Source organism: Corylus avellana, chromosome ca2, assembly GCF_901000735.1.
Source record: "Corylus avellana chromosome ca2, CavTom2PMs-1.0".
NCBI lineage: Eukaryota > Viridiplantae > Streptophyta > Magnoliopsida > Fagales > Betulaceae > Corylus > Corylus avellana.
This window is the reverse complement of record NC_081542.1, coordinates 39,830,877-39,892,267: the sequence shown is the minus strand read 5'-3', so window position 1 is coordinate 39,892,267 and position 61,391 is coordinate 39,830,877. Positions and strand designations below refer to the sequence as shown.

The 61,391-nt window shown below is 36.8% G+C and overlaps 7 protein-coding genes across 10 annotated transcripts; 3 read left to right on the top strand and 4 right to left on the bottom strand.

Annotated features, from left to right (window-relative positions):
- Positions 1–7,532: 7,532 nt before the first annotated feature.
- Positions 7,533–11,609, top strand: LOC132170614 (nudix hydrolase 15, mitochondrial-like). Of its 4 annotated transcripts, none has more exons than XM_059581647.1 (6): positions 7,533–7,982; positions 8,243–8,385; positions 10,544–10,663; positions 10,754–10,939; positions 11,159–11,244; positions 11,337–11,609. In XM_059581647.1, exons 1-5 carry the CDS (start codon positions 7,625–7,627, stop codon positions 11,207–11,209), a joined length of 858 nt encoding a protein of 285 aa, XP_059437630.1. In that variant the 5' UTR covers positions 7,533–7,624; the 3' UTR covers positions 11,210–11,244; positions 11,337–11,609. The 4 variants fall into 4 exon arrangements, with proteins under 4 accessions (XP_059437630.1, XP_059437629.1, XP_059437632.1 ...); XM_059581646.1 differs by having other exon boundaries at positions 11,331–11,609; XM_059581649.1 differs by having other exon boundaries at positions 11,152–11,244.
- Positions 11,610–12,693: 1,084 nt separating this feature from the next.
- LOC132168820 (nudix hydrolase 15, mitochondrial-like) lies at positions 12,694–14,135 on the top strand. Its single transcript, XM_059579877.1, has 4 exons — positions 12,694–12,956; positions 13,050–13,192; positions 13,565–13,684; positions 13,771–14,135. Exons 1-4 carry the CDS (start codon positions 12,728–12,730, stop codon positions 13,990–13,992), a joined length of 714 nt encoding a protein of 237 aa, XP_059435860.1. The 5' UTR covers positions 12,694–12,727; the 3' UTR covers positions 13,993–14,135.
- Positions 14,136–14,198: 63 nt separating this feature from the next.
- LOC132168819 (magnesium-chelatase subunit ChlI, chloroplastic) lies at positions 14,199–16,314 on the bottom strand. Its single transcript, XM_059579876.1, has 3 exons — positions 16,105–16,314; positions 15,773–15,888; positions 14,199–15,427 (listed from the first exon to the last, which is right to left on the bottom strand). Exons 1-3 carry the CDS (start codon positions 16,205–16,207, stop codon positions 14,375–14,377), a joined length of 1,272 nt encoding a protein of 423 aa, XP_059435859.1. The 5' UTR covers positions 16,208–16,314; the 3' UTR covers positions 14,199–14,374.
- A 1,539-nt stretch (positions 16,315–17,853) lies between these two features.
- LOC132168818 (spermidine sinapoyl-CoA acyltransferase) lies at positions 17,854–20,386 on the bottom strand. The gene is made up of 2 exons (XM_059579875.1): positions 19,385–20,386; positions 17,854–18,743 (listed from the first exon to the last, which is right to left on the bottom strand). The coding sequence occupies exons 1-2, from the start codon at positions 20,197–20,199 to the stop codon at positions 18,197–18,199; spliced, it is 1,362 nt and encodes a 453-aa protein (XP_059435858.1). The 5' UTR covers positions 20,200–20,386; the 3' UTR covers positions 17,854–18,196.
- A 1,439-nt stretch (positions 20,387–21,825) lies between these two features.
- Positions 21,826–34,056, top strand: LOC132171572 (uncharacterized protein At4g18490). The gene is made up of 17 exons (XM_059582932.1): positions 21,826–21,868; positions 23,331–23,417; positions 23,832–23,958; positions 24,490–24,678; positions 24,781–25,611; positions 25,983–26,159; positions 26,234–26,371; positions 26,560–26,697; positions 27,120–27,257; positions 28,604–28,777; positions 28,902–29,079; positions 29,230–29,297; positions 29,413–29,452; positions 29,568–29,744; positions 30,398–30,510; positions 30,614–30,697; positions 33,570–34,056. Exons 2-16 carry the CDS (start codon positions 23,357–23,359, stop codon positions 30,666–30,668), a joined length of 2,604 nt encoding a protein of 867 aa, XP_059438915.1. The 5' UTR covers positions 21,826–21,868; positions 23,331–23,356; the 3' UTR covers positions 30,669–30,697; positions 33,570–34,056.
- A 22,509-nt stretch (positions 34,057–56,565) lies between these two features.
- Positions 56,566–57,637, bottom strand: LOC132169768 (uncharacterized). The gene is made up of 3 exons (XM_059580745.1): positions 57,281–57,637; positions 57,091–57,200; positions 56,566–57,037 (listed from the first exon to the last, which is right to left on the bottom strand). The coding sequence occupies exons 1-3, from the start codon at positions 57,635–57,637 to the stop codon at positions 56,566–56,568; spliced, it is 939 nt and encodes a 312-aa protein (XP_059436728.1).
- A 1,839-nt stretch (positions 57,638–59,476) lies between these two features.
- On the bottom strand, positions 59,477–60,316 carry LOC132169767 (uncharacterized). The gene has a single exon (XM_059580744.1). The coding sequence runs from the start codon at positions 60,314–60,316 to the stop codon at positions 59,477–59,479; it is 840 nt and encodes a 279-aa protein (XP_059436727.1).
- Between the last annotated feature and the right edge of the window lie 1,075 nt (positions 60,317–61,391).

The window sequence follows — 61,391 nt, the reverse complement described above, 5'->3', positions numbered from 1 at the left end:
TTTCTTCAAGCATAGTCAGTATAGACTTAATCCTAGCTTCCTTAATCCACGCGTTAAAGCTCTCAGCCAAGTTGTTTAATAACATATCACTTTTGGTTTGGCAGTTGAAAGCATGTCTGGACCATGATGCCTTAGGTACACCACTACGGTAATCGTGTGCACCTTTCTCCATTGACAATATATTCTGCATGTGATGGTCAAACGCATAAACATTGGCTGCACGTGCAGCTCCCCACAACTCATCCTTCATAGCTTTCCTTGTGTAGCCTTTCGCTTTGAGGTTCGCATGTAAGTGCCGAACACAAAAGCGATGCTCAGCATGTGGCAACACAGCCTCAACTGCAATTCCAAGCCCCTACACACATAAATTTATGTTAAATTATATGTAATAACATAAAGGAATAAAATAACACAATAAGAACATAAATAGTATTTTACACCAAATACCTTCTATCTGTTAGACATTATAGTCCAACCAAGTCCGCCTTCTGGCCCGCATAAGTCCTCCAATAAAATGGCAATAAACCACTGTCATGAATCTCTTGTCTCTGCCTCGGCCACAGCAATTGCAATGGGGAACATGTCGTCGTTGCCATCCTTGCCTATAGCACACAACAATTGCCCCCCATATTCTCCGTTCAGATGACAAGCATCTAAACAAATTATGGGCCGACAACCATGTCTGAACCCCTTTTTGCATGCATCAAGACAAATATACATCCTCTGAAAGAATGCTCCATCTCTGTGTACAAAAGCACTACTACCAGGGTTGGTGCTGAGTATTGCCATTGCATATCGCCGTGTGAGGCGATATTGCTTAGAGTGCCTACCAAAAATTTGATGCAATGCCTCCTTCTTCGCTCTATAGCAACGATCAATAGGAACATCGACGTTAAGGTCTCTCTTCACCCTCTGTTTCAATGCATATGGTGTCCACGTGGGGTCATCCTTGAAGTCCCTCTTATAAGTACGAACAAGATACTCAACATCACATCTAGAGTTTTCGTACTGATTACCACAAATATGAACCGGGTAGTACGTCTTAATTTGAAAACAAGTCCTGGTAGCATCAGTAGAGGCATGAATCCTCCATGATCAATGTTCTAATTTACAGACTGCACTCACCCTACTCGTGTCATTGTGCTTATAGTTGTAATCAAACCCTTTCTGCACAGCATGCGTCTTCAGTGCCATCTTGAATGAACCTGAATCTGCAAATTGATCCCCAAGCTCAAACGTCACTGGAATCTTCAAGTCATGTTTCAGATTGAACTGTCTATACCGCTTCCTTTTTTTTCCAACCTCGCTAGCATCACTTTCTTGCAAACTTGCAAGACCATCACTTTCATCATCAGATTCCTCATCCCCCAAATCGGCTCCTTTCTCACCTATGTTAATGTCAACTTTTTACCACCATTTGGACGTCCCATCCTTCTCTTTATTGACCTCATCAGCATCATAGAAAAGGTCCTCATCCTCGCCATCAGTTGCTTCGAAGTCAGTCAACAGCTCCTTGATAACTTCATCAATATCCTCTTCCACTTTCTTCTTTCGTGGCCTACCACTACGTCCATTTTTTTCGTGCCAGTTTTGGGTACGGTGTCTGCACCAACATTCTGATTGTCTTCCTCGTCCTGCAAAACCGGTTGAGCAACCCGTCTTCTTCTTCTTCTGCGTACTGAAAAAATATATACAAAAATTAAAATAAAAAACCAAAAACAAAAGAATCAACTAATAAAAAACCATAAATAATTGTGACAACATAAAGTTAGTTGCTGGTGAATATTATTTTTTAAAAAATAAATAAAATAAAATAAAATAAGAATCCAACTCAATTTCAATTTGTATGTACCTCCTCGGCTGGTGGTCGGTTCCCCGCTTGGTTTATTGGATGGCGTAACAGAACGGGCAACCTTAGTTTTAACTCGTGGGCTTTTGAAATGTCTTGATTGAGAATTTCCACCTTCTTCACCTTGTCCTTGTACATCTCCATCTTCACGTGCAGCATTAGGTATGTCCTCCATCCCTAAAAGAAACAATCAAATTTGTTGTTAGTCATTCGGGAAGGGAAGGCTAAGTGCTCTCATGATATATTATTTGAAAAAACAATTAAGTTAACAAATAAGAAATAAGTATATTACCTTCAGCCCTAGGTATTTCATCCACCCCGTCACCTTCTCCATCTCCATCATGAAGGGGAGGCCTAGGTATCTCACCCACCCCGCTACCACCTTTTGCATCTCCATCATGACGGGGAGCCGTAGGTATCTCACCCACCCCGCCACCACCTTCTCCATCTCCATCATGCCGGGCAGTACTAGGTATCTCACCCACCCCGCCACCACCTTCTCCATGTTGTCCTTCAACAGCTTCAAGAAATAAATGCTCCTCTACCATTATAGCACTGTCCACCATATGTTCAACATATAAATGAACATCTTGTGATCTGTACTCAACCATAATATTTACAAAATCTACAACGTCTGCATCACTATTTAAAGATATCACTTGATTATGTGGACTATCACCGACATTATACCAACATCTAAAGTCGCTCATGTATCCTAAGTCACGAACCAACTCTTTGACTTCCCACATACTAAAATAGTCAACATCATAGCCTTTCACTTCATGGACGTCGCCACCAACGTATTTAAATGGGGTATGAGTCATTATCCCACCGTGATGCATGATTATATTGACAGCCATATCTGTAAACATATAAAAGAGTGTAAGAAAAAATATAAAAGAGTGTAAAAAAAAATGTTTGTCCATACAAGAAAACACAAAAACAATAATATCTATCTATTGCATGAAATAGATTACGTGCATGTTTTGGACTCAAGATGCCCAACTTAAGCTGATTTTGGATGTTAGGTTGACATAGTTGACAACCATTCATTTGGGAGAAAAGGACAAAACATAATAGTAATAAGGGAAATCATATCTAAAATCCTTAGGTAAACGTGCTTCTATTAAAAACTCCCTGAGTATTTTTTTTCTGAAATTTAGTCCTTGGGTGACTCGGAACTACTAGAAACTCCATACCGTTAATTTTTGCTAACTGCCGTTATAGTAATAATAAACATATACTTTTGGACATGCATGTTATAGGTGCAAAGTGCACTTTTCGCCCATTGTTATATGTGGAAAGATCAACAAATGCATACAATACACTCATAAATGGCAACTTCTTCCTTCTTTCTTTCTTTCTTTATTTTTTTATTTTATTTATTGTGATCCCAATGGGGGCCACCCATACCTTTCACGGCCCCATTGGGATCGCAATAAAGGTAGTGGGATTGCCCCCATTGCTTCATTACTCTTAATCTACTCAATGTAATTGAATTATGCAAAAATACATCAATACATGTAAAAAATTTCTCTTTCTATAAGAACTATTAACCTATTTGATGCCTTAAATTATGCAAAAATTCATCAATATAGGTAAAAGAAGCAGGTTTAAGTTACATTTCTTACTTAATAACTTTCCATAGGATCAATATTTTGCCAAAGTCACCATTACATTATATTAATATACATGTCCATCATGCTTGCTAAATATTAAGAGAATGGGAGATTAGAAACTGTCTAATCTGAAAATGTTAAAGATAAAGTTTTTTTTAAAAAGAATTTTAAACAAGCTTATAAATAAATAAGTATTAGATTATAGTAAATCCCACCAGATTGACATGAAATTTAGCATGCACAATAGCATGGAGGGCATGTAATCCAACAAAGTTGTTGAATATAGGTACAATTATATACACTTGTGAGCGTGAGAGATTAAATCCCATATTGGAAAGCTATCACAAGAGGATATAGACAATTCATCCTACAAGACAGCTCATGAGATAATAAAAGCTTCTGTTTAATGCAAAATGTGGTTGAGGTAACGACGAAAGGAAAAAAATTTTAAATATAAAGAATAGTATATATATATACCATCTTCAAATTACTATTTCATTGTCAATGTCTCATCCAAATTAAATCCCATATTAAAATAACAGATCAATTAAACACCAAATTTGACTTCTCCAAATTCAGAACATCCATACCCTTCTAGAATGAGCACGGTGAGTTGTATATTGAGCAAGTTTTTTTTCTTTTTTTAACAGTATATTGAGCAAGTTGAGTTGTACATTAAATGGAAGGAAATTAAGCTCCACAGAAAAAAAATTGATAGAATCTCTTCTGCCTAACACGACAAAATCCCCCTTGACCAACTTGCCAGTGCACACGAAAAAACAACTGTCTCATTCCAGGACCACAACCAAGGTGGACCACACCCACTGCCAATCAACAATAATATTGGCTCAAAAGTGCAATATTCGACAGATGTTGGACAAAAAAATGGTTGGGGATGGGGTTTCGACCAAAAGCTTCCAACACAACAAAAAAAATTCAAAACACAACTATTAAAGGCTTCCATTTCAGTCAATCAACAAAACCCACAAAGAAATTTCGGAAAATACCTTCGTCGAAACCAGATTTTTCCGATTCAAAATATTGTGAATCGACGGAAACCTAGCCGGAAAAGTGACGCCGGAATTGATGGTCCAAAACGGTGGGTACTGTCGCCGGTGGCCTCTGTCGCCGGTGGGTTCTGTCTCCGGTGGTTCTGTCGCCGGCGGGGTTTGGGTCGGTGGCGTCTGCGTCGGTGGGTTGCCGCTTGGTGTATCGGGTGGTTTGTATTTTGACCATATGGAACTTGAGGGTTTCAAAAAAGAAGCCCTCAAGTTTAAGCCAAAGTCACCGTTTTGGATGGTCCAAAACGGTGAGTTTTATATCCTACGTGTCCAATGTGAACACGTAGGATACAAAAATTCCACTTAGGTGGACTTAAGTGAAACGGTTCATTTCATTCAAATAACGGCAGTTACCAAAAATTAACGGTATAGAGTTTCTAGTAGTTTTGAGTGACCCAAGGACTAAATTTCCGAAAAAAAATACCCAGGGAGTTTTTAATAAAGGCGCGTTTACCTAAGGATTTTAGATATGATTTCCCTTTAAATAATGTGACAATATATATATACTATATGTTAAAATGTATTCTATTAAATCTGTAAAATTTAATTAGTATTGACTATAAAATAATTAAGTGGAATAGAGAGGATTATGGGACAAGGATTCTCTCCATTTCAAATGAAATGAAAAGTATCAATTTCATGGTTAAGATTTAAAGTTTGTGCATCTAATGATGTACATATTATTACATTATTTAAGTATTTTTAAAGAAGAGATATAACGGATAGTGTTCAATGGGCATTTAAAAACTATTCTGCATTTGCTATCTGCCCTTCCGCATTGGTTTTTTTTTTTTTTTTAATTAAAAGGGTGAGAAGGGACGACCAGTGTAATTTCTTCTCTTGGGCGTTACCATTGAGGTCCTCACCTGCTGTGGAATGTCCGATTTGAACCATAGCTACTGCCGGAAAAGGCGAGTACTAATGTAGCCTTTAACCCCATACGCAGTGGCGGAGATATGTAGGAGCGCCCACCCAAACAAAAATTTTGAGAAGGAAAAAATTATAAGACAGTTTTTAAATTTTTGAAGCCCACTCGCCCCTACTCCTTTTCTTACTTACTTCTTGTACCTGTCTTCCTCCTCTTGGGTTGCCCCTGTCTTCCTCTTCTTCTTGGCTTTCCTCCTGTGATCCTCCCCTCTTTGGCTGGCCCCTGTCTTCCCTCGCGTCTCTTTGAAGTTTCTAAAGAGTTGTTGGTTTGTGGCATAAAAATCATCGATTTCTAGGGAATTGGTAAAGAGTAGATGAAAATATTAATTACTTGGTAAGTTGTTGAATTGAGGAGAGACAGGGGGGAGCGGGGGTAGGGGTGGGGGTGACGTGAGGTGGCTGCATATGGAGAAAATAGTGCGTTTTGTAGACTTGTAGTCTAGGCAGCCAACAAACTTCAATCACTTTCTATTTTTGTTTTTAGAAATGATATTATGCTTAATATGTGGGAAAAATGCCACTATTATAGTTAATCTGCAAAAAGTATGTTGTGTGTCTCCATGTAGCCTAATAAGTGCTAAATTCTCACTACCATTATTTATTTATTTATTTATTTAAAATAATATTAACCATTTTAGGTTACTATAAATCAAATTAAAAAAAAGTTAATAATTTTTTAGTAATTCGGTTTTAACGTTTTTATTTTTGTTTTCCTAGATTTTAAAATCAAACAAATCTGGTACCTCACTTATGGAAAAAGACAAAATCAATACATTCGTTAGTCTAAATTAACGGAATTCCACATATCACTCCCATAATACGCCACGTGCCTTACAAATAAAAATAATGAAATAGTAATAATAATAAACTAAACATTAAAAAAAAAAAAATAAAAATTTTATGATTGGCCCGTACCCATTTTAACCTGGGGTGGTTTGAAATGGGGGGTGGCCTAGCCATGCATAAAACCCCCCATTTTATTTTATTTTTTTTTTGGTTTAGTTTTTTTTTTTTAATATTAGTATTATTATTATTTTTTAATTTTTAGGACACATGTCACAATATTAATGAAGATGACGTGAAATTCCGTTAATTGGGATTGACGAAAACTAATGGAGGTATTAATTTTATCTTTTCCCATAAGTGAGGTACCCAATTTATCTGATTTTAAAATCTAAGGAAAAAAAAATAAAAACATTAATATCGAGGTACCAAAAAAGTTTTAACCCTAAAAAAAAAATTATTAGGTGTCTATTTTGCTTCTAAATGCATTTTTGTTTTCATTTTGTTACTAAATATCAGTAACAGTAAAAAAAAAAAAAAAAAAAAAAAAAACTTAGTTACAAAATAGCTAAACAACTTTTTAGGTGGAACTTTTTAATAAAATTTTACGGACAAAAGTTATCAATCTTTCTTTAACAGGCTCATAGTTTAGTAGGTCCCTAGAATTTTCATTGTCTAGTAAAACAGTAGCTTTATCTATATATACACATATATCAACGCTGACCAACAAATGAGTCAGCTACTTCTACAGTTCTACTGCTATTTCCTACAATTTCTCTTGTGGGGTTGAGTGTTTAAAGGACAATAAATTTAGGTGGACGAAAAAAATAAAACACAAGATTTAATGAATAAGCATCCAATAAATGATAGGACTCAAAGGATAAATATTTTAAATTACCATAACATATATTATGTTATAAAGTATTTTTATTTTAAATTGTATACATTATATTTTTTTATATGTATATTATAAAAAATATTTTAATGTTACTCCTACTAAAGTCAATTCCTAAATCCGTCATGTCCATACTGCGAATACCATGTATCTATTAAACTAAAACAATGTCGTTATAAGAAAGGAGTACAATAAAGATGAGTTTTATATTTAATTTATATTTTTACATTATACTTTTTTTTTACATGTCAACATAAGAGAGAAGGAAGATTCGAATTAGTGACCTCTATTTCATTAGAGGTGATCCCAACCGATTGAACTACTTTTTTGACTTTATTATACTTTTTAAGTGTATTTGGTTGAACAATTATATTAAATTATGCAATTTAGTCCCTTGTCCTCAACCTCTTGCAGTGTGTTCGGCCAATCCCAGTAACCATCCTCAGCTTTTGGCTCTTGACACTGCGCCAAAAATGCCAAACTCTACCTAATGATCCCAATTCTCCAAAGGCTATCAAAATCAGTAACGTCCACAGCCCGGCTCTTTAAGCTCATGGACCCGTCCAGCTCCTTCGGAGGCTCACAGCGACTTGTCGCCTTGGCCCAACAGCTCCGCCTCTACAAGCCGCCGCCTACCTTCGAGGACATTGAGGAGCAGAGCCTCGAAGAAAGCGCTGGGAAAGTGGTTTCCCAATTGGGTTTTGCGGAATCGACTACCCCAATTGCGCAAGACCCACAAAGGTTTAGACCCAAGAGAGCCGCTGTTTTGGTCTGTCTCTTTGAAGGAGATGCTGGGGATCTGCGCGTGATTCTCACCAAGCGGTCTTCGAGGCTGTCCACTCACTCGGGTCAGTTCAGTTGGAGATACCTTTCTGTTTGGTTCCTGAGAAACAGTGTGGAAAGGAAAGGAAGATAAAATAAAATTCCGAGTCTTTTGTGATGTGTTTTTGGTCTGAAGTATGGGATTTTCACCCCAATTGCGTTAAGTTGTTGTATAAGGCTACATAAATGGGGAACTTGCTTTCCCTCTTTTTCGAGGGAACCAAATGGAAATAAACTAATGATTGTGATGTGGGAGGGAGACTGAGTGGATGTGTTTTTGTTGCAGGTGAAGTTGCATTGCCAGGTGGGAAAGCAGATGAGGGGGATAAGGATGATGGGGAGACTGCAACAAGGGAGGCTAAGGAGGAGATTGGGTTGGATCCTTCACTCGTCGATGTTGTTACTGTACTTGAACCATTCTTGTCTAAGGTATCAGCATCTTTTCTTTTCTTTTCTTTCTTTTCCTTTTTCATCCTTTTAAAGCATTTGTTCTATGTCTTTGATTGAGATCAAGTGCTCAACTATGTACCAAATTACCAATTGAGTGAATACAAAACTTAATGTGCACCAATTATGTAAACTTATCAACAAAAAAAAAATAAAAATTACAGTACGTAAAATTTCAGTCTTGGAAATTGGAGTTTTGGATAATCAGTTAGGAAAGGGTATTTTTTTTTTTGTTGTTGTTGGGTAATTGTGATATCAAATTGAATGTTTCTGGAGAGTGAATTAATATATGGATCTTCTTAATTACTGTGACATATAGGTTAAAATGGATTCGGTTTACAGAAAGATAGGGGAATAAATAGTTTATATGAGAAGTGGCAGACTAAGTTGAGACGTACCTAAAAGGACTGTTTGCTTGGCAAGACTGGCAACAGTGGCAAGCACACCTCAACTTATTTACTAATGTATCTTCACAACTATTTTAATTGCCAGACCTGAATTATTTGGGCTATACATATTGCACAGTGCTTTATACTTTTAAGTTCGGCTACGAAACCTTTATACTGAACACTGGTTTCATTTGATTACGCTTTTTAGAGAGTGTTTTTTGGTTGAAAAAGTGTTTTGATTTGATATAAAAGTGAAAATAATTTTAAATTTTTTGTGAGTGTTTTATATTTGAAGTTTTTTGTTGATACTTTTGCTTTTTTGGTAGAAAGCAAAAGGCAAAGGCAAAAACACATTACCAAATGAAGGAATTTTACATTGTATGCTTTTTGAAGATCATTATGGAAATCTGTAAATCCTAAATTGAAACTCAAAACTTAAACTGTGGACAGCATGAAGTACAAACTTAAAATAAATGCACCTCATATATCACGATAACCTTCTTTATTAATTTCTGGAACAATGATATGTTGTGGACTATCTTTTTGATTTGGATTATAGTGTTGGTTTTAATTTTTTATATAGGATTTTTTTTTTTTTTTTTTTTTGATAAGTAGTAAATTATATCTGATATCTTTCGTACTTTAGGCTAATTTGCTTTTAAGGTCAGTGTTTTCAATTTTTTAGCTTTAAAATCCAAGTTTTATTTTTTGGATGAAGGAGAATTTTTATAAAAGAACATTTGCAACACACTCCAGCTGAAACACTGGAACTGCAGCTACACACAGAAGCTTACAACCAACCAAACTCAACTGACAGAGCTAAACAACTCAACTACCAACAAAACACCAGAAATCACTTCAAACAATTCAACAATTAACAACCATACTCTATACAACTCGAAACATCTTTTCCTACTATTCATCTATTCTGCAACAACCTCTCCTCTGCAGCAAAGAATATTCACTGGCAGCCCCCAACTGCGGCAAAGATCTAAATTTCTACTTGTCTTTTTAAATCTGCCTTTAGCCATAACCTAAATCCGAGTTTTGACTTATTTCCAAGAATCAAATACCTTTGTTAGCATTTAAGTCAATGTTTAAAATAAAATTTTTCTCTTTCCAGTTATACCTTCCAAATTTCTCTCCTCTCTCCTCTCTCTCATCTCTGAACTGACCACAACCATGGAGATCGGTCTATGGCTATGGCTCAAGCTCTTTGGGCCCCAGCCACAGTCAGTCTCCATGGGCATGGAGGTTGGCCATAGCTCACATATGCAGTCTGGCCAGTTTTACTATACTTCATAAATCTTTCGTGTTTCTCACAGACCTTTATCAAGAAGGCAACAATGTTGCATATGATCTTGTGAACTATGGTTATGTCGAACTGTCAGATTTTTATTTTACCAAAGGATCTGGTTCTGCATGACTCCGTTAGGCTGGTTTGTGAGATTTATCAGGTTTGCAGAATTCTGAGGATTAACTAGTAAACAGAATTAGAAGCCAAGCAAGAAAACCAGAATATATTTCCTTTCAACTCCTGGTCACATGAGTAATTATCATTTGAAAATGACTGATTTTCATCATTTTCCCTTCTGGTTAAAATTTATGCTTTTTTTTCCTTGATAAGTTACAATTCAGGCGTAAGATTGGGGCATAGAATAAGTATGAACTTTGAGTCACATGTGACAAGTTATATGCAGATGTGTTAGTTTCTCATTGGGTGGTTCAGCTAACATTCTTTTTCTGTGCAGCACCTCCTCAGAGTAGTACCTGTTATTGGTATACTTAATGAAAAGAATGCATTCGAGCCTGCTCCAAATCCTGGTGAAGTGGAATCAATATTTGATGCTCCATTGGAAATGTTTATCAAGGTTTTCACTGTAGTTCCATTTCTTGACTTAAGATTATGCAATTTCATTTTTTCAATCTTGGAAACTCTCTTTATAATATCTTTGATTCAGGATGAAAATCGGAGAGCAGAGGAGAGGGAGTGGATGGGACACAAGTATCTGATTCATTTCTTCGACTATGAAACAGAGAATAAGAAGTACCTGATATGGGGTTTAACTGCAGGGATCTTGATAAGGGCAGCATCAGTCGTCCTCCAACGGCCTCCAGCTTTTTTGGAACAGAATCCCATTTTCAAGGTTCCAAGAGTTATTGAGAAAGATACTGTAATTCCTTAAATTTAGGGAAGATGTCGCGGGTTTTAATTAGGAATAGTCATCCTTCCTGCAATAATGTCCTAAACAACCCGCAGTTATCAGATTAGTACAATGTGTTCAACATTAATGTTTTAAGTATACTGAAAACATCATATTCGTATATGTTGTAAACTAAAGAGGCTGAAATATTTCAGACCACAGGGGCAACTGGCATCAAATATCAAACGGATGTTGGCTGAGAGTAAATTGTGAGAACAAACAATTTGGCCCCCTTCACCTTTCTTCAGGTCAGTTTTTCTTTAACTTGAAAATTTTCTGGTTATAGAAATTTGTTTAATATTTGTTTGTGCTTCTCAACTATGAGTTGTTGCAGGACCAGATCTCAAGCACAAAGAGCTTATCCGGTCACTCATCAACACAAATGACAAGCATATCTGCACCAAGAACTTTTCCTTGTTGATTGACAGGGAAGAGTAATCAAGCTTCTATTGTTAATGCCAGTGTGTTGCTTCCCAGTGTTTTCTCGCTTTTGTTATGACAACGAAAACTCATACAAGATGTTTTTTTCTTATAAAGAAGAAAAATTCGCTTCAATCAAGGATTTAATTCTAAGGGTTACAGAAACCTGAAGTTGCTTGCCCTTTGAAACCCTTATCTTTGCAGGTTTTATTGAATGAGCTTTATGAAACCTCCTGTTTGTCTATGAGACAAAATTATAAATATCCAATTGCAAATTCATAAAAAGCAACCATCGGGGAAGGAATGATCAAACATTCTCTGTCAAAAGTTATTTTTGATAGCTGTGGTGTTTCTGATTATTCTCTATTGGTGATTGAGAAGATGGGATGCTGCTGGGCAAGCTGATGGGATTCAGATTTCCTGTTATTAAAAATTTGGACAGTTTAAGAGCATTCTCAATGGAGGAGTCATATTTTTATGTAAAATGGTTTCTCAAAACTCATTTTTATTTAGTTTAGCTAAGCTATTTTTAAATGTCTCTACATCCGATTAGCTATATTTCTATTTATTCTATTAAAATATTATTAAAAGTAAGAAAAGTTTTGGAAAAAATAAAACATGTGAGAAGAAAAAAAGAAAAAGTTTTGGGAAAAAGAGAACATGCAGAGAAAAAGTAGGAAAAAATTTGGGAGAATGAGAAAATAGGTGAGAGAAACAATGAAAAATAAAATAGTTCCCTCGAAAAGTGTTGCTACATTTAGCTTTTTTTTTTATCTCTTTCAATTAAATATCTATTTTACATTTTCTTTTGGCTAATTCAATGTAGGAGGTTTTTTAAACATTTAAAGAGTTATTTTAGATAAAAGTAATATTTGGATCTTCCATTAAGAATGCTCTAAGGAGCAATAATTTACATAACACTGGCGTGCATGATAATATATTTTTTTTTATTGTTTAAATAATTATTTAATTATATTTTATAATTAAATAACACTGGCGTGCATGACTGATATATATAACCTATAACTAATGTTATATATATCAGTCATGCACGCCAGTGTTATATATATCACTAGCCCAGTTTAAGATAGATTAGGTGAGTTGCTGAGCAAATAGAAGTTTTTTTTTTCTCATAATGGAAAGTTGGATGTGGAGTAAAAAACATACATTTTACCATTTTGACTCATCCAAGTCCACGTGCCAATCTAAAAAGAGAACAAATGATAAAAACATCTTTCTTTGTCGCACGTCTCTAAAATAGTTGTATAAAATTGAAAAGCAAAAACATACGACAAAGGGGACGCTAAAAACATGGGTTCCAATAACCTCGTAGGAGTGCTAGAGAGGCTCGAAGCGTTAGCTCAACAATTCGGACTTGGCAGACCTCGTCCCTCAGCCGATGGTGCGACTTCGATGCAACAAACGTTGGGATCCAACAAGACCAAGCGAGCCGCAGTTCTGATCTGCCTCTTCCAAGGTCCCAATGGCGATCTGCGAGTCATCCTCACCAAGCGAGCTTCGACTCTCTCTTCTCACTCCGGTCTCGGGCCTTAAATTAAGCCTCTGCTTTTGAATTTGTTTTTTGGGTTCTATGATGTGGAACAGGAAATGGGTGTGTGTGGTTTGGTTGCAGGTGAAGTTTCGTTGCCGGGTGGGAAGAGAGAGGAAGGCGATGCTGATGATGTAGAGACGGCGTTGAGGGAGGCTAAGGAGGAGATCGGTTTGGACCCTTCGCTTGTTAGTCTTGTTACCGTTCTTGAACCTTTTGTTAATAAGGTACATGTTATGCTTTGCAATTAAATGGGTCAAATCTTTCATCTTTAATCTGTTGCGGGTCGTGTTAAAAGTTGTTGGTCATAATATGTGTGTTGGGTTCGGATTATGTCGAAAGATAAGTATTAGTCATAATTCTCTCAACTCTAATCCGTTAACTTCGAATTGAAAATTGAAATTGTGGGTCGCATAAAAAATTGACAGATCAAATAAAAACATCTTTGATCAAATTGTATGTGGTTTTATAGTTAGTTGAAGATCATTTGCTTCTTATGTAAATTCTGCCCATCGTTGTCTAGATTCCAAACTTGCTAAGCAGAACTGCAATCTAATACTCTACACTTGTATTTGACTAAAACTGGTTTCCTTGCGCAGATTGGTGTGACAGTAGTTCCTGTGATTGGTATCCTTTCTGATAAGAAAGCATTCAGTCCAAATCCTAATCCTGCTGAAGTGGAAGCAATTTTCGATGCTCCCTTAGAAATGTTTCTCAAGGTCTTATTATTCTCTTCAGTCTTTAAATTTCTATGACAAATTAATCTCTAGGAAATTCCTAAGTGACATTTCTTTCATGGCCATAGGACGAGAATAGGAGGGCAGAGGAGAGAGAATGGATGGGAGATAAGTATCTACTGCATTACTTCGATTATGAAGCAGAGAATGAGAAGTATGTGATATGGGCTTTAACTGCCGGAATCTTGATTAGGGCTGCATCACTTGTCTTCCAGCGGCCGCCGGCGTTTCTTGAGCGGAGACCCAAATTCTGGAATAGAGCTATTAACAGCAATACTACTTCACCATAGCTCCAAAGCAATTTTTATGGATCTTATTTCACTTCTTTCTTTCATGCCCACTAATTATAAGTTACCATATTATTCTGTATGAAGGCCTTGAACTGGTAATAGTTGGCAAGCTCCATAATAACAGAACAGAAATCTCAATATAACTTGGTTGGTGTGCATATGAATCACAAGCTAGTTTACAGAAAAAAAACGAATTGGCAAAACTATTGACAGAACCAGTATACATATCGATTCCTCAACCTCATGTTCCCCAATACTATGAAAATAAAACGTAATATCATGGAAATAATTCTGAATTTGCTTGTAGGAAAGGAGAAAAGAAATGCCACGAAAAAAGCAAATAGAAAGACAATTTGGTCAACAAAAATTACAGATACCTTCTTCAGCTAAACACCTCATAGAATTTCTCAATGACAAGTAAACCCGAGTCGATCGACTCCAAGGGATCCTTCCGAAGGCGGTGTCTTAAGCAGTTGGGAATTACAGTAGCAATATCCTCTGGGGTTACAGTATCTCTTCCCTTCAGGGCAGCTAGAGCTTTTGAGGCCCTGTTCGTCACAATGTCTCCTCTCAATCCATCAACATTCAATTCTGAACAAACCTTGGATATTTTCACCTTGAGATCACGATCAATCTCAACAGAAGAAAGAGAACTTCTAGCTGAGGAAATTTGTTGTTGGAGCTTTTCTTGCTCCGCCATGTAAGAACCCCTGAATTCCTTGGGATTCCTATCGAAACGAGCTCTCTCCTCCACAATCTGGACCCTCAGCTCTGCATCCCTGACAGTCCCCACTTGTGCATGCATTCCAAACCGATCAAGCAGTTGTGGCCTGAGCTCGCCTTCTTCCGGATTGCCGGAGCCAATGAGAATAAACCGAGCTGGATGTGAGATTGAAATACCCTCTCTCTCCACTGTGTTCCAACCTGAGGCAGCAGAATCCAACAAAACATCCACTAAGTGGTCGTCCAACAGATTAACTTCATCCACATACAGAATTCCTCTATTAGCTTTAGCTAGAAGGCCAGGCTCAAATGCCTTAATACCCTCAGTGAGGGCTTTCTCAATGTCAATTGTCCCACAGACCCTATCTTCTGTTGCACCCAATGGCAAATCAACCATGTTGATTTTGGCCGTCACAACAGACAGTTTCTCTCCTTTTATGGTGCTTTCTCTGACTTCTATGCCCATGCATTCTGGATCTTCTGGATCTGAATTATATGGATCACCAGCTACTACCTCGATTTCAGGAAGCAAATCAACCAATGACCTCACAGTAGTGGATTTTCCCGTTCCCCTATCACCCATGATCATGACACCTCCAATCTTGGGATCAATCACATTTAGCAGAAGGCATAGTTTCATCTCATCCTGTCCAACAATAGCAGCAAAAGGATATACCGGTCTCTGGCTTTCCTTCGCAGCAAGCTTCTGGGCCTGGATATCATCATCACCAACCTCATTCACTTAAAATTCAAAACCTAATTGTGAAAGTTGTGCTGTAAACATTCTCTTCCGAGAAATTGCGTTCTTCCACAGATATGTGTGTGTGTGTGTGTGTGTGTGTGTTTTTGTTTGTATAAAGTCAATAGTGATATGTATTAAGCATAAGATACTTTCGACAAACATCTGGAGTGCACACAATGACCTCAAACACCACACAAGACCTCAGAGTAACTTGAATTATTTGAGCAAGCGAATTAGCTATAACATGTGCACATTAGCCAAAAAAACCAAACTTTGATCTCAAACTAGGATAAATCAAGAGCATCAGACAAGTACCTGTTCAACAGAGTTGATGTCAGTGGCGACATTCGTAACTGCAACACGGAACTGAGATCTCCCCCGCTTACCATGAATCCCAATCCCTCCATAAAACTTCCTCCCATTACTCTGCCCTGAAAACCCACAATTATCAACATCAACAACAATCCACCGAAACAGCTAAAACCCATATGTTATCGCAATAGCCAACACATAAAAATAAACAAAAACTTAAAGTTTGAGGACAAAGAAGCACCATAGACGAACTGGGTCAGCCACATATGTACTCAATCAGAGAATGTACGCCCAAAAACTGAAGTGCGTTTTAGTTTGGTAATTCAGTAATTTACCTGGGGTTAGAGTGAGAAAGGGAATTGAAGGCTTGGAGCCCGTAGAAGAGAGGGACCGAGAAGCCAAGATTGCAGTTGAGGAAGTTCCCAGTATTGACGCCATGGGCAACTGCTTATGGGTGCAGCCTGTGCTACAGTGTGTGAGTTTCTGTTTCTTTACCTCCACAGCTTGACATGGTTTCTTATTATTGGTTTGTTGGGTTGCGGATAAGAGGATAGATTTCAAGGTATCATCACTATGGTCGTTACCTTTACTTTGTCGTATTTCACTATTTTGCTTAAGAAATAAAAAGAAAAGGAATTGGCAGTTCTTCAGAAAAAGAAAGAAAATAAAAAAGAATTACAATCTCGAGAAAGAAGGTAATGGGGATCTTAAATTTTTATATTCGGTAAAATTTGGACAAAATCTTGGAAGAAGTTCTTCAAAACTGTAAGGTGGCGTCATTTAAAAGAAAACAGTGTTTATTTTAAGAATTTTTAATAATGGATTTAAATACTTAAGATCTTTGTAAGGGTTAAGTGTAGTTTAATTACTTTATTTTATTTTTTCAAAATCTTCCTTAAGAGTAAGGCTGGTAAAACAGATACCTGGCAAATAAATAGTTACTCGTTTATTCTATGCATATAACTATTTTTTATGACGCCTATATATACCTTATTATAAAAAAAATATGCATAAAATAAACGGGTTGTAAATAGGTCATATCAGGTTTAGTCACTCCGAGATTGCCAAGTCTGGGGTAGCCAAAATCACTCTAAGCTAAACGGGGGTGGCTCAATAGCCTTAGGAGTGGCTCACTCCCATTTTGCAATTTTTTTTTTTTTCATTTTTTTTAATGTTTTTAATAATTTTAGTTTTGAAATTTTCTATTATTTTACTTTTAATGAGGTATAGGATAGTTGTCATTTTTTAAGAGCGTTAACATGAATTTTTGTCAATTTTTGGATGAATGTACCATTTCTGTTTTTAGTCATTTTTTAGATACTATCTATAATACAAAATGAAACTGAAGTGTGAAAATGTAAAATCAAAGGCATTTAACCTTTTTTATAAATACTATCTTTCTATGTTCTCAATTTGAATAATTTATTCTATACACAAGTGTCAACTTTATTTTGTAAATGACCATTTCTTATAAAATTATTCTTTGACAAAATTATTGAACAAGGTAAATAACGACCATTTAAAAGGGTAGAGAACAACCTCAGCAACAATTTATCATCTTGTGTAGAAGTTAAAAGCATAAGGAAAATACACTTTGGTCTAAATTGATATTTCATTGGTACTTAGGCCACTTAACTGTAAAAAATTACAATGGGCTCTCTCAAACTACCAACTCATTCTAACTTAAACCATTCATTAGCGTTTGCCACTAAAATTGACAAAAAAAAAAAAAATGCCAAATGTGATATGCAGATGCAGGTGACATTTTTTTTTACTTGAATTGTCTAAATTACTTGTAAAAAATAATTTAAAAGAACAACAAAAAAAAAAAAACTAAAAGGGACAGCTAGTTGAGAGGTGATTTAGCTACTCTAAAATGATTAGGGATAGTCGAAGCACCGCACCCCCACAAGGCAATGGGGGTGGTTCAGTGTCTTCGGAAATGGTTGAAGATCACCCACACAACCACACAGGTTGAGAGCAAGTTCGGATACTACTTCATTTTTTTTTAATTATTTATTTTTAAAGATAATTTAGACATTCAAAAAAAAAAAAAAAAATAGCACTTGGAGTTACTTGTGATATGCAGATGCAGGTGACATTTTTTCACTTGAATTGTCTAAATTACTTGTAAAAAAAAAAATTTAAAAGAACAAAAAAAAAAAAAAAAAAAAAAAAAAGGGACTGCTAGTTGAGAGGTGATTTAGCGACTCTAAAATGATTAAGGATAGTCGAAGCACCGCACTCCCACAAGGCAATAGGGGTGGTTCAATGTCTTCGGAAATGGTTGAAGATCACCCACACAGCTACATAGGTTGAGAGCAAATTCGGACACTACTTCAATTTTTTTTAATTATTTATTTTTAAAGATAATCTAGAATTAGTTATCCGTTGCTTTATTGTTGTTCTTCGCTGCACTCTACCACATCACGCTGCATCACAAGACCACCCAAATTCAGGGCTGCTAAACTTGCTCATCTCTTCTCTGAAAGCAGGCACCGCACTCTCTTCCAAAGTCACCAACACCTTGAAACCATCCTTCCTTCCGGCACTGGCAGAGGAATAAGGCAAGAAAAAGCAAGGCTCAACGCTTCCAAGAAGGTTCCTTGAAAGTGGCAGAACGGTTACAGGGCCACCCCACCCAAAATCCACCGTCGAGTGCCCCAAGTGCCGCCAGTCTGTGAACCCACTCACCCTTTTTCCTGCCGTGATCCCATCTCCATAATGAAGATCCTGAAAGTCAATGAATGATCGAACGTATTCATCGGTGGCGTTGCTTTTGCTCTTTCTGATCAGCTCCGCCGTTTCCCAAATCGGTTTCTCTGCCACCTCTTTGGCGCTGAGATTCACGTACATTGCAACGCAACCGTTGCCCCAATAACCCGCGGGTAATGCCGGCGTTACCTGTTTCCGTATGTTGATGGAGTATGCAAACTTCACATTCTCGTCACCTGGAACCCCCGAGGCTTTTACCCTGTTCCGTCAATGACAAATGGACAGTAAAATGCATTAAAAAAACAAAAGCCAGAAATAACTTCACCCACTTATTTTGTTTCTTTACAAGCAAATATCAGTTTGCCTTAGAATCAGGGTGGCAATTTGTGTTTTCGTGTCTTGTATTGAATCATTAGTATAAAATTATATAGATTAATTATAATTTGATCTTTTTAATTCAATAGATTAGAAAATTTGCGAGCCTTTATAATTTATATCACGTGCCGAGTTTGAACACGTGTCGAGCTATATATATATATATATATATATATATATATATATATATTAATTTAGTTATATCTATAGTTTTATACTTATATCTATTTAATAAAAATGGATTAAAACAATCGTTAATTTTGTATTAAGTTCATGTCGAATTTGTAAATCGTTTAAAAAATTATTGGCCCGTATATATGTCATCGCATGTCGGATTGAGATTGAGTTGATGCATACTTATAAAATTATAGATCAATTCAAATATGATTCATTTACTTAAATTGATCAGATGATTAACTATAATTTACTAATTTCATATTCAAAATTATGTCGGATTCGGGAGTCAAATATTTCTGATACTGAAGAGATACATTAAAAAACGAAAAGGAAATTAGAGCGACTTACTTGGCTCGCCATATGAAAGCACCCAAAGCTTCAAACGTGGTGAATCTCAACCCAGATCGTTCAAACAGCAACGTCTTGATATGGTCCAAGCACTCGTCCCTCACATGAAACCATTCCCTCGCAACCTGACCAAGACTGGCATGGCTGTACGGTAAAAACTCCTTATCCAAACTCAAAAACTCATGGATCGGCACCTCAACTTTTGGCGGGTCTCTGGGCCCTAACAAGCTCGCCCTATCCCACACCGGCTCAACCGACAGCCGACTCGCCCCCCGAGCCAACTCAGCCATTGCATTGAAGAACTGAGTCCCGCCGAGTCCATCACACAGCGAGTGGTGTATCGCGGCTCCCAGAGTAAAACCCCCACACTTGAACACCGTGACCTGTAGCACACACGGGTTGACCAGCCCCTCCTCCTCCGGGCTCGGGTCGGGAACCAGCTGCTCCACAAAATGCGCATCCGGGTCGTCGAGGTAGTTCAGTGAGTCAAGCGTACAGTCCACGGTGGCGTGAACAAGAGGGACAGCTTGGCCAGCGGCGCAAAACACCTCAAGGCGGTGGTCACCCGGGCGGCGGCGAAGAGTGGCGGCGAGAGGGTAGTAGTGGACGAGAGCGGCGGAGAGGACGGTGGAGATGACGTGAGAGGGTGGGTTAGGGTGAGTGGTGGAGGTACTGTTAAGGTAGGCGCGGAGGTAACGGAAGGAGAGTCGGAGGTTGGGGTCGGTGTCGAGGTGTGAGAGAGGGAGGACATGGTCTTGGTGGAAGGGTGGTGTGGAGGGGGACACGTGGGTGGTCTTTCCGACTTTGACTTGCATTGTCGGGAGGCAATTGGGTGTCGGTTGTTAAGCCAGGGGGTTCGTTGCTTTGCCGCCCGGCCGGGTGTGGGGATTTATGGGTGTTGGTTGATTTGTACGGTCAGTCGGTCACTGTCTCACCAATCCCATAGAGGGGGCGACGTGGAGCATGCTCTAACCTCAGGTCCTCAACGACGATGCCCCGCATGAAAATGGCTGATCCATGGAGTTTGGCAAGTGCCAACTACCCTGCCATCTCACGGCTAATGGACTGCCAAGTTGGTAGATATTATTGCCGGATTTTCTATGCCCTCCAGCTCATCCCATTCCACCTCATTTTAGTGGACGGATCACTGGCTCTAGAGTTCTCTTGGAGGAGAGAGAGATGATTTTTAAAAGGAGATAAATCAGTATTAACATTTTAATTTAATAACACTTTAAAAGTCCACGTTAATTTTAATATGATTTAAGGAGAATATGTGTATTTCTTTTAGCATTATTCTAATTAAACTAGTCCGATATACTTTTGAATTTTTTTTTTCTTTTTTTTTTTTACTTCCAAATTAATTGTACGTATTTTAAAGTTCTGATTATCATACAAACCTAGCTTAAAATCAGCACATATATTAAAGTTCTTTATATTTAGATTAAGATGTTGAGATCATATTAATAATGCCATTTTTTTTTTTTATACCAAATATATATAATGCCACTTAGTAGATTACCATGTGACTGCTATGATGATATGACACTAAAAATCAGGTTTTAGTGTTTTTTTAGAACTGATAATCCAAACATATATATATATATATATATATAATTCAACTATTCAAGAGATGGGCCATACCGTATGCTAATGGTACCATACATGATACCTAAGTCTCATAAATTTAAATATATATAATTCAACTATTCAAGAGATGGGCCATACCGTATGCTAATGGTACCATACATGATACCTAAGTCTCATAAATTTAATAGTAGTTTTACAAAATAAAAGTGATAATCTTAAGAGCATCCCACCATCCCCATCGAGCTTTTCATATTTAACATTTCTTTAACATTTTAATAAAATCCACAAAAAACATTATTTGTCAAACTCTTTATCCAAAGTTTTATTTAACATTTTTTTTTTTTTAATTCCTCTTCAAATATAAAGACACCAAAAGCAAAAATCATTTATTTTTTAATATTATTTTGGTAAATTTCTCTTATAGAATCAAAGTAATGAGTTTCATGGCAGTTACATTTATTAATAAAAAATAATATTTAGTTAAAGGAGAGAAATATTTATAAAGTTTGATATTTGGTAGTTTTGAAAAGTGATTAGTTAAATAAAAAAAATACATTTTCAATTTTAAATTTAGAAAAATTTGAAAGAGTTTGATGGAAAATGGGAATGCTCTAATAAAAAATCAGTTACTCCACCAATAAACCAAACAAAAAAAGAAAGAAAAGAAAAAGCTTGTTTAATCCCCGCCTCTTGGAACTTCACAACTATAAAGGCAGAGTTCATTCGAATACAACCTTCCATTTGCATTACCTGAAAGCTTCCGTTCCGTACATATTTTCGTCCAAGCCAAACAGCGTTCCTTCTCACTTCTCTCCCGCAGCAAAACGAGGAAAGCTCTCTCTCTCTCTCTCTCTCTCTCTCTCTCTTTGAACTTGGAAAGCTACGGATATAACGGAAGTAATACTTCGTGAATTTTTCTGTATCTAATTGTTTATAATCTCGGTTTTTTATTTTTGATTTGCAAGTGATGCATTGCTTTTCTGATCTGAGAAAGTAAAAAATTGAATTCGTTGGCGCTCATTTCGTGCAATTGACATATTTCAGTTAACTTCTGGTGAATTCGCAGATCGATTTGATCTGAGAACTTAATTTATTTTGTTTTCCTTTGAAGTTCATATTCCTGTTGTGCCCAATGTTGTGAACTTCAGGTCATATATTCTTGTGTGGTTGTTTTTCTTTAAGATTTCTCTGAAATTGAGCTTTGTGTTGCAGCTGTTGCTCGTTATTTGTGTCAGATTTAGTTTGAATTATTCTGGAGTGAAGTCTCTCTCATTCTCCAACTTCAGTTTCATTTTGTTCGTTAAAATCCATTAGATTTTATAACAGCTAATTGTAGCCTTTCAGTTTCACTGTGGTTACTTTGATTGAAAACTTCTCTGAACATAAACTCTTCACTGTTTATATGGAAGATTATTTTTTTGGTAGTGAGTTTTCTTTCACATTTCACTATGAAACATTGGTCAATACGAGACCGTATCCTTAAAATTTTTTGTAATTTTCACATATCTGTGAAAGTAATTGGTATATTCTTTTAATTATTCTGAATAAAATTGATTCATTTTGTCATTTTCAAAAACTTAACTTCGTTTGACTGATTATTAGATGAAGCATCACAGTTTGGATTGAAGCTCTTTCAATCTTTTGTTTTTATTTGAATCTAATAGCATTGTGTAATAGTTGAAATATATTTCACATGCAACGCTTTGGAGTGAAATGTGGACAATAGATATTATTTGATTTTTTCTGAGACATTTCTACATGTCTCCAACTTTGTGAACTGATTTAGCTCTATCTTTATGGCTGTATAACCTCACCTTTCTTGTTTTTGAGCTTAAGGCATCATTTCTGATAGATGGGACTAGCTCGAGAACTATAATCAAGATATTATTTCTTTTATGTGCTACTTATCAAAAAAAAAAAAAAAAATTATTTATTTGGTGTGCCAGCTTTTCTGTTGATAATTTTCCGTCCAGCTTTGTGTTCATGATTTCTGGTCCCGCTAATTACTTTTGGAAATGCTTGTTGCTTCATTGTTTCTTTCAAGTAATATCTTTGTTATAAAATCGCGAGAGCTTTGCTGTAGAACCTTAAACATGGACAAATCTTGTAACTTGATTCCAGCTAGTCTTTGGCTGGAGTGTTTTGCACTCGGTGTTTTCTTAATGGAATTACTCATTCATCCAAAAAAAAAAAAAACATTTTTGGTCAAAGTTTTATGGTTTTAGTCTTTCTCATCTTTGATATTCTTCTAATAATTGTTTTAGCATTGTTAGTTATGTCAGACGGTAGTGTAGTTTTCCATTCTAAGTGCCTTCTTTACAATTGGAATGCATATCTGACAGTTGCTGGCTGTTTGCAGAAGTCAATCATAAGATTTACTTTCAGATGGCAGAGTCACAGAAGGGGACGCCATCTACTAAACCAAAAGAGAAAAGTTCACTGCTAGGTACTCTCTTCATTGCCTTTTAGGCCTTTACTTAGAAGTATGTATTATCACATCTATAATAGTATAGGAAAATGGCAAAGTAGAAGTTCTGTCCTGTGCATATCTTCATCTCGTGATGAATTACCAGATTTAAAGGTAGTGGCTTTGTGTAGACATAATGTTGTATGTACATGGCTTTAGTGAACAAGGAGAGCAGGAGAAATATTTAAGAGTATCCTGGAAAAATCTGAATAAGCACAACTAGGACTTACAGCTCTAGTACCAGAAGACAAGAATCAGTGTGGCCAATCCGATATCTTGGTTGCTTGAGCCCTCAGATTTTTCGAAATAGTGTTGCATTTCAACTCACAGGAATTAGTTAATTCTATATTGATAACAATGATTTCATGAAGTCCTATGTTCGCCTTCAAACAGATGAGGAAATTGGAAAGGAGTTTCTCAGTTCCTGGAAATCAATGTCAGTGACAGAAGACGATGCTATGGATTTTAGCTTTGAAGCAGTATCCAAAGGCCAGAAAAAGAAGTTCAACTTTGAGAAATTGTGAGTACTGCAAAACTTTTAGCTGTTGCAATCTTCAGTATCTTAAAGTACTGATCTTAATGGTGATGTATTAACTGTAAAAGCTTGTTGATTGGCAAAACATTGACTTGGTTCATGATTCTTGAGTATTTACCTGAACTCTTGAACTTTTGCCAATGTTTTCTTCTCATCACTGTCATGTTGCCAACGTTTTTCCAACACTGACTTGGTTCCTGATTCTGAGTATTTACCTCAAAACGTTTTGTAATTTTTAGGTGTACTATGTACTATTATAGTATTTTGCCCTTCATCAATGTAGGCGGTAACTTTTTTGTTTAATTTGTAGCAATTGTACTCCAGTGAGGGGCAGGTTTTTGGAGACTAATATGCTTGCTCACTGAACCTACACATATATTACTTTTTTTTTTTGATAAGTAACCTACACATATATTACTGACAATAGTACGAGCTACACATATATTACTGACAATAGTACGAGCTGAAATTGCTGCATTATACTTGCAAGTCAATATTTTTTTTATTACATTTCAGGGACATGGATTTCAATCTGGATGGTGATTTTGACAAGTTGTCATCATTCAAAGTGGACATGTCAGACCTTGATTTCTTATCCTCACCCAGAAACACTGCAAAACCCAAGGAAAGATGTGAAGAAGAATCTTCCAGTGGAAATCGTCAACAAAAACAAGATCGCTTTAATTTCTCTTTTGATTTTAATGTGTCAGTGGACATATCTTTCAAGACATCTTTTGACCTCTTTATTCTGTTCTATATTTGTTTTTTTCAGAGTTGCTTATCTGCCTCATTTCTGTTTTGGTTTAGGTTGGATAGTTTCAGTTTTGAGTCGAGCTTAACGAAAGAGGATAAGAATTCTAACACCTCAGATAGCAAAGGAGTTACTCCAGAGCTAAGTCAGTGTCAAGGTTCTAAATTAAACCTGACTGAAGGTAATGCTGGGTGTGATGATTGCTTAGACAAGAAACTTCAAGCATGCAAGAGTGCAGGCATGTCAGAAGTTGAGAATTTGATAGGTGGTCAAGGGGATCTTAATTTCATTAATGATGGTTCTACTTCAAAATCTGCAACCTCTGAAAATTTGGTTGGGTCACATGGGGGAGGAACTTCTTCAAGGAAAGCAATAATTATGAGTGTAGGAGAAACTGATCAACAAAAAAGTGTACCTGAGAACTTAATATTTGCAGGACCAGATGCTCAGCAACTTAAACCTGATTTACCTGTCCAACCTATGCATGCAAGTGATTCAAATCGAGATACTGTTTCAGATGTTTCAGAAGCAGAGGCAACAATTTGTTCTCTGGCTACAAAAGAAAAAAATGCTTCAAGCAGAGAGCAGATTGATGTTGACAAAGTGACGTCTATTGTGGGATCTGATCATGAAAACTCACCAAGGAAGAATTCACCTCCAGTGCACATCACTGGATCAGATAGCAATGATGGTGAAAGGAATAAGTCAGGTGGCAATGCACCATTCAAACATACGAATGACACTGAACCAGCTGAACCAGTTGAAGGTGATTTAGATATTAAAGATACGTCCACCAAAAATGCCTCAAGAAAGGCGGCATATGACACCAAGGGCATTATGGAGAGCCAGAGGTCAACTTCCAAGCTTCCTTTGGCCCCATTAGGCAGGTAAGAGAATTTATAAACTTTACGAATGTTCTTTTCGAAATGAACTATGAAGATGAGCAACTGATAGTCATGAGATTCCACCTTTATCATGTTTGATGGCTTTAAGTACACATGAACAAATATGAGAAAATGTACTGCATCTACCACTTAAACTGTATGAAAGCATATAAATCTGGACTATCGAAAGGTTCGTTTTGGTTTATAAGTTGATTCACATATTCTTTGGATTTGTCACTTTTTCATTCATCCTTTGAAACATTTCTACTCCGTGTTCGGCCTTTATTTTAATAAACTCTGATGATAGGTCTCTGACACAGCATGTTTCCTTTGAGGTTCAGTATTAGTGCACATGTTATGTTTACGAGATGCAGGGAACATGTAGCTGATACAAGGCCACTGGCGAAAGAAAACGGAGGTATACACTCAATGTTTAATACAAGGAAAGAGGAAACTGGATCTCCATTGCATCAGACACCTAGGATGGGGTTTCCCTCATTCGGCAGCAAAAGAGTAGGGGCCATGCATCTAAGTCCTGCCAGTGATAAAGGGTGAGTCATGCTTTGTGTAACAAGTGCAATTCCTGGTCTTCAAATGGTAGACTATGTCTTATGATCTGCAACAGGGAGGGATTCAATATAAATGATGCACAGAATGAATGCAAATCGGTTAGTTCTACAATTTCAGTTGCTAAAGAATTTACAAAAGGCCAACCGTTTTTTCAGAGAAGTGAAAAGAACAATAAAAATCTTGGTAAAATCAGGTGAGGCATCTGTACCGGGGAATTCCATTTTTTAGTAAAACATTATCCACTTTGGCATTATGTTGAATTTTATCCCTCTAGAAATGGGGTTAGATCATATAAGTTAAGAACCAAATAGTTTTTTTTTTTTAATTTTTAAATGCCCTTATTGGAGCTCAAATGACAATGTTCCTCATAATCTTCAACAGGGGAGGCTTAGATTCTGATAATGTACCAAATGGGAGCAACCTGATTGAGAATTCGCAGCCACATGATAAAGAAGTAACAAAAGGTGAACTTGTTTTGTTCGGAAGTGGAAAGAATGCTAAAGATCATCAGACTTCGAGGTCAGCCATCTACACTTTAGTTATTATTATTTTTTCATCTTATACTTCATTTTACTGTTTGCCTTTGCGGTAAGGTTCCTTAAGCCTGAGGTAGGTTTGGTTCATGCAAGTTTAGAACCAACAAGACAAGAACAGGTACATGGCTTTCAGCTTTTGAGTTCAGTTGTTGCTGGTCATGCAACAACTTAAATCTCAATATACCCGGGATCTTCCTTAATGACTAGAGTTCAAAAGATTCACTTTTTGTTGCTCCCTCCTGGTGAAATAAGAACATTAGAGAATTATATCAGAAAAGGCTTTAACTTTTTAAGTTGCCTGGATTCTAGTCAAGTTAGAAGTATATAGGTTCAAGCATGAAAGTTGAAGAACCTTTGTGATCAATTTGGCATACTTACATAGTTTTGGCATATTGATCTCAACAGGGGAGGCTTAGATTCTGATAATATGCCAAATGGGAGCAAGCTGATTGAGAATTCGCAGTCACGTGATAAAGAAGTAACAAAAGGTGAACTTGTTTTGTTAGGAAGTGAAAGGAATGTTAAATATCATCAGACTTCAAGGTCAGCCATCTATAATTTAGTTTTATTATTGCTATTTCATCTTATACTTTATTTTACTGTTTGACTTTGCGTTCAAGTTCCTTAAGCCTGAGGGTCGCTTTGGTTCATGCAAGTTTAGAACCAACAAGATAAGTAGAGGTTTACATGACTTTCAGCTTTGAGTTCAGCTATTGTTGGTCACGCAACAACACAAATCTCAATAATTTGGGGTGAGGTCTTTGACCTGGGATCTTCCTTAATGACTAGAGTTCAAAAGATTCACTTTTTGTGGCTCCCTCTAGGTGAAATAAGAGCATTGGAGAATTATATCGGATAAGGCGTTAACTTTTTATATTGCCTAGATTCTATTCAAGTTATAAGTATATACTATATTGTTTCAAGCATGAAAGTTTAAGAACCTTTGTGACCATGCCTATTATACTTGCATAGTTTTGGTATATTGATCTCAAACTTGTGATAATGATATTAAGTAGACTGAAATAAAACAGCCAAGTGTTCAGATTAGAAGGTAAGGATCCTAAATGTAAATTTGATGAGTCAGATGCACTAGTTAAGGAAAACGGATTTAAGGCAGGAACTTAGAGAAGATGCACAAAATGGGCTATATTGATTTTTTTTTTTGGTAAGTAATAAATATATTATCAAACGCGCAGAGGGGTGCAACCCATGTACACAGGATGTATACAAAGTACCCCCTACTGATTAGAAAAAGAATTACATAACTCTAGGAAATCAGAAAAAGTAGAATCATGTGATTGAGACCAAGTCACTCTCCAAGAGAACAAAGTAGTTAATGGCAATTTCTATAAGATTTGTGATCAATTTGGCATACTTACATAGTTTTGGTATATTGATCTCCCAGAAACATGGCATATTGATCTCATGCCGCCCTCACGATCCTCAAAGCTTCATGCATTTCGTTCTCACCATTGACACCACATCACACACAATGGAATTAGCCTCCATATGTGCAATGCAAGCCGATTACCCAACTTTATCGGAATATTTTCTTAGATGTCTATACATTTCCCTTTTCAAAAGGAATGTTCGTTCAAACTAGTTTTCTCTCACTTAGCGCACATGTTTCTAGGATGTATTCTAATTATGTTTCGATCACTCTTCACCATATTGAACTGGTAAATTTCTTTGAGATGTTCTGTTACCATTCATCATTTTGATTTTCTGGATATTACATGACTCCTTAGTCTCTGAATAAAAATGCTATTATGATAAATACTTCTAGCTATAAGATTTGGCTTGTAATCTTTCCATAAGACCTGCTAGGGAAGTATTATATTATTTATTCAAGCTTTGCAGCCCTGAGGGAATTTCTTGAATCTCTCCAGCTTAACTGAAAAGACAACTGGATGCAGTGCCCAGACTCGTGTAAATCCTAAACTTATGCTTTTGAGCATCGAATCCTTGCGGAACTCGGAGATCATTCCTGCTGAAAGGAATAAACTTTGCCTGATAAATGCTGGCAAGAAGACACCTGATCTCTCTAGCATGAGAACAGCTAGGTATGATACCAATATAACTTTAAATCCCTCTTCAATGCCTTCCTCTCTGAATTTTTTTTTTTTTTTATTAATCTTTAAATGTTTTTTTTATTAATCTTTAAATGGCTACACATCTTCAATATAGGACTATCGGGGCAAGCAAAGCTCTATCAAATTCTATATGTCAGACAGTTGATTCTTCGGGAAAGTTCGCGCAAAACGTTGGAGTAGAGGGAAATACAACATCGAAGATTGTGCATCTTGTTGGCAGTGATGAGAAACAAATGTCTCAAGCCCTGTCCTTGAAGCGGAAAAAGTTCGAGGTTTTATATTCTTAAGCTACTCTCGATAATTCATAAAAATATCTTGGAAAAAGCATCTCATCAGTAGTGATCCTATTTGGAGCTTCAGTAAATCATATGGAAACTATCATGACCTGTCATCAACAATACTTATAACAAGCTATTTTGCAGGCATCAAATGCAGATTCAGAGTCCTTAAAGTCTCTGAAACGCCTCTCTGAGTCACCTAGTGAAAGCAGGTCCCATTGTTCTATTGAAAATAATGTGTTCTAAATTTGATAGTTTTTCTTTGTGGCCTGAAAATTTACTATCTTTGTTTATTGGAGTAACTTCTTTATCACAAATCACCTGCAGCAATTTAAAAGTACCTTCGGAAAGAGTTCTTGAAGAGCAGGTAGATACAGATGAAGTTTGTCGTATCAAAAATGACTGCTAAAATTTATATGAAAACATATAGGAGGTTGAAGCCTTATTAGGTAAAGACTTCAGTTCTTTAACATTTCATCCAGGTTTGCATTCGTGGGATTCGGACAGAGAGTAATGCCAAGCACATTACTGATGACCAGCCAACCTCTGGACTTGAAAGTCCTCGAGAGGTAAACATGATGGAACTGGAAATTCCTTTAGTTATGGAGACGGATGGAAATGTCGAGAAGGCTGAGGCATATACAAAAGAGCTTGATGATGTGAGTAAATTATTATTTACTTTATCAGCTATCAAGTGATTTGTGTGTGCTTTACTCGCTTGATAAAAGCTAATCAAAGCATGAAATTTACTGAAGGCTCAAACCTGTAAGTGACTTGAAAAATGAAAACTGTGAACCTTAATGTGAAACACTTAAGAAAAGATATGAAGTTGTTAAAACACCGACTTTGAGTTGCCCAACATAGCTCTGATGAGTCTGGGTTAAAGTTGGACTTTGCCATTCTATGGAGGAAGAGCAAGAAAAGTGGCTCCAAGTGCAGGATTTCAGGGCAAACCTCTCCTGGATGTGGCCATGTCAACTGACAAAGCAGCAACCTAGGAAAACAAAAGATTATGCTTTGATATGCTAACCTCGTTATTTATTATTCCTAAATTCACAATGCTTTATGATTCCAAGTATGGTGTTTGAATTGTATTTCACTTTAACAAAAATGGAAGCCTTTACGCACGAGCAATTCTTTTTAACTAATTGCTATTATTATTATTATTATTTTTTTTCTCTCAGAACTCTTAGGCCCAAAGATAGGAATGTAGGCTATCTATTCTGTTTGTAGATGTCAAATAAAATGAAACCCAAAAGATTTAGAATATCTCAACTTTCTAATAATTTTCCTCCCCCTCTCCCCACCGCAGATTTGCAACATGCTGAAAAAGAAGCATGAGGAAGCCAAGGAAATATTAGTTCGAGCTATAGTCAACAACAATAATTTGCTGATGCTAAACCATCCCATCTATGAAGAGAAGATATCCTTCAAATTGTCTTTGCTGTTATATTTTTTGTTTCCTCCATTGTTTCACTTCTATTGTGCTAGAAAGTTAAAGTTGCATATCCTTCATAATTGAGAACATCCGTAAGATTCAGAATTTTGCTGCTAAACTGTTGCCCAAGGAGCTTCGAACATGATCAGTAGGAGCAACAGTTTTCCTATCAAGGTGTGTATAATTCATTTTTTGTTGACCTGCCTTAATTTTCTTCCCTTCATGATTGTGCATTTATCGTTTTTGTTTGGCAACGGTAGATTATTTTTTGTATTGTGTAAATTGGGGACATGCTGCACGTTCTCTTTCCAGGAGGTTGAGCTGTGCCGGCATGGTTAGACACTCAGAATGTGATGCTTTATAAAACACAATTTGTTTATCAAAACACATGCACTTTTTGAAAAGATCTTATCCTCATTATCTTATGTATTAACTGTTTGGCATCGCCTTCTAAACAAATATCGTGTCCCCCAATCTCTGCATAAAATACCACGGCCTGGTATGCAGCTAAGGCCTCTCCAGATGTTGGGTCAAGAACCCCACTTCGGGTAACTCCCCTAGCCGAGTAGTAGTTAATACATAAGATAATGAGGATAAGGTCTTTTCAAAAAGTGCATGTGTTTTGATAAATAAACGTGTGTTTTATAAAGCCTTGGGAGATTTAATAAAATTTTGAATTCCAAGAGATAATGCAGTTTTTGTTTTATAGCTTTAGATTTAAACTCAATTTTAAAATGAGAAGTTGTCAACAAATTGCATTACCAAAAATTTAAATGATTTGTGAATCTTTTAGGCTTTGTTTGGTAATGGGGATGGGGTTGGCCAAAACACTGTTCATCACCATTTCCCAAAAAAATCAACATCAAAACATTCTAACTTTTTCACTTTTAAATTACTCAAAAAAACTTTTTCACTTTTAATATCAAATAATTCACTTTTTATTATTATTCAAATAAAAAAATCACTACAAAACAAAATATTTTCACTTTTCCATACCACTTTTTCATTTTTTTTATACCAAACATCCTTACTTTTTTTCACATCAATCTACATCAACTACGGTGTTTAGGCCATCCCATTTGCCAAACACCCCCTTAAATTTTTGTAATTATCTAAAATTAAATTAGCAGATAAAATATTTGAAAATTATAATAACAAATAAAATTTTATTGTTCATTCTTGGGCTTTTGATCCATTTTACTAAGCTGTCTTAGGCCCAACAAGTCGAGCCTGCACCTCTAACCCATCCTCAAGGCTAACATGTAAATCTATTATGGGCTTAAAGTTGGGGTATTACACAAACATTCTCTTACTTCAGCTTGAAGCTTCCTTGTAAGCTCATGCAGCACTTTAACATTGCCGATAAATAAATCATTAGGATCATGTAGATATCTCTTCTTTGCATTTTTCTTTTTGTTTTCATTTTGTGTGTGGGCTTTAGCATATTCTCTGACTAATTTTGGGGGTTTGTTAAGTTAGTCTAATCATGGGACCAAATCGATACAAGGTCAGCTCAGGAAATGGCATGGAAGTAGAGAGAATTAACGTAAACTGAGGTCCAGTTGGTTCAGCCCACAGATTAAAATTGTGATTCACGCATCAACCACTCCATTCCTCATTGAGAATACATATTTCTTTAGTTTCTTACCTTTCTGAGTGCTTGTGCTTCATGTTAGGATTGGGAAAATACCCATATGTCATTCTACTGCATATAGATTCAATTCCATCAAATGTCATGTATTTTTCAGTTGACTTCTAATCATGATAAGTAATTGCATTCCATATTTTCTGCATGTTCTAATATTTTTGCTAATGATAGGGCTACTTGTTGTGGCGATGTGCTGATGGCTTATAACCCAATTTCTAACTTAATATATCTAGTGGGACATAAAAGAATGATATTTTGTTGAATTTTGCTAATTGCGTGCCTTTTCAATTCTGACATCGAATAAAAGAAGTCTCGCGTCTTAATCTCATATGGAGCTTTATATATGGACTAAACCAGAGCAGGGTTTTGGAGTTCGGCTTAAGTTTGATCCAAATTGGTTTGCTGGGATTAGTCCAATGGCAGTAAACACGGGTCACAAAATTGGTCCTTTTGTAGGAAAAGGAAAGGAAGAAGGCAAACAACAGTTTCGTAAATAATCAAGATGTAGGGGCTGGTATAGACCTTAATTTTCTTAGGTTAGGTTGAAGTAGGTGGGAAAATTAATAAGGGGATTTAGGTGGCAGCAGATCATGAAGGGGAAAATGAGGTGGCATCATCTGATTAAGGGATGTAGCAGGCTTATGGTGGGAATGTGTTTCATCTGACGTGGCATTTTGGGGTTGTGTATTGGAGAGTTGGTGGAGTGAGCGACAGCTGACTAGGAGAAGATAAGTTACGGTTGGATTAGGAGTGGACTTTCAAGAGGGCTTTGTTAAGTGGGATTTCTTTGTATTGATTAGTTTTAATAGGCTTTCTTCTGCAACTGTTTTAGTTTCTCTTTGTAACGAGATTAGGAGTAATTAGAGGATTGGGGAGTCAAGTAGTGTATAAAACTAGTTTCCTTTTTATTGTGACTCATTCAGAACTTTGTGATTCCATGTGGTGGGTGCATTACACTGGGTCTGGGGTTTATCTTTTAAGGGCGGGTACATTAAGCGGCCTTACCTTAAGAGGTTTCCCCTAAAAGCAAAAAAAAAAAAAATTCAGAACTTTGTGATCAAAATCTTGTTTGTAATTAAGGAGGTTGGACTACCTTCGAAGTAGGCTATTCTATTCAGCTATTTCCATCTCTTCTCTCATTTCTTACTTTTTTCTCATTTACAATTTCATTCCCATAAAATCAGATCATCCAAAACTATTCACAAACATCGACATAATTTCAAGAAGTGGAACAATAATTATATAGACGACAAATCTTGGATAGTCTGGTGAATTATTGGGGTGACCTCAACTGATGTTGGAAACCATAACTTGATTTATGCTATTACATTGAGTAGTGTGTTCTAGTTTCTATCGTGATTAATATCAATTTTAACCTACCAAATTTGTTTAAATTAGGCCTGCAAATATGATGCATGCGTCACCTTCAGAAATGGTGGGGAAGACTGAAGAGAATGGGTTGAGCACTTGTGAGATAAGATTGCAAGCAGGATAGCATTGCTGGCCGGCCACGTAAGTATTGAACGTGGAAGTTTAGCAGCACAAAACATATATTGGATAAGAGTTGTGCTTTCGGTAGAAGCCAATGGCTGGGACTCCAGCTGGGGAAGAATGATAAAATTACAAAGGAAGTGATGCATGTTGACATGACAAATCACTTGGTGGACTGGGGTTGAATACATTAAAGAAAATGGGGAATTTGACAGAAATTTTTAATTGGATTTTAAGATTTGTGGCACTATCTCGTTTTTATATGATTAGTTGGTAGTGGTCATGGTACAGAAAAATATGCGAGGAAGGTTTTTTTACAACAAACCTTAAAAACTTCGAATTGTGCCTTGGCAGGTAGTTCTTCTACTCCAGCCACTTGGACTTATATATGTGATGTGAGGACTGATTTTTTTATCATGTCATGCAAGTTTTCTTTTTCTATTTGGTTTCTTTAGCCGACTTGCAATTTTTCTCCGAGTAGGAGAAGTTGACCCATTTTCTACTAATATATAAAAAGGAAAAAACAGAAAAGAAAAAAAAAAGGCTGCTGCTGCTGCTATCTAGTGCAGCACACAGGTTTTTTTTAATTTCATGTTGACAAAAAGGGACTAATTTGTTTGCTCAAAATAAGTTAATGGTTTTTGCAGAATTTGAATCTTGTTCCACGTTCATATAAGACAGGGGAGGAAGATTGGGGGGACGGTTTAAAACTTAAACTGATGTTATCATCTTACCCACAAATATATATATGGCCAGAGTCGTGATCACAGGATCCACTGGACACCAGGTTTTGAACAAAGCCATTGGAGAATCAAAAGGAAAAAAATAAAATTGAAGATTGCGACGAGAGTTGTCCTGGTCCATTAGGCTATTGGACAAATCACAATGGTTCTAAGTTGGAACTTTTTTTGTGTTTTTTTGTTTATGATTTCAATTAATGAAAGCTCAAGCAAAAAATTAAACGGCATGACTTACTCGTAAGAAGACAAAAGCAGCATAGTTATAAATGGCGGCCTATATATACCAGCCATCGTGCCTATAAAACCTCCAAGCCAGCCTCTCCATAACCCTCGAGAGAAATGGCACACTTAAGGTTCTTGGTATGTCTCATTTTAATGTTTAACTTATTTCCAATGTCTGAGCCTCGCCTTGTTAATCCAAATGGATCATACAAACCGGCTGTCTTGGATGCCAAGGAACTTTTCCACACGGTCTCATTATTCAAGGGAACAAACAAGAACCCGCGAAGGCTACGAGCAAGTCCCGGGGGCCCTGATCCAGCGCATCATTGAATGCTTAATTAGTAGAAAAGAGTAATGCTACCGATACTCTCACTTCTTTAGACCCATAGATGATTTTTAAAATCACTATTAGATTAAAATCTAATAAAGGTCTATCCCAAATTTAATGGTGGTTTTAAAAGTCACCTATGAGTGTGAAGAAGTGAGAGTATGTGTAGCATTACTTTGGCATAAATCTTTTGAGAGATCTAGTGAGAGAAGTGATATCTCTCTTTCATTAGAGATATTATTCTGTAACTAGGCCGAAGTGAATAAAGAAAATATGGGTGATGCTGAGGTTATGTATTTGTGAGTGCTCATATAATAACCACTCGGTTATGATAGATAAGCACTTGTTAAGTATAAGTTTTTAGTAACCTCTCTTTTGCATAATTGGATATGAAAGATATAATGCAAGCATAACTTTTTTTTTTTTTTTAATTGTTTCAGAACCCTAATTAAATGGTGCTCCATGAACTTTGAATTATAAGTTTGAATATGCTTCTATCTTCTGGCTTCATTACTCTTGACATCTGCTTTAAACTTTCTATTGTAGGAATATGTCTAGAGTGTTTGTGAGTAGGTGCCATGATAATTGCGACAAGTAACATAGAGATCGAAAGAGAGAGAAAAACTATTTGGTCTACCATGCGGCATATTGGGTCATCTCTCTCATTAGTCCCCTTTATCCAAACATCCATATTAATATCATCTCAACCATCTACTATTAATCATTTTGAGAAGTCAGGAAAATTAATAGAAGTGTCAACTTGTGGGCCTACCATATGACATAATTGGGCCACCATCAGATTTTTTCAATTTGCATTCTAATTTTCTCTCTAGCTCCCTGTTCCCTCATTCCTATTTGTACTGAGAAAGATCCAGCTCCCCCTTCCCCTTCCCCTTCCCCTTCCCCTTCCCCCTTATCCTTTATAGTTTGTACCAGCAACACGTAGGGAGAGACTGGGGAGTTCCTTGAACGACATAATACATCTGTTGTAGGTTTATCATCAATGTTATGATTTGTGGGTAAAAAAAAGTATCTAACTGATCAAGTCTTTTGATGTTGTCCTAAGGACTTGGGATTAAATCTCGTTCACACCAAAGATGACAGATTTAAGACTGGAGAAAATTTATTCTATAACTAGGCCTAAATAAATAATAATAAAAAAATATGGGTGCTGCTGAGATTATGTATCTGCGAGTGGTTACTTCATATAGTAACCACTCAGTAATGAAATATGAGCACTTGATTTGAGAACTATTAAGTATAAGTTTTTAGTAACCTCTTTTTTCCATAATTGGATATGAAAGATATAATGCAAGCATAACTTTTTATTGTTTCAAAACCCTAATTAAATGGTGCTCCATATATACTCAAACGCTCCAAAATCAAGTGCACATATTTCATATCATTCATGCATGAATCATGATCATCAAGTACAAACTCTCCGAGAAAAGATTTTCTGCCAATTATAAGCATTCAATGATGCTTTGGATTAGGGGTGGGCAAAAACCCACCCAACCCGCAAACCCGCCCCACCCTACGCGGATTTTAAGCGTTTTTTTGTGGGTACGGGTGGATTTCTCCCAACCCGCGTGGGGCGGGTTGTGGGTTTTGAAATTTTTCCTTGCGGGTACCCGCCCTGCCCCTCCCAACCCCGCATAAGTATAAAACAAAAAAACCCTAACCCTAATCATTTTTTTCTAGCGCCATTTCTCCTCTCTCTCGTCTCTCACGTCTGCTCTCTCTATTTCCTGCTCTCTATCGTCTCTCTTGCTCTCTCTCTGGTCTGTTCACTCTTTCTCATTAGCGACTCTCTCTCCATCTCTCGTCTGCTTCTCTCTTTGTCTACGCCGCCGCTTGACATCCTCAGGCCACGGGCTACTGCGCCGCTCCCACCTCTAGACTACGATCCAGGTTTTTTTTTCTCTCTCAAGAGATCTCAAGTTCTTGGTCCAGATTTCAAGTTTTTTTCTCCCTCGTCTAGATTTAATTCTAAGTTCTTTGGTTTAGGTTTGATTCAAGGGTTTTGATGTAGGGGTTGTGTAACTTGTGTTTGTTTAAGAGGAGAAGAAACCTGCAGAAGAGATGAAAAGAAAAAGAAAGAAGAGAAGCTGGTGGAGGAAAGAAAGGAGAGGATTTGAGGAAGAGAGAACCCAGCCCGCACAACCTGACCCGATCTACCCTGCCCCGCAACACCCGAACCCATGCGAATATTCTTCATTGTGCTCGGGTGGCGGGTTGGAATTTCCAGAACCTGCATTGTGCGGGGTGGGTGAGAAAAATACCGATACCCGCCCCGTCCCGACCCGTGCCCACACCTACTTTGGATCAGGGCCCCAGATGGGAATGCAAACTTAAAAAAATCTGGTGGCAGCCCAATATTCATATGGTGGGCGCACAAATTGATACTTCTATTCATTTTTCTAGCTTCTCAGAAGGATTAATAAAGATGGTTGAGATGATATCATGGATGTTTAGATGCTGGAGAGAGGGCTAGCTTAGCTGCAAGGAGGGCTGTATGTTGTAACAGTTTTAATAAACTGTATATGAATTGTAAATGAAATGACTGGACAATGGAATGAAAGTGTATGAAATCTGTATTGAACTGGACAATTTGAGATGTCCGGCCAACATTTACAAAGTAAATCTATTTAGTCGTGTTTATCATGGCACCTACTCACAAACACTATAAACATATTGAGTAATACTATATAGTGGACTCTCATACTATAATCATACAACTATGATGATATGACAATGCAAATCAATCTTTAGATCAACAAAGACTTTTAAACTATCTATCAAGAATAAAGAAGCCAGAAGATAGAAGAAGGTCCTCTACTGTATTCCCAAACTCATAATTCAATGTTCATGCAGAATAAAGAAGGAATAAGAAGATAGAAGGAAATTTGTACCGTACTCCCAACTCAATTCAACGTTCGTGGATCACCATTTATAAATGATCGAGTGCATGCTTTCAAGCAATAAAAAAGCTATGATTGCATTAAATTTTTCATATCCAATTATGAAAAAGAGAAGTAATTAACTATAAATTTATACCCAAAAGCTCCAAAATCAAGTGCGCATTAGCATATGAGCACTTGCAAATACGTACATATTCTCGGCAACGCCAATGTTTTATTGATTAATTTATTTCAGCCTAATTTTAGAATAGTATCTTTGATGGAAGAAAGATAATATCGATCATGATCATCAAGTACAACCTCTTCGAGAAAAGATTTTCTGCTAATTATAAATGGTGCTTCGGATCAGGGCCCCCGGGACTCCTTCGTTGGGGCCAACGAGTACTGCTCTTGATGTTTGTTCTCTTCAATGTCGAGACCATTTGGAAAAGTTCCTTTGCACCCCAGGCAACTGGTTGGTTTGATTTGGGCGGATTGTATGTCACAATGTCTTGATTAAGCAGGCGAGATTCAGCCGTTGCATGCAAGAGAAACATTAAAATGACGCACAACCACAACCTTAAATGTGCCATATATATTCTCTCAAAGGTTATCGAAGAGCTCGTAGTGTGGAGATTCTCAAAGGGACGATCGATGGGGCTGGTATATATAGGCCAATAATTTGTGTGTTTTGTCTTCTTACGCGTGCTGCTGTTATATTTTCAATGACATTAGAATCTACAATTTGAAGGCTCTTCCTTTTGATTCTCCAATGGCATTGTTCAGTATTTGATTAGCTACGTGCATATGCAAGATCCAGTCACGAGAGTTTGGCCATATCTATATTTTCAAGTAAGATAAAGACATCATTTTTAACCGTCCCATGAATAACGATGCATGACGGGACTGTCAGGACTTTGAAGAATGTTCCACATGTATAAGATTTGAAGAAAAATCTTATTTCTTGGGACACTTTAGACTCCCTTGGATACAAGTATTCTGGTGGAGGTGGAGTCATCATGGTTAATAAAGGCTCATTGGTTGTGATGAAAGGTAACAAAATTGGTGGTTTCTACTTTCTTCGGGCTAGTATGGTGACAAATTTAGCTGATGTGTCTTCTTCAGAAAATGTCAAACTATCAGCAGTGTTAGCGCAGTAGAGTGAGGATGAAGAGCGTTTCATGTCGCATGTACCTTACTCTAGTGCATTTAGAAGCATCATGTATGTTATGGTGCACATTCGTCCAAATGTTTCACATCCAGTTAGTGTTGCTAGTCCTAGTAAGGTTCATTGTTCAGCAGTGAAATGAACACTTCATTATCTATGGGGTGCTACAAATATTGGCTCAGTCTTTGATAGAGATAGTGGTATTGGTTTCAGTGTCATTGGGTATGTCGATTCATATTATGCTGGTGATTTGGTTGTGACACGAGGAGATATCACATTGAAGAAAATTGTCTCTGAAGAAAATCCAGTGGCCGGATATGTTGACTAAGCCAGTTTTGGTTTTCAAGTTTAAGAGTTGCTTGGACTTGATTGTTGTTTGCAGCTTGTAATTACCCTTTGGGGTGTTGGAGGAGACGTCATTATGAGATTTGCATTTAGGAACTTGATGAAATTCAAGTCAAGGTGGAGATTGTTAGTATATAACTTGAATTGACAAGTCAAGTGTGGGGCCCAACAGGTTTTTGTTTTGTTACTTGGGTTATAGCCGGCAATGAAGTCATTGTACGTTTAACATGGACTTGGAATTCTTAATTGACCTGGAGTTTGTTTTCCTAGCTAATATTAGAGTTGCTTCACAGCCGACTTGTTGCTTCTATAAAACCTACTTGGCCAGTTTGTGAACTTGGGGAAAACAGAAGACTCATAATATATCCTTTGGAGAAAAATAGCCTCAAGCAAACTTTTTGTTTTCTCATGTTTTTGGTGGTTCAAGGTTTAGAGAATTAGAGAATATATTCTCTGTTTAATATTTTTCTCTTTTGCGTGAGAGTGAGATTTTGGTGTATTGGGGCTTTGGGCCTTGAGTGATTTTCTCCCTATTATATTTTATACTCTATCTTTTGTTAGTTAATTTTTTCAGGGTCATGTCTACCAGTGGATATAGGCTTGTTAAGCCGAACCACTTCAATCTTAGTGTCGTGTGGGATTGATCTATTTTTCTATTATGTTCTTTTATGCTTCTTTGGGATCCTGTATTTGTTTCCGTACTCAACATATTTGAGTTTCAATTTTCATTGATCTTGTAACACACACACACACACACACACACACACACACACATATATATATATTTTTTTTTTCCATTGACATTAGAATCTACAATTTGAAGTCTCTTCCTTTTGATTCTCCAATGGCATTGTTCAGTATTTGGTTAGATACGTGCATATGCAAGATCCAGTCACGAGAGTTTGGCCATATCTATATTTTCAGGTAAGATAAAGACATCATTTTTAACCATCCCATGAATAACGATATGCACGCATGGTTGTTTTTGCAACTTTGTATATGAAAATTTGGTGGAAGGGGGAATCAAATGTTGGATCAGATATTTGGCCATCTCATTTAAAAATCAATTAGTGTTTAGTGAGAGAAGCCAAATCCTTTTATGGCATTCAGAATCGCACTCCGCAAGACATGTTGTAAGAGCTGTTTAAGTGAGCAGAGTGACATTGTTGCACCTTAACAATCCTTCACTCAACATGACACCCACGACTCGGACCCATGAGGTCCCCTGACTCTGATACCATAAACGCTCTCTTAGCACAATGAATTCTTGCCATAAAAAGATTGATTTCCCTCACTGAATACCAATTGATTTTTAGATGAGATAGTCAAATGTCTAATCCAATAAATGGTATCCGAGCTGCCCAAATAAATAGAATGACATTGTTGCACCTCAACATCAAATAAAATGAAAATTTGGTTCTTAACTTTTCGACATATGATTGGGCCGTACGTATTATTTCTAAGTCACATTTGCATGCGTGCATGGTCGTGTATATGTTCACTGGCTTGGTTTCGGCCCTATGAGGAGACACCCTGAGTCGATGCTTTTTCTGTGTATGATTTTTTATGCGACAAAGAGTTGGCCGAATGAGGCTAGGGCATGGCTCTGCAAAGGTTGCCTATATTGGCTTAGGGTCGTTAAGACCTAATTCGAATCTTCTTTTTCCATACTTATTTTTATTTTCGAAAAAAACAAAAAAAGGGAATCTACTTTTCACATGCTTAAACTTTTCTATTTGGTTAATTAATTTTAATCGAAGAAAGATATGTAGTGGCTGAAGCCTATTAAGCATCAATCAGCACAGCCCAAATACACCTAATCACTTGGATACTGTGAAATTAAATTGCTAAAATCATATAGGCTTTCAGGATGGCACTATGTTTGTCAGATACTTTCTTTCTTTTCCAATTTTTTTTTTCTTTTACTTTCTTTTAGTTTGACTTTGTGTCTCCTTTGCTTGAATCTCTTATCAATAGGTTTTAATTTATTTTTTATTTTTTCTTATATATCCTTTAAATTACTCTTTTCTAATAGTGCAGCACATGCAGCAAGCAACAATGGAGCCCTTGACTCACCTAAAAGTTTATTACTTATTATTTATTATTTAGGAGTTGCCCATCCCCCCACCCAAAAAAAAAAAAGCAAAGTAGTACCCCTTCCCCCTAAGAACCGAAAAAAGTGCATGCCCCTACTTCACTACTCTACTACTCGTCCTTTTGTCCCTTGACAGAACAGAGTATTTTTTTCTTCTTCTCAATTTCATAGTTTTGCACAGTTTCCGACTTTCCATTAACAAAGCAATATGACTTTACTACAATAAATATATATATATAGTTCGTAAACCTAACTTGCCCCTGAATTGTCATATATTTTTTAATGCTCTTTTTAAAGTTTAAATTTTTTTAATTTAGTGTATCGAACTAATTTTTTTTAATGTCCCTAATTAGTTAAGATTTTCTATTAAATCTCAAAAAAATTTCCAAAATACCCCCACTTTTTTAGAAAAATTATTATTATTTTTTTGCAATGATTGAGGCATCGATATTTTTGCAAATACCATTAAATTTGGACCAATTCCTTAATCTTTGTAATTTTTTTCTAAAATAAATGAGAGTATTTTGAAAAAAGTTAACAGGGAGGTGAGATTGCAAACAATTGAAAGATAGATACACTAAATTGAGAGAAATTGAACTTTAAAAAGGACATTGCAAAAAATAATGACAATTTAGGAGGGTTAAGCGAAACTTTCTCTAAATAGTTTAAATCTTTCTTGAAAAGAAAAAATTAGGTATGTAATCAAATTAATTTTTACATTGAATCATTATTAAATTTAGGAAAAACTTCACAAAAGACCCCTAAGCTACCACGCGATTTGAGAAAATCCCCCAAATTTCAAAACCTCTCAATTTCATCTCCCAAACTTTCAATTTGATGCAAAATATTCTACCCCCTCCGTTAGTTTTTGGATGTTAAAAGTAATGAAATGACCTTTATATATACACCCCTAAAAATTTTATACAAGTCTAAGTTTACCCTTAATTTCAAATTGAAAAAAAAATGAAAAATTGAAAAGTAATTTGGTCTTTTTAGTGGTTTCCGTTAAGTTTTAACGGTAAAAATTGACGATAGGGGGTCAATTGCATCACATTGAAAGTTTAGGAGTGCAATTGAGAGTTTTTGAAATTTGTGGCATCTTCTCAAAACGCTTGGTAGTTCATGAATTCTAAGTGAAGTTATCCCTTAAATTTACTATGAAGTAAAAAAAATTATCTATGTAAACTTTTATAATTATATTGCTCTTTTTGATATATATATATATATATATATATATATATATATTGTTGAAAATAGCTTTTTCAATAACGAATATTACTAAAAATCAATTACGAAATCGAATGCAAGGATATTGGATGAACTACTGTCTGGTTGCATATATTGAGAATGATATAGTTAATGTTATTAGTAATGAAGAAATTATGCAACGATCTCAAAATATAAAAACTCATTGAGAACAACTAAATAAATTAACACTAGGCATGAAAAAAAAAAAAAATTACAAGTTACATTAATTTATATGTTTGAAATGATAATTAAATTTTGTTGAATTAATGTATTTAGTTCGTTAGTTGTATTTTTTAACATTTTTAATCAATTCTTGTTCAATTGTATTTTTTTTTAATCTTGCTCCTTGTTAACAAAAATCTTAACTCTGCCATTGACACCAAGTAACTACCAATTCCATATTATATATGCGAGTATGTGTGAGGAAATGTGAATGGTGAAGTCCATAGAGATTTTAACATCATTTAGAAAGAAGCAACCTATACCATATGCCATAAACACATTCTTTTATGCTTCCCCACTCCATGAAATAAGAGACTTAAGTATTTGACTCTAATATATATAATCGTTAGGTTATTCTTCCCAATAATATTCAATAAGAAGAGGACAAGTTTTTGACTTTAAAAGAGGAAAACTCTATTAGTAAATATAGTATAATAATTTTGGTTAAACGATTAAACACACAATTCGCATAAATTTTAGTTTTTAAAGATAAATAGCCGCTCATCCATCTTCATATAAAATCATATTCCCACTACATACAACACAGTTGAAGTTAAAAACTTAATTCATTGTGTTGAGCTCTATTTATTGATGAGGAATCTTGCGAATTGTGAAGAATAAAGAAGCCATCTAAAGATAGAAGGAAATCTCTACCTTACTCCCAACTTAATTCAATGTTCATCCTTCAAAAAAAAAAAAATTCAATGTTCATGGAGCACCATTTAATGAGTGTTTTCAAGCAATAAAAACGTTATGCTTGCATTATATATATATATATATCATATCCAATTATGGAAAAGAGAAGTAATTAAGTATAAATTTATATCTTAACAGATAATTAAGGTGGGAAATGTGGGAATTCACCATTGGTGGTTTTTTTTTTTTTTTTTTTTCTTCTCATTTTTAATTAAGAGTGGATAGAGCAAGCAACTCAGCTTAAATATATGCGAAATGGACGTCAGAATACAAAAAAGTATTTATCTTTTAGCACTGTTTCTTGCTTTAATTTATTTTTAGTGACGATTATAGGTGGACGCCAATAATTGACCGAAGATGTGCATGATATATTAAACTAAACCTACTTAGTTACCCCTTGGGGTGATCAAATAGGGAAAAATGTACGTGATAGACATCCGGAAGAAGAAACCAAAAAGAATGTCTCTAATCAATTAGGGAATGTTTTAAAGAGGAAACTTTTTGTGCGTGCCCACTTTGTTTTCAAACTGCAGATCGAGTATGTACAGATTGAAATCGAGTCAGATTCGAACTCCCTATGCTTCTTTTGTTGATAAACAAATTAAAATGACAACTCAGATATGATTATAAATAATGTTATTCTTGCTCAAACATTGGATTGAGTAATTCTATAAATGCTTCTCACGTGAAACATAAGCAAATACATTGACACAAATCCTGCCTTCTTACCTTGAAACCTCACCGGCTGTTGCAGAAATCTGAGAAGAAATATGGCTAAGTACTTGAGCTTATGGTTATGCCTCATCTTAGTCTTTCACCCATTGGCATGGTCTGAAGCTCGCCCTTTCATTCCATTTATGGAGGCCAGGAGTCCAAACAAACCCTACCTACCAATGCTTCTGGATGCTAAAGCTATGGCCAACATGAGATTGGGATTCCAGGTAACAGTGAAGAGGCAGCTAAATGATGAGCCTAATCGAAGTAGTCCGGGTGGACCAGATCCTAGGCATCATTAATTAATTATTGGAGAGATTTTAAAAAATTTCTCTGAATTTTTACTCGTTTTGAAACTATTTATTTGAAGTTCAAAAAATTTTAATTTAGGGTATCGAATTTTTTATTTTTTGCAATGTCTCATTCCGTTAGGATTTTTTGTTAAAAATTTCAAAATTTCCAAAGTACCCATATTTTTTAATAATAAAAAATAAAATAGAAATTGCAAAGATTAGGCGTTGGTTAGGATTTAATGAAATATGCAAAAATACCTATACCTAAATCTTTGTAATTTTTTAATAAAAAAAATGGGTATTTTGAAAAGATTGAACGAAAATCCTAATGGAAATGAGACATTGCGAACAATTGAAAAGTTTGATACACTAAATTGAGAGTTTTTGAACTTCGAAGAAATAATTTTAAACGTGTAAAGGTTTAGAGAGTTTTGTGAAGTTTCTCCTTAATTATTTGAAATCATAAGAGAAATTATTTTGGAGAGCTGGACATTTATGTACTGAATTATGTTATGAGAAAGAAAAAAGTCATGTTGTTGGAATTATGTATGTTTTTTTTTTTTTTTTTTTTTTTTTTTTCAAAAAAGTAAGTGAGAACTCAATTGTAGTTATTTTACTTTGACGTGACTATGATAGCACCTATCTGTTGAAGTACTGCTCATGAAGGGCTGAAACAATTTGCTTGAGACTACTTAACCACCACCACCGGTAGGTGGTATTATATGTATGGTTATTTTTATAATGTTAGTCGCATTTTTATTTCTCTATTTTTTATTTTGCTCCACATAAGAGAAATTCCTTTGTCCTTCACGCCATTCAAGCCACCTAACGTGATTCTAACCGGCCTCCTGTTATTCAATAAAATTATATCTCTTGATATTAAAAATGGAGCTAAAATTACTAGTTCCTATTTTTAGCACGAACGGCAGAACGGGGTGGGGTCACTTTCTATATGGAACTAATTACAATCATAGCATTTTCATTAATAGTACCTAAATACCTAGCGAAAAAAGTGCAAATTTCTATTTTTGCTGTTGCATTTTTCTATACACTTTAACAAATTCTCTATTATACTCTCAATTTTATTTAAATATTATTTTTAAATTTTTTTTAATTAATTCTTTAAAGAAAAAAAAAATTAATATTTTATTAATGTAGTGTGCTACACTCAATATCTAGAAGCAGCTATTTACTATATCGCAAAAGGTATTTTGGCCAGTCTCATAGGAGAAAAATGGCTCATATGAACTAAATATAACAAGTATGAGCCATTTTGAGTAAAAGACCACAATGACAGTAAAGAAGGCAAGCCAATCACACACAAAGAACATTAAGATTTAAGTGGTTCCCTTAATGTGAGGTACGTCAATTGGCAAAGGCAATCATTAAGAAACTCACTATCAAAGATGGAGTACAAAAATAGTAGAAAGAAAATCACATAGAACCTAAAGCCCTAATTGTAAGCCCCCAAAACTAGCATCGGTTAGTCTGGTAAGGTTATTGGCAATTATCACAGTTTAACCAACTTGTGGCTCAATGAGAAATCACCCCTCTAAGTATTATCAGAGTTAATGCATATGAATAAATAAATATGAGAATCTATTAATCATTACAGGGACAAGTATATTCCGCGAAATTAAAGACATTGAGCAACTAATAAAAACATTAGGCAAACCTGATACCAACATGAGAACCCTAAGCAAAGTCCGTAGTGGCAACCATGCCACTCTTGAGTTCTAGAAACATGTTCCCTATAAGAGTAATAACAGCGTAAGTCTAATGACTTAGTAAGTAAACATTACAATTGGTATGACATGAGCTTATTATTATTAAACAGAAAGAAACATGCCATTTGATAAAGTTTGAAAGGAGGTGTTGGTTCTGTTAATACACCTTAAAAATATGGTTTGGTTAAATAAAGGGTGGTGTACTCCCGGCAATAATCGCTTAAGTATTTTAATGTAGAAAAACTAATGCTTTATAGGTCATAACTCTCATGTATGGTCTACCCGAGATATTATTCATTCTCAGCAGGGTTGGTACAATCTCGATGGACCTGTAATACAATGCCGGTGTCCCGGCCATTGTACGCTACCGTCTAGCACTAGCAACCCAACCGAGTCCGACCTCGGGTGGCCCACACTATTAGAAATGTACATCCTCTAATGACTAACCATTTGGCAATGGCTGCACAGGTAACAAAAACTACTGGATCCAAGGCCCTTAGACACACATGTTGACCATAAAATGATCTCTATATAGTAAGCCCATGGCCATTATTCCGCACGTACCGATGTACCATATCATACGATGCATCTTATCAACTAGTTATTAAAGCAGTTAGCAAGTTATTACAAAAAGTAGACATGCTCATATCATACGCGTGGTCAGTCAACTGACATATCTCACATTTTTAAAGAAAGTGTTCGTAAGTGTTTACTTACTTCGTGCGCTTGCTTGAGTCCTCTAATATCACAAAAACCTTGCTATAACAAAATACGACACATCGTTATGCATAGTACTAGAAGACTTCTATGAGTATGGTACTAAGCCTTATCTAACAATAGGGTTGTTGGAACCTAAGTTGCACAAGTGAAGCTAAAGGGCAGACGCCTGACCTCTTAGTCATACGTCCGGGCAGTGAGTTAGGTATTCCAGCCAAAAGCTCTAAACTGTGTTTTGAAGCTTCGATGAAGTCTATAGGCTACTATATCTCCTTCTAGGCTACTAAATAAATACATGCATTGTAAGAAAACTAAATATTATCCAACATAAGGAATCAAATATGTGCTTTAATGTCTTTTGAAATTATTTCTTGGTTTTGTAAGAAAAGGAATGCAAAAGCTTAAGATAGTGTCTTTAAAACACATAACATCAGGAAAGCAGTAAGAACATCATTAAAAGTATAGAAATGGGCAAGGGGTTACCTTAGCAGATGGCAAGAACACAAAACTCTCTTCCTTCTCCCTCTCAAACTCACTTCTCACACTAGGATTTAGGGTTTTCTAGGGGTGTAGGGATGGCTGAAGGTTGAATAGGGGGTATTTATAAGAGGGGAAGGCGTGCACTAGCCTGGCAAAGTGGGTAATGGGTTAAAACTGCTTTTCAGAGTGGCAGCGTACGTACGGTACTAAGGGCTTACGTACGGTACTATTGTACATTGGGTAAAAGGGTTCAAGCGTACGTCCTGGTGTATTTTCCACAAGGTCAAAGATTGGTGAGCGTACGTGCGGGTGGTCCCTCGACGTACGTCCTCACTAAAGACAGGTGCGTACGTACGAGTGATCCCTCGGCGTACGTCCTCACTAAAGATAAGTGCGTACGTACGGGTGGTCCCCAGGCGTACGTCCTCACTAAAGATCGGTGCGTACGTATGGGTGGTCCCCATGGTATACGTCCTCAATAAAGACGTGTGTACGTACTGTATTGTTGGGAGTACATATGGTCAGAAAGGGGTAGGTTCTGGGTTTTGCCTTAAAAGACTCAAGGGGTTAGGTTACTTACTAGGGTTTAGGTCTTTTGTTATAAAACCATGTTTTATGAAATCATTAACCACGTTTTTAATCCTTTTTTAAAACAAGTGTTTTTATGGAGTATTACACCAATACACACAAATCTCTCTATTACATAATAGAGATTATTTCTTAAAAAAAAATACAAAAGACAGAAATATAAATCATTCTTTTGCTGGGACAAGCTCCAACTTTGTTTCTCTCTTTTTCTCTCTCACAAAGCAACTATTTTTCCCTAGTTTTTTCTTTAAAGCGTCACCACTCTCTTATAATCTCTTTGTGCGGCACAACTGGGAAAAAACCAAGATTCTTCACAATAGCCTAACCTTACTGTCATCGAACTCATCATTGGCCATGCTGACTGAATTTGCAGAACATTTTTAATTCTTATTATCTTCCAAGTCTTGTTTCATTAGCATGTAAAATCTTATGTAGTCCCATTTCTTGTGACAATAATAGTGCTCCACATCTTATGCATCTAACCAAGATTCTTTACCATATGCCAATTGTGACTTATACCAAGACTGCTTACGCATTTTGGTTCAAATCATACCACAAGCTCATCAGCCTGATCATTGACAGGTTTGCTTTACCTCTCATACGATAAGAGAGATATGGTCACCTCTTCAAACGCTAGAATCTCTCTACCATATAACAATCTTGTAACCATGTGATCATAAGAAAGGGGAAGCGATACCAATAGAAGTATTGTTTTATCTTATCTTTAATCTTCACTCCAAAATTAAATGACTGTGTATTCAACATATTGAATTTGTTGAGGTGCTCTGGCAAATTTGTATTTCCTCCATTTGTAAACCATATAGTTGTTTTTTCACGTTCAATTTATTCGTCAAATTCTTCACCATATACATACTCTCTAATTTCTGCCAAATTAACTCTACTTTTAATTCATCAATCACAATGTGAATGACTTCATTTGAAAAATTAAGATGGATCTCATTGGCAGCCTTTGCGTCCATCTCCTCCCAATCATCATCATTCATCTTCTCGTGTTTCTTCGTATTTCCCAATAACATCTTGTAGATTCCTTACTAAATCAAAAGATCATTCATCATTCTCTGCTAAAGAAAGAAATTGTTTTTCTCATTCAACTTCTCTACTTCATACTTGGTACTTGTCATATTTATCATTAATTTGAATCTCAAAGCTTAGCTCTGATACTACTTGTTGTGCAAAAGACCACAATTATGTTAAATAAGAGAAGACAATCATACATAGATAACACTAGGATTTAAGTGGTTCCCTCAATATGAGATATATCACACCACAAAAAAAAAAAACAAGGGTTAGTGATATGGTTATTTGGGGCATTTTTGGCCAAAAAAGAGTCTATATTAATTTCGCAACGCTTGATTAAGGGAACTTAGGACACGTCGGTTTTTATGGCGATTAGAATTTAAGTTTGAGACGTTTTTTTACTTAAAAGTGCTTCGAAAAGGGGACGTTTGAAACAAAGCGCCCCCTTTTTCAAAAGGGGGTGTTTACTGGTGAAAAACACTCCCTTTTAAAAAAGGGGGCACTTCCTAAGCAAGCTCCCCCTTTTTAGAATGAGGGCGCTTCCTAAGCAAGCGCTCCCTTTTTTAATGTACGGTTAGAAAGGAGTAGGGTCTGGGTTTTGCCTTAAAAGACTCAAGGGGTTGGGTTACTTACAAGGGTTTAGGTCTTTTGTTATAAAACCATGTTTTATGAAAATCATTAACCACGTTTTTAATCCTTTTTTAAAACAGGTGTTTTTATGAAGTATTACACCAATACACACAAATCTCTCTATTACATAATAGAGATGATTTCTTAAAGAAAAATACAAAAGACAGAAATATAAATCATTCTTTTACTGGGACAAGCTCTAACTTTGTTTCTCTCTTTTTCTCTTTCACAAAGCAACTCTTTTTCCCTTGTTTTTCTTTAAAGCGACACCACTCTCTTATAATCTCTTTGTGCAGCACGGCTAGGAGAAAACCAAGATTCCTCACAATGGCCTAACCTTACTGTCATCGAACTCATCATTGGCCATGCTGACTGAATTTACAAAACATTTTTAATTCATATTATCTTCCAAGTCTTGTTTCATTAGCATGTAAAATCCTATGTAGTCCCATTTTTTGTGACAATAATAGTGCTCCACATCTTACGCATCTAACCAAGATTCTTTACCATATGCCAATTGTGACTTATACCAAGACTGCTTACACGTTTTGGTTCAAATCATGCCACAAGCTCATCAGCCTAATCATTGACAGGTTTGCTTTACCTCTCATATGATAAGAGAGATATGGTCACCTCTTCAAACGCCAGAATCTCTCTACCATACAACATTCTTGTAACCATGTGATCATAAGAAAGGGGAAGCGATACCAATAGAAGTATTGTTTTATCTTATCTTTAATCTTCACTCCAAAATTAAATGACTGTGTATTCAACATATTGAATTTGTTGAGGTGCTCTGGCAAATTTGTATTTCCTCCATTTGTAAACCATATAGTTGTTTTTTCACGTTCAATTTATTCGTCAAATTCTTCACCATATACATACTCTCTAATTTTTGCCAAATTAACTCTACTTTTAATTCATCAATCACAATGTGAATGACTTCATTTGAAAAATTAAGATGGATCTAATTGGCAGCCTTTGCGTCCATCTCCTCCCAATCATCATCATTCATCTTCTCGTGTTTCTTCGTATTTCCCAGTAACATTTTGTAGATTTCTTACTAAATCAAAAGATCATTCATCATTCTCTACTAAAGAAAGAAATTGTTTTTCTCATTCAACTTCTCTACTTCATACTTGGTACTTGTCATATTTATCATTAATTTGAATCTTAAAGCTTAGCTCTGATACTACTTGTTGTGCAAAAGACTACAATTATGTTAAATAAGAGAAGACAATCATACATAGATAACACTAGGATTTAAGTGATTCCCACAATATGATATATGTCAAATAACGGAGACAATTATAAAGAAATTCACGATCAAATATGAAGTACAAAATAGTAGAGCATGATGTTTAATTTGTTTATCAGGATCTATGATGTTTAATTTGTTTATCAAGATATGTTTAAGAATTTAGTTTGTTATTTTTGAATGATGTTTAATTTGTTTATCAGAATTTTGGTAATTTTGAAACTTATTTTATAGGTTTTTAAAAATTTAGTTATACGGGATTTGTACTATGTGTAACCAAATTTTTAAATACATGCATTAAATAAATTTCCTTAAAAATACATTAAATAGAAAAAAATAAATAATTTTGTTTTTCTTTATTTTTATTTTTATTTTTATTTATTTTTTTTTTAAAAAAAGGGTGCAGGCATGGATTTGTGGATTAACTGGCTAATTAAGAAGACCTGCAACAAATAGAAGCTAGGGCATGCTACTAAAAAAACGAAACGAAATATTTTACAAAATTTAGGGTATTAAAGGTCTGCAAAAAAAGTGAGATTCCTAACAATATTACTTAAGAGTATTAAGATCTGGATCCCTCCTATTATTGGGAGAATATGAGGGTCTCATATTCTTAATCCTTGCCGTCCAATTTGATCCCATGGTCTACAGCATGCCATGTATCCTACTATAATTAAATACTAAAATATTAATTAACTTTTAAAATAAATAAAATAAAAATAATAAAAAATCAAACCAAATAACAAAAAAAAATAAATAAAAAAGTTGGGGTGGTCGAAGCTACGCCAAAATAAATTTTGAAATTTTTTTTTTAATTTGAACCCTGGGTGGGACCAACCACAAGGGTATGGCTAACGCTGAGTGGCCGTCCCCCCCAATGGATCTCCTGAAGGGGTGGCTTGAACCCCAAAGAACAGTATTGAGTGGCTTACATTGCACCCCATATGCCCAATTAATTGCGGCCACTTGTCTAAATCAAAAAAATTTCAAAATGGTTTTGGCCCTTGGGGGTGGCTTCCTAAACTCAACTAGGGTGGCTGGCCACCCCAACTTTTTAATTATTTTTTTGTTATTTGATTTTGTTTTTTTTATTATTTTAATTTTTATTTATTTTTTAAAAGTTAATTAATATTTTAGTATTTAATTTATATTGAGACACGTGGCAAGTTGTAGACCGTATGATCAAATTGGATAGTTAGGATTAAGAATATGAGACCCTCATATTCTCCCAATAATGAGAGGGAATCCTTATTCAAAGTATTATGAGCAGTATTGCAGTACGGATCCTGGGGCCACATGATTTTGAAAAAGATAATCTCCTAGGCTGACCCAAACCGGCCAGTTTATCTAGTCCACCCCATGGCGGTTGGAATATATATATATATATATATATATACTACATGCACTTTTTAAATGCTTATTTTTTAATGTACGTTGCAATGAAAATTATGAAAATAAGCACTAAAAAATACATGTAACATTTTTCATATAAAAATTATGACGTAGTGGGTCGGTGGCTGGTCGGCTTGGAGTTTCGATAAACTCAACCAAATTAATCCCTATAACTATTTTTAAATAATAAATTTTATTTATACAATCTTTAACCTAACAATTGAGCCTTGCTCACCGCTCGTTGCCTCATCGCCACGCAATCTCGCCCTATCCCATCTCTTCACCTTGCCGTTTCCTCGATCATGTTGTGTTGCTGCTCACCTGCCCATGCTAGCGGATCTCCGCCTTTGCCAATTTATGAATTGGGTTGGTGGGCCGATAACTCCTGAAAACTACACCAAGAGGGTCGGTTTCGGTTTGGTTCAGTAGTCGGCCCCTTGATCAGTTGGCCCGTACGTTAATGAAACCTCCTAAGTCCTACGGATAGCTATCTGTTCAAAGTTTTGCAAGCATTATCATACAGCTTACTTCAAAAAAAAAAAAAGAAAAAGTTTCTAAAATACTATTTGTTTGCTTTTCCCTGCATGTCCATAACCGGGGATAAGAGGACATGCAAAGAGAAACCAAATGTCGTCGAGTTGGGTTAATTCAAACAACTCTCTTGCCTTTTCTATTTCCCCCCAATAAATGATCACTTTTCAATAAATTAACCCTCATCCCTCCGACGAATTGTTCACAAAGAGATATGATTGAAAACCTAATCAACATCAAAAGAAAAAAAAAAAAAAAAAAAAAACATTTTGAGATAGAGAAATTAAGTCTCCTGCATCTATAAAAGTCTCTCTCATGTTCTTTTTATCTTCCGGCGAAGAGAGTACTCCATTAAAGGCAAAGAGTGAAAGAGAGGGATCTTTTGATGGTGGTGGCGAGGGTGGAGCTAGAAAAATAGAGATTTTCTACTTTTTTTATTTTTTATTTTTTATTTTTTTTTATGTTAAATCAGTGAGGTACGTACGTGGCGTTTTGTATACCGTTCACGATGTGGCGAATTGAAATATTGAAACGTGACTTCACTTTATAACGTGCATTGACGCTGCAGAAAAGTTCGTTAATGTGAGATAATCAGGCCAAAAGAAGAGCACGTCAACGAACTTTATCCTTTTATTCAATCACTCCTGGAAAAAATGACTCCCTTTCACGTTTGTGTAATATAATAAGGTGGTGGCAATGAGGAATCCAAGTAAGGGTCAACTACGTACTACACATTTCCGGCCTCGTTTTCCTCTTTCTTTTCCCCTTTTGGGTAATGCTGGCTTAAATTCTGCGGTCGCCCTCAGTCTTTAGGAGGAAGATTAACATATATCCTTTCCATTTCACTTCCAGATCAGTCATTGCGTGATTATGCTTTTATTTTGTTCTATTTAATAAATTATGATGTGCAATGTGCATGATGACATGTGAGTTTTTAGGATATGAAAAGTCTAAAATGCCCATATAAAAAATTGAAAAAAATTGGCTATTTTGGGGTGGCTGACTGAAAGAAAAGATAATTCAATAGACAATTGAATATAAACCAGAAATATTTACAGTATAACATGTTTTTATTTATAGTGGAATCATGTTGAATATAAATAGACTTATACTCTAGCTAGCTAGGTTAACTAGGTAATAGCCTTTAACTATAGCTAGACTTTAATTATAATTCAGTGATTGTTTTCAAGTGTGACTCAATGATTTTTTTTCAACTGTAAGTCAGTAATAGTCTTTAATACCTATTATTCTTGAACTCCATGATATGCTCTAAAACCAGCCACCTCCTTGGCCCAAATGGGGGTGGTTTTGGCCCCAAAGGGATAAAAATTAGATGAGACCATCTCTCGGGTCTCTTGGCATGGTGGGTTGGAGATATGGGCTACAAAACCAAGCATTCATCTCTCTTGAACTCCATTTTCAAGTCCACAATGAACATCATACCAATGGCTTGGTGGAGGTACGATTTTGATGATGACATTGATGTGGTTCTGAGAAGGTACTTAGCGCCTAGGCCTCACCATCGTCGTCGGGACTCCACACCAGTGAAGCTCAAAAATGGAGAGAGAATGAACAAGCGTTGAGGGAGAGAGAGAAACAGAGGGAGAGAGAAGGGAGAAAAAAAAAAGAATAAAAAAAATAGTATAATGCGTTCTAGTAAACTTTAACATATGAAAGCTTATTGTAGCAAATTTTTCAAAACATTTTATTTTAAAGGGTCTACGGGTGAGGTAAAATTGATCATAATATCTATATTTAACTATAATTAATGAGGCATTTGAAAGCTCTGTTGGAGATTTACTTATGAAATCTATCTTATTTCCCAAAATTAGTGAGACACTAAAATTAAGAAGAATGCCAAAAAAGCAATCACAAACATAGAGATTTACATGATTTACCACTAAGAGCTACGTCCACTATTTTTTAAAGAGACAATACAAGAGGCGTCAATAATACATTCAGCCTTCGCTCCATGGACTAAGCCTCAGAAAAAATCTCATTTAAATCATAGGGCTTCCAAAGTTGAATTGGGTCAAATATAAAACCAAGCTTCAAATAGCCTAACATGCATAAGAGGATGAAAGCTGTGTTGTGTAAACTTAATTGGAGTGCGGCTGTGTACTATGCTTGGAGGCAAAAAAATGATTTCAAACATGGTAACCGCCTCAAAAAAGGAAAAAAAAAAAGAAAGAAAAAAAGAAAAAAAGAAAAAAAGGAGTGAATTCCAATATTGGGAGATCATTAGAGCTTGAGTTATGGCTAAAGATAAATTTAAAAAGACACAAGGAAATTTAGATCATTGCTCAAATTGGGGGCTGCCAGTGAATTTGCTTTGTTGCAGAGGTGAGGCTGATGAAGAATAAATGATGTGTAGAGATATGTTTGATGCTGTGTAGAGTCTGGTTTGATGGTTGTTTTGATAAGCTCTGTATAGTAAAGTTTGATTTGGTGTAAGCTACAGTAAGTGATTGTTGTTTTAAACAATTCTCATTACCAAAAAAAAAAAAAAAAAAAAAAATTGTAATAAACTGGTACTACAATTTTTACTACAAATTTTTTTACAAATTGATGTAGCAATTTATAATTATTAATATAATTAAGAGAAATTGATAAACAAGATTTTGTATTTAGTATTTTTAAGTGATGTATCAAATTTTTATAGGAGGCTGTAAATAGGAGTTTTTGCACCACATCCAATTGAAGTTATTCTCACAATTGTAATATATATATATTACAATTGTGAGAATAACTTCAATTGGATGTGGTGTACAGCCTCCTATAAAAATTTGATACTAAATACAAATGAAAACACCAAAGCTTTTAACCCAAAACAAAAATCGACAAACAACTCTTTTCCTTTTCATTCAAACCCCACCGACACTATTGGAGGCTGAACCACCCCTGCCTACTCCTCTGGTAGCCCATATTCAGACCACCCAAAAATTCCAAACAAAATCGGACCTTCTACTCAGATTCACCCAAACCCATTCGGCGAATTCTAACGGCAGATCGAGTTCAGCAGATTCTGGTGGTAGTGTTTAGCGGTGGGTTGTTTAGGGGTGCCTTCTTTTTTGCTTTTCTACGCAGGAAAGTGACTCATTTTTTTTTGGTTTTTTTTTTTCGATAGGTTTGTTTCATGTATAAGATCCAGTGTTTTTTTTTTTTGAAGTGGAACTCAAATATTTCATTCAATAATCAAAGATTTTTCAAACAATACAATATCACGAATGCATAATGGGGTGGACCCCCTCCATTGATGTTCCTTGTTCAGCTGTAATGCCATCTTAGCCAACTTATCCGCTGCCGAATTTGCTTCTCTCCAGACATGAAAAACTTGCCAGGACCAGCAACTTCCCAAGGTCAGCTTCGTATCGTCCAGCAGGTGTCCCACCGACGCCCAGCAATTCTCATCCCCTTGTAGACCTCGAGCCACCCCAAGGGAGTCCCCTTCAAGTATAACATTCTCGAAACCAAGACTCCGAATGAAAAGGGCCGCTGTCCATGCCGCGATGGCTTCTGCTGTCATGGGATCAATAATATGAAGCCTAGTAGAGCATTGTGCTGCAACCACCTAACCAACATGGTTTCTGATCACAATCCCCACACCCATCCTTTTTCCTGCCGAATCAATCGCTGCATCCCAGTTGCACTTCACAAATTCTGGTGGTGTCAACCTCCAGTGTACCAGTGGTCGTTGGCGAACCCGCTGACCTTCCTCTTGCCTGCCCTGGTCTGCAGATTTTGTTGCCTCAACTTGGTCAGAAGCCATTTGCAGCAGCTGCACGGGGGAAGAGAATTTCCCTTCAAACACCCACTTATTCCTCCGCAACCATACCTGTCGTGCAGTGCAGGCGAATACGTCTACTTCATCCGCATCCAGACGATCCAATAAACCAACCACAATATCCGGAATTGCGCTCAGCCATAATACTTTTATGAAGCTTGCTAAAACTCCCATGCCAGACATCCTGTGCTGCCGGACATGTCCACAATGCATGGCACACGGTCTCAACTTCCAGTCTGCAGATGGGGCATAAAGGGTCCTTCAAAATTTTTCGTTTATGCAGGTTCTCATTTGTTGGCAAAATGTTGTTACAAGCCTGCCACATGAACATCTTCACCACTCTTGGGCCTCCTAACCGCCATAATCTTCTCCACAAAACCCGATTTGGCATCCCTTCCGAGCACTCTCCCAGTTGCCGAGACCTGACCTCCACAGCAACATGATATACACTTTTTACATTATATTTTCCATGTTTTGCTGGGCCCCATATCATTTGATCTACCTGGATACTTGGGCATATCGGAATTCCACAAATAATACTTGCCTCCTTGGGATTAAAAATGGCTTCCATCAAAGGAACGTTCCACCATCTAGTATTATTATTAATGAGTGCCTCCACCTTTGCATTCCCCTCTAGGAGCCGAATAGGGGATTGTACCGCATGAGTGGAATGGACGGGCAGCCATCGGTCACCCCAAATTGAAATGGAATTCCCATCACCAACCCGCCACACTAGACCTTCCCGTAGAAGGGGCTTGGCATTCCAAATACTTCGCCACGCATAAGATGGCTTCTTCCCCACCGGAGAATCCAAGAAGGAACTATTAGGGAAATACTTCTCTTTAAAAATCCTCGCCATTAATGAGTCCGAATGGTTTATTATCCTCCAACCTTGTTTTGCAAGCAGAGCCAAATTAAAACATTCCAAGTCGTGATATCCCAATCCACCCGCCTGATCCTTAGCCATCCCTAACTTCTCCCAACGCATCCATGTTATTTTATCCATTGTCCTTGTGCCCCCACCAAAATTTTGACATCATAGAATTTATTTCCCGGCACAAAGTCTTCGACAGTTGGAAAACGCTCATGGTGTATGTCGGGATTGCTTGTACCACTGCTTTAAGGAGCACCTCCTTACTCGCTTGAGAAAGGAACTTCTCCTTCCAGCCGTGAATCTTATCCCAAACTCGACCTTTTATCCCTTAAAACGACCGCAGTTGTGATCTTCCTATAAGTGCAGGCAAGCCCAGATAAGTTTCATATCTCTGTGTTATCGGAACCCCAACAATTTGTGAAATTAATTCTCGATCCACCGTTGAAGTATTACGGCTAAAGAAGATGGAGGTCTTCTCCTTATTTAGCTTTTGACCCGACGCTCTCTCATAGTCCTCCAAGACTTTTTGCAAACTTCTTAGCTCAGCTTCTTTTGCTTTGTAGAACAAAAGGCTATCGTCTGCAAACAAAAGGTGATTTATCCGAGTGCCCCCACGAGTAATAGGCAAGCCTGAAAATCCTCCCCTACCCTCCGTTCTTTGCAAAGCAGAACTGAGACCTTCCGTACACATTATGAAAAAATATGGCGAAAGGGGGTCCCCTTGGCGCAACCCATGAGTTGGAATTACTTGCCCATATGCCAGCCCATTTATAAGTACTGAATACTTTACAGTTCGTACACATGTCATCACCAAATGAACCCACCTATCAGCAAACCCCATTCTTTTCATAACAAATTCCAAAAAGTCTCATTCAACCCGATCATAGGCCTTTCTCATGTCTAGCTTCAAAGTCATATAACTCTCCTTACCAACCATACGAGAGTCCATGGTGTGTAAAGCTTCGAACGCAATAAGAACATTGTTGGTGATGAGTCTCCTCGGGACAAATGCACTTTGGTTCGGGGAGATGATCTCCCCCAACACCCTTTTCAGTCTATTAGCCAACACTTTTGCAATTAATTTATAAATAATGTTACATAGGCTGATAGGGCAGAATTCCGTTATCCGGGAGGGATTTTTAACTTTTGGAATAAGTGCTATATGGGTGATATTTATAGCTGCATCAAAAATCCCATTATTCAAAAAATCAAGAACAGCATGACAAACATCACTACGTACCGTGCTCCACGAGTGTTGATAAAAGCAAGCTGAGAAGCCATCTGGACCCGGCAATTTTAATGGGTGCATTTGCGCCAATGCTTTGTCCACCTCAACCGCCTCAAAAGTAGTTAGCAAACGGGAGTTCATTCCATCTGTAACTCTGGCTTGCATCCCTTCTAGAAACTCCTCTTTTCCCCTCGTCCCTCCAGAAGTGAATAAATTCTGATAGTAAGCCACGAAAGCTTGGCTAATCTCCTCCACCTTAGACCACTCCTGCCATTCAGTGTTGACAACTCGCTTAATCGTATTTACTCTTCTTCTGTGACTTGCCCAAGCATGAAAAAAGGTTGTGTTTCTATCTCCATCCCGGTACCAATTTCGTTTCGCTTGTTGTTTCCAACAGGTATCTTCAAAATCCAGCAAGGTGTCAATCTCCGTTTGAAGACGTTTGATAGCATCATATGGATCGGGACCCTCTAAGCTTTGCAATTTGGCCAACAATTCAGTCTTTTCTTTCACCACATTTTCATTATTTCCAAAATTTTCCCTACTCCACCCTTTTAATCGTGATTTGCACCGATCCAAACTACTTCTCACTTTCATCATTGCCCCCCCTTCCCCCCACCCGCGTTGTCACCCCTATCCCAAGCCTCACGAATAATAGCTCCACATTCTTCATCAGGGATCCAGCTAGCCTCAAACTTAAAACCTCTCCTACCCTGTAAACCCCGTGGTTGTATGCCTGAAAAAGAAACATAGATTGGGTTGTGATCCGAAGCTCGTGCTGCCAAGACATGTACCCCCGCCGACTTGTGCATATTACACCACCCACTATTACCAACAACTCGATCCAACCGTTCTTGCGTAAAAGAAGCATCTTGGCCCATATTTGACCATGTAAATCTCGGACCCGAGAACCCCAGATCTCCCAAATTGCAATCCTCAGGAGCTGCCTGGAATGCCTCCATTTGCCCTTCACGTCGTCGATTCGCCCCAACTTTCTCGGATTGGTGAGCTATCTCGTTAAAGTCTCCTACACAAAGCCACGGGACTGGAGCAAAAAATTTTAAATGTGATAGAAGAGACCAAGATTCCATTCTTTTTGTAGGGTCGGGATGACCATAAAACCCAGTAAGCTTCCAAGGCACTTCATTGTCTGACATCTTAACTATTGCATTGATATGACGACGAGAGTAATTTTGAATTTCTAATTCCTCTGCCACCTTCCAAAAAAGGGCCAATCCGCCACTCTTCCCCACCGGCTCCACCACAAACAGCCCTTCGAAACCAAGCTTCACTCTTAACCTTTCCATACGTTTCTTGTTGCTAATAGTTTCCATTAGAAACAAAAAGCTGGGCTTCTTTTCCTTAACCATTTGGTCAAGGTCGCAAACTGTCCGAGGGTTCCCAAGCCCTCGGCAGTTCCAGCTAACAAGACTCATTGAGATTAGTGGGGCTGCATAGCAGCCGCCGCCGCCGACACCATTAGCTCATTGCTCTTTCCCACCTCATCTGTGCAGGTTTTTTTTGCATTCCTGTCTCCCGCATCCACAACAAGGTTTTGGCCTTTTCTTTTGTCAATAGCCGACTGTGATGCACCCTCCCTCATATCCTTTGGAACTCTGGCTTGTCTTTTCCATTTCCTCAAATTTGTTTTTGACACCTCATTCCTCACCATTATGGCTGGTACTGTGTCCTCCATGATAGCATAGTCATCCCGAAGTCAATCCTATCCGAGAGCATGTCAGCAAATCCTCTGGCGATTGAATTTTTACCCATGTCAACAGCTGTTAGTAGGTTGGTCCCACCCTGCGAGCTGTCCATAATATTCGGTCCTATATGATTTTCCTCCACGGGAACCTGATTGGAAGCAGCGTTTTTTCCACCATTCCAGGCCCCATCCCCTTCCACGTTAACATCCAACTCTGCATGAGGCGCCAAAGAGCATTTATTACCCGAACCTCCCGAGTGTAACGTATCAAACCCCTGCATATCTGCCCATGACATACATCCCCCCAATCTCGCTTCCTCCTTATGGCAAGAATATGATCGTTGACTGCTAACCTCTTCATTACCATTATTGTAACGGCTAGGGTTTCCTTGTGGGTAGTGCGTTGCCTTGTTTCCCCACCCCTTGAACGAGGAGCCACCGTCCCCGTCATGCTCCGTCGAAAAGGTTGTTCCGCCATCCCTAGCACCTCCACTGCTCCGCCTTGGATCTTCGGCCCGCAACCATACTCCCCACTCTTTAGCCTTGCTGTCATTGGTCCTTTTATTATGAGCCTGCACCGGACACCCTTTCCTCCCATGCAAGATCCTTCTGCAGTCAAAACATAGCATGGGGAGCTTTTCATATTTGAAAATCACCCAATACGATTTCCCTCCCAATTGCAATGCTTGGCCTCTATCTAGTGGCTCATGGAGATTAATATTCACTCTAATACGAAGACAACGCCCCCATCCCTCTCCATCTCCAGCTACATCGACGTCCTCAACGAAGCCCAATGACTCGCCGAT

What these genes read in the sequence shown, in the direction of transcription:
- LOC132168820 (XM_059579877.1), top strand. Translation starts at nt 12,728, where the DNA reads ATGGGTTCCAATAACCTCGTAGGAGTGCTAGAGAGGCTCGAAGCGTTA. An exon ending in GACTCTCTCTTCTCACTCCG is followed by an intron (nt 12,957 to 13,049) that starts GTCTCGGGCCTT and finishes GTTTGGTTGCAG; the next exon opens with GTGAAGTTTCGTTGCCGGGT. An exon ending in TTGAACCTTTTGTTAATAAG is followed by an intron (nt 13,193 to 13,564) that starts GTACATGTTATG and finishes TTCCTTGCGCAG; the next exon opens with ATTGGTGTGACAGTAGTTCC.
- LOC132168819 (XM_059579876.1), bottom strand. Translation starts at nt 16,207, where the DNA reads ATGGCGTCAATACTGGGAACTTCCTCAACTGCAATCTTGGCTTCTCGG. An exon ending in CTTTCTCACTCTAACCCCAG is followed by an intron (nt 15,889 to 16,104) that starts GTAAATTACTGA and finishes GTGGGTTTTCAG; the next exon opens with GGCAGAGTAATGGGAGGAAG. An exon ending in ACATCAACTCTGTTGAACAG is followed by an intron (nt 15,428 to 15,772) that starts GTACTTGTCTGA and finishes GATGATATCCAG; the next exon opens with GCCCAGAAGCTTGCTGCGAA.
- LOC132171572 (XM_059582932.1), top strand. Translation starts at nt 23,357, where the DNA reads ATGGCAGAGTCACAGAAGGGGACGCCATCTACTAAACCAAAAGAGAAA. An exon ending in GAGTCACCTAGTGAAAGCAG is followed by an intron (nt 29,298 to 29,412) that starts GTCCCATTGTTC and finishes AATCACCTGCAG; the next exon opens with CAATTTAAAAGTACCTTCGG. An exon ending in ATACAAAAGAGCTTGATGAT is followed by an intron (nt 29,745 to 30,397) that starts GTGAGTAAATTA and finishes TCCCCACCGCAG; the next exon opens with ATTTGCAACATGCTGAAAAA.
- LOC132168818 (XM_059579875.1), bottom strand. Translation starts at nt 20,199, where the DNA reads ATGCAAGTCAAAGTCGGAAAGACCACCCACGTGTCCCCCTCCACACCA. An exon ending in GCTTTCATATGGCGAGCCAA is followed by an intron (nt 18,744 to 19,384) that starts GTAAGTCGCTCT and finishes TTGACGGAACAG; the next exon opens with GGTAAAAGCCTCGGGGGTTC.
- LOC132170614 (XM_059581647.1), top strand. Translation starts at nt 7,625, where the DNA reads ATGATCCCAATTCTCCAAAGGCTATCAAAATCAGTAACGTCCACAGCC. An exon ending in CATTGGAAATGTTTATCAAG is followed by an intron (nt 10,664 to 10,753) that starts GTTTTCACTGTA and finishes TCTTTGATTCAG; the next exon opens with GATGAAAATCGGAGAGCAGA. An exon ending in AACAGAATCCCATTTTCAAG is followed by an intron (nt 10,940 to 11,158) that starts GTTCCAAGAGTT and finishes TTCAGACCACAG; the next exon opens with GGGCAACTGGCATCAAATAT.
- LOC132169768 (XM_059580745.1), bottom strand. Translation starts at nt 57,637, where the DNA reads ATGGCGAGGATTTTTAAAGAGAAGTATTTCCCTAATAGTTCCTTCTTG. An exon ending in CGATATGCCCAAGTATCCAG is followed by an intron (nt 57,201 to 57,280) that starts GTAGATCAAATG and finishes TGTGGAGGTCAG; the next exon opens with GTCTCGGCAACTGGGAGAGT. An exon ending in GATGTTCATGTGGCAGGCTT is followed by an intron (nt 57,038 to 57,090) that starts GTAACAACATTT and finishes AAAATTTTGAAG; the next exon opens with GACCCTTTATGCCCCATCTG.
- LOC132169767 (XM_059580744.1), bottom strand. Translation starts at nt 60,316, where the DNA reads ATGAGTCTTGTTAGCTGGAACTGCCGAGGGCTTGGGAACCCTCGGACA.